Consider the following 71,276-nt stretch of genomic DNA (forward strand, 5'->3'; position numbering starts at 1 on the left):
CTTAGATTCGCCGTGAAGTCACTCCATCAACTGTTACTCTCTCTGCAGGTATTTCACGCGTCCAGTGACAGCCCTCTAGGATCTTGCTCTACGTAGCACTAGCTGGGTCAGCTCTATAGTAGCCACTCGCTTCCCAAGCAGTAGTGGACAGACCCAGGCTGTGTCTTCCCTCCTCCCCGGCAGCCCCTTCAGGCGCCTTGAAGTTCTTTCTCAGTAGGTCCAGCTCCGGAGCATCAGTGGTTCCCACAGCATTAGCTCTGCACCCTGATGCTCTCTCTGTGTCCAAGCTGTCCCTTCTGCTAGGACACCCTCTTCCTGACTCGGTCTGTCCCATCCTTGCTATTCTCTGGGGCCTGACTTCATGCCACCTGCACTCCTCTTTCCATCATGCTGGGTGGCATCTTTCTGAGGCTGCTCTGATGTGGTGCCCTGCTCTTTCCACCAGCCCTGTGGTCACTGAAGTCCATGTCCTCCCTCCCCAGGGTTTCCCAGGCGGATCAGTTCAGTTCAGTTGCTCAGTTGTGTCCGACTCTTTGCAACCGCATGAACCACAGCATGCCAGGCCTCCCTGTCCATCACCAACTCCCAGAGTCCACCCAAACCCATGTCCATCAAGTTGGTGATGCCATCCAACCATCTCATCCTCTGTTGTCCCCTTCTCCTCCTGCCCTCAATCTTTCCCAGCATCAGGGTCGTTTCAAATGAGTTAACTCTTCATATCAGGTGGCCAAAGTACTGGAGTTTCAGCTTCAACATCAGTCCTTCCAATGAACACCCAGAACTGGTCTCCTTTAGGATGGACTGGTTGGATCTCCTTGCAGTCCAAAGGACTCTTAAGAGTCTTCTCCAACATCACAGGTCAAAAGCATCAATTCTTCACCACTCAGCTTTCTTTATAGTCCAACTCTCACATCCATACATGACTACTGGAAAAACCATAGCCTTGACTAGATGGACCTTTGTTGGCAAAGTAATGTCTCTGCTTTTGAATATGCTGTCTAGGTTGGTCATAACTTTCCTTCCAAGGAGTAAGTGTCTTTTAATTTCATGGCTGCAGTCACCATCTGCAGCGATTTTGGAGCCCCCCAAAATAAAGTAGCTCAGTGGTAAACAATCTGCCTGCCGATACAGGAGCCACAGGAGACCTGGGTTCCATCCCTGGGCAGGGAAGATCCCTGGAGGAGGAAATGGCAGCCCACTCCAGTATTCTTGCCTGGAGAATCCCATGGACAGAGGAGCCTGGTGGGCTACAGTCCATGGGGTCACAAAGAGTCGGACACAAGTGAGCAACTGAACACACTTTCCTTTCCTTCAAATCATGTTTTCCTCCGGGTTGAAGCCCAGGAGTGGGATTGCAGGGGACGGCAGGACGCTTGGGGGCAGGACTCATTTCCACTTTTACCTTTGCTGCCTTCATAACAGTGCCCAGTGTTTACCCAAGAGAGTTGGCTTTTATCAGCAGTTGAAAACAACAGAACGATCTCCCTCAGTCTGCATGGAGCAGGCCTCGCGGAGAGAAATGGTCGTTTGTCAGTTCTTCCTCGCTCCAGGGCCAAGAAAGCCCAGACCCCAATGGCCCCGGGCCAGAAGAAGCCAGCAGCCCTAAGGAAAGAGACGGACTGCTACGGGAACACTTTGGAAGGGCTCTGCACCTCCCAGAGCTCTCCAGAAAGTGAGGCCACGAGCGGCCCCCTGCCTCAGTCGGGCAGGACGCTTCCTTTCATCTCCCGCCGGCCCCTCCCTGCCCAGCGGAGGGTCAGGGACCCAGGCCCGGTTGGCCCAAGCTGGCGATGCAGACCTGGCGGCTGGAAGACGGGTGGGCGGTGTGTGAAAGGAGGCCCAGAGTCTCTTGTGCACCGCACGCACAAGGCTTGATTACAGGGTGCTGAGCTGGGGGAGGAATGTGCCGCGTGAGCTGGAAAACCCCTCGTGGCTCGTTTTTTGTTTTGTTGTTGTGTTTTTTTTTTCCCCAGCATCCGCGGATACACCAGGACAGAGGGCAGCACGCGGGCAAAACGCGCCACATTTCAACCCTATGGGAGCTGACCCGCGTTCCCCTGCAAGTCAGAAAGACTGCCACCCCTTCAGTTCCGCTGCCCAGTCTGCTTGAAGGGGCTCGAGTCAAAGGCCGTTGGAAGAGGGTGCCTGAGAAGGCTCAGAGGCAGGGCAGCCCCGAAAGGATCCGGTCTATGGAGGATCTGACCTACGCGGACAGATTCTCGACTGCGGTCCTGCCCGTGGGAGGGGGCATGGGAGGGACCAGAGGGAGAGCTATAAGGGAAGACCATGTTTTTGTGCCTTTGAACATTTTTATGGAAATACATATGACATATAACGCTGTGTAAATGTCAGGTGTGTGACATGTTGACTCGGTACATGTGTATGTTATCATATGATTGCCATTGTAGCAATAATTAGCACCTCAATCATGCTATATATAATTACAGTTGCTTTTTAGTAGGTGGAATAATGAAGATCTAGTCTTTTAGCAAGTTTGATGATTATCATATGCCCCTTCTGTTTATATTCACTATACCGGCCATTAGATCTCTAGGGCTTATTTACTACTCGCTGAAACTTTATACCCTTAAACCTCATCCTATCTCTCAACACAAAAGACAGGGTGGACCATAAGAAGTGAAGTGATGTCGCTCAGTCGTGTCCGACTCTTTGTGACCCCATGGACACCAGGCTCTTCCATCCACGGGATTTTCTAGGCAAGAGTACTGGAGTGGGTTGCCATTTCCTTCTCCAGGGAGCTTCCCGACCCAGGGATCAAACCCAGGTCTCCCACATTGTAGAAAGACGCTTTACCGTCTGAGCCACCAGGGAGCAGGGTGGACCATGAGAACATCATGCTAAATGAGTTACACAAAAAGACAAATAGTGTGTGATATCACTGAGACGTGGAATTTGGAAAAGCCAGACTCGTAAAAGTGGAAAGTCATTCAGACATAGAAAACAAACATGGTTACCAAAGGGAAAAAGGAGGGATAAATTAGGAATTTGGGGTTAACATATACACAGTGCTGCTGCTAAGTCGCTTCAGTTGTGTCTGACTCTGTGCGACCCCATAGATGGCAGCCCACCAGGCTCCCCCATCCCTGGGATTCTCCAGGCAAGAACACTGGAGTGGGTTGCCATTTCCTTCTCCGATGCATGAAACTGAAAAGTGAAAGTGAAGTCACTCAGTCGTATTCAACTCTTCGAGACCACATGGACTGCAGCCTACCAGGCTCCTCCATCCATGGGATTTTCCTGGCAAGAGTACTGGAGTGGGGTGCCACTGCCTTCTCCGATATACACACTACTATATATAAAATAGATGAACATCAAGGACCTGCTGTATAGCACAGGGAACTGTATTCAATATCTTGGAATAACCTATAATAGAAAGGAATCTGAAAAGCATATATAAAAATGTATATATATATAACTGAATTGGGCTTCCCTAGTAGTTCAGTTCAGAGAAGGCAATGGCACCCCACTCCGGTACTCTTGCCTGGAAAACCCCGTGGACGGAGGAGCCTGGAAGACTGCAGTCCATGGGGTCGCTGAGGGTTGGACACGACTGAGCAACTTCACTTTCACTTTTCACTTTCATGCATTGGAGAAGGAAATGGCAACCCACTCCAGTGTTCTCACCTAGAGAATCCCAGGGACGGGGAGCCTGGTGGGCTGCCATCTATGGGGTCACAGAGAATCGGACATGACTGAAGTGACTTAGCAGCAGCAGCAGCAGCAGCAGTAGTTCAGTTGGTAAAGAATCTTCCTGCAATGCAGGAGACCCCAGTTCACTTCTTGGGTCGGGAAGATCTGCTGGAGAAGGGAAAGGCTACCCACTCCAGCATTCTGGTCTGGAGAATTCCAAGGCCGTGGGGTCGCAAAGAGTCGGACACGACAGAGCGACTTTCACTTTCACAACTGAATTACTTGCTATACACCTGAAACTAACACAACATTGTAAATCAACTATATGCCAATAAGAAAATGGAAGATTATTTTTTAATCATCTTCATTTTAAATTTAAAATTTTAGAATCATCATATTAAATTTTTAAAAAAAAATAAGAATGGAAAAGAGAAAAGACAGAAAAGAATCAGCAAGGAAAAAAGGAAAATAAAGACATAAACAGAAGCTGTGGGGAAGAGATGGCAAATAGGAGGCAATGTTAATAGAACCTATTACATCTTGAGGGACAGTGTTGCTTGGATGTGTCCACTCCGAGGAGGGGCCCTTGGTTCAGCCTCTTTCTCCCACCAGCAAGGAGCAGGGCCACACAGGTAAGCTGTGAGCTTCTCACTGAAGCCCAAAGCAGTCCGATTCCCTTTTCTTCCCAGAACAAGTCCTGGAGGCCCAGGGGGTGCGTTCAGGGCTCCACCCCAGTCCAGCCAGGGTGCTGGGAAATGGTGTCATCTTGTACAGGACAGGACGTCTGCTGAAGCTGGCTGGGAAGTATGTGCAGTGTGTGTGTAAGAGAGAGAGAGAATGAGTGTGTGTGTGTGTGTGTGAGTGTGTGTGAGTGTGCATGCGTGTGTGTGTGGAGGGATGGAGGAGGAGGAGCTCAACCGCCCGGGTTGGAAAATCTTGCCCCCTGAGAATTCTGCTCACTTTCACTTTGGGCAGAGCTGTTTTCCTCTTGTAATCCCCAGTGCGATGAGCAGAGGGGGTGGAAAAAGCACCCCGGGAGGCTTTCTTCCGTGAAAGAGGCCACGAAAATGTGCAAGGAATTCAGAAATATGGGGCGGCTGCATCCGTAGCTTCCAACTCACATCTTCCTGGGCTCTGGAAACCCTCCTCTGTCCTAGAAACGCCCAGAAGAGATGGAACAGTATTTTTTTTTAACTATTTCTAAATGTGGAAAATATACATACCAAAACTGACCATCTTTTTTTTTTATTCTTTATAGAAGTGTAGTTGATGTCCAACATTGCGTTCATTTCTGCTGTCCAGCAATGTGGCTCAGTTATACACATATATACATTCTCTTTCAAACCCTTTTCCATTAGAGTTTATCACAGGATATTGTATACAGTTCCCTATGTCGTACCACCGGACTTCGTCGTTCATGCATCCTGTATATAACAGTTCGCGCCTGCAAATCCCAAACTCCCACCCCATTCCTCCCCTCCTCTCATCCTCCTTGGCAACCACCAGTCTATTCCCAAAGTTTACCATCTTAACCATTTTTAAGTGTAGAGTTCAGTCGGGTTGAGTACACTCACTTTGTTCCCTTTTCATCTGACAAACTTGAAACTCTGTACCTGTGAAACAACTCTCCGCTTTCCTGGCCCCCAGCCCCCAGCAACCACCATTCTGCTTTCTGCCTCTGTGAACTTGACTGTTCTACAGATCTCCTCTAAATGGATCACACAGCACTTGTCATTTTGTGGTTAGTTTGTAGCTCAGATAGTAAAGCGTCTGCCTGCAATGCAGGAGACCTGGGTTCCATCCCTGGGTTGGGAAGATCCCCTGGAGAAGGAAGTGGCAACCCATACCAGTATTCACGCCTGGAAAATTCCATGGACCAAGGAGCCTGGGGGGCTACAGTCCTGGGGTTGCAAAGAGTCAGACACAACTGAGTGACTCACACTCTGTTCCTCTGTTATTTCACTTCACATAATGTCCTCAAGTTTCATTGATGTTGGAGTGTGTGTCAGAATTTCCTTCCTTTTAAAATATTCCATTGTATGGATACACCATGCTTTGTTTATCCACTGATCTCCCTTTTGGCTTTTGTGGATAATGTGTGAGCATGAGTGCACCAATATCTGTTCAAGACCTTACCTTCTGCTCTTTCGAGTGTGCACCCACAAATGGAATTGCGTGAATCACATGGTAATTTATTTTTCATTTTTTGAGAAACCGCCATATTACTTTCCACAACCACCCCCCAGCTTGTAGTTTTGATCCACATTTTCCTAATGATAATAGTGATGTTGAGAATCTTTGCATGTGCTTATTTAAATGTCTCTTTGGAAAGAGAAATGACTACTCAATCCCTTGCCCATTTCTTAATAAGGTTCTTCATTTCGTTGTTGAGTTGTTAGAGTTCTATATATACTCTAGTTCTTAACCCCTTATCATGTGTGTGATTTGCAAACTCTTCCATTCTGTGGGTTGCCGTTTCACTCTGCTTTGTCCTTTGGTGCACAGAAGTTTAAAATTTTGATGTAATCCAACTCATTCATTTTTTTCCCTTTGGTTTCCTGTAAGCAAAGGATTTTAGCCAATTGCAATACCATGGCTCTTCTCAAGATATCTTTAAGGGAGAGAACAAGATAACACTCTGTGCTGACATGTATCCTGGATCTCAGAGCAACCCCAACAAGCAGATGTGGACCAGGACAGGAGCTGACCTTCTCTTTCTGTTGTTTCCCATGTCAGAATTTTCATGAGGTTCTAAGATATCCTTTTTTTCTTTTCTTTTTCTTTTTTTGCAGACCTGTGTTAAACTTAGGAGTTTAACACAGGTTTTTGGCTTCTTTGTTTTGTTGTTGCTGGTTGGGTTTTGTTTTGATGCTGGGTTGTTTTTTTTTGTTTGTTTGTTTTTTCTGTGCCTTATGAGTACACATTTTCAAGTTGTACAGCATGAAATTCTAAAGAATTAACTTCACATGTAAGATCCAAAACAAGCCACTTACTTAGGAGAAAACATCCCAGGCTTTCTGGCTGGTTCAGATCTCCATTACTTGTATCATCAGATGGGATCCTTCTAAAAAATCAATAAAGGGTCCCCAGGGGAGTGAGCCAAACGTGGACATTTACTGGCTTTGAAAGATAAGGAGCTGAAAGCATCTTTGAAGAAAGAGCTCAGCGTGAATGTCCTGGCTCTGTGCTTTATGAGTCCTAACTCTGTTCGGTGTCAGTTGCTGGGTCCTCTGCCAAAGAAACACTGGAAAGCCAGCTTTCCTCTAATTTACTTGGTATGTCAGCAACTGATGGACACTTTCTGTGAAGGCAGACCAACTTTTAATACATTCCAATCTACTGGCATGAATTCACCACTTTCCTCTCATAGTGGAAAAAAAGCAAAGCTAGTTTAATTGAACTAGCATCAACACAATGGTGCCCCAGGAAGTGAGGAAGTACTCCCTCTGAGTAACTCTCCTTTTTTTCTGGGGGACCCCATATAGGGTCCCATCTGCTGATTCAGAAGTCCAGCTATTTCCATCCATTCTCTTTCTCAACCATGAAGACAAGTTACCCAAGTGCTGGCAATACAGTGGAGGGGGTGACCCAGAACTACCATCAGGCAGGTGTCGTGTGTATTATAACATGTAATATACGGCACAATGTATATTACACTAGCACACCTCATGGGCCTACAAACACGCTAAAGGGTTTAAAAGACACTCCAGGAACAAGAGGGACCCATACGAGACAGGTTGGCACTGCACAATTTAACACCCATTTTACATCAGGTGTGGCAGACACTAGCAGAAGAGGGGTCTGTGGTGGGGGGAGCCCCCCCTGGCCTGGTAGTGGAACCACCTCACACACACAGACACCAATACCAATGCAAGCACAAACATCCCAAAACCAACTCCTGCACACTTTGACACTCACACACACACACACACACCATCCATGCTGCTGCTGCTGCTAAGTCACTTCAGTCATGTCTGACTCTGTGCGACCTCATAGACAGCAGCCCACCAGGCTCCCCTGTCCCTGGGATTCTCCAGGCAAGAACACTGGAGTGGGTTGCCATTTCCTTCTTCAATGCATGAAAGTGAAAAGTGAAAGTGAAGCAGCTCAGTCTTATCCAACTCTTAGCAACCCTATGGACTGCAGCCCACCAGGCTCCTCCATCCATAGGATTTTCCAGGCAAGAGTACTGGAGTGGGGTGCCATCGCCTTCTCCGCACACCATCCATACACACCCTGAAAAGAGATGTGTTCTCCACACACCAGCTCAGGGCTTATTATGTTCAAGTTCTTCCGCTGAAGGAAATAAGAAGTGGACAAAAGCCCATGGCTTCCTAAAGAGGTTTGGTGGCCTGAGAAGGCACGCCTGGCTGATTTTATTTTTATCAAATTATTGTCAATGCATAATGTTGTGTTGGTTTCTGCTGTACAGCAAAGGTATTCAGTTATGTGCTGTGCCTAGTCGCTCAGTCGTGTCCGACTCTTTGCGACCCCATGAACTGCAGTCCGCCAGGCTCCTCTGTCCATGAGGATTCCCAGGCAAGAATACTGGAGCAGGTTGCCTTGCCCTCCCTCCAGGGGGTCTTCTCGACCCAGGGATTGAACCAAGGTCTCCCGCATCGCATGCAGATTCTTTACCGTTGAGCCACTAGGGAAGTCCTGTACAGCAAAAATGATTCAGTTATACACACATACATTATTTTTTCATATCATTTTCCATTATGATTTATTACAATGTGTTGAATGCAGTTCCCTGTGCTATACAGTAGAATCTTGTTATCTGTTCTACATATACTTGTATCTGTTCATCTCAAACTCTTAATTTCTCTCTCCCCTACCTCCTTCCTCCTTCTGTAACCACAGGTTTGTTCTCTACGCCCATGAGTCTGTTTCTGTTTTGTAAACAAGTTCATTTGCATCATACTTTAGATTCCACTATAAATGATATCATATGGTATTTGTCTTTCTGACTTACTTCACTTAGTGTGATAATCTCTAGGTCCATCCGTGTTATTGCAAATGGCAATATTACCTTCTTTTCATGGTTGAGGAGTATTCTACTGTATGTATTATCACATTTTCTTTATTCATTCATTTGCTGATGGACATCTAGGTTGCTTCCGTGTTCCAGCTATTATAAATAGCGTTGCTATGAACACTGGGATACATGTGTCCTTTTGAATTAGAGTTTTCTCTGAATATATGTCCAGGAGTGGGATTGCTGGGTCATTTGTTAGTTCTATTTTTACTTTTTTAAGGAACCTTTATACTGTAATCCATAGTGGCTGCACCAATTTACATTCCCACCAAGTGTAGGAGGGTTCCTTTCTCTCCAAACCCTCTCCATCGGCTAAATTTATAATAAGTCATCATCCTTTTGCCTTATTCCAAATAAGTTGTGTGTGTAACCCATAAGAAAATGCACCCTAAACTCCTGGAATGGTTGGGCTTCTTGGAGGAGTAAATCAGTGTCTGTGGGGGGTGGTCTCTGGAGTTTCAGATGAAGGAGAAAAGAGACAAGCATGGAGTGTCCATCCCAGAGTTCCTAGTGTTCTTATGGATAAGTGTTTATTCCTGTGAACAGGTGCTGGCCTCTCTTTTCATGGACTCTGGCTCGTTTTCAGCACAGGTCAAGTTCAAATGTTTCATGCTGCCTGGACAGTGACTGGGCCGTAAGAAAATCCAGGTGGTTCTGATCAGGTCTGGAAACACGAGGCTTATCCAGTAGAGACCTGGTTGATTCCAAAGGTAGGAATTCTTTGCCTTTGATCCAATTTTCATTCCTGATGGCATGCGGCTTCCGGGTTCAAAGTCAAGAGCTTCCATTCCTTCTTCCCACCTACCCTCCTCACAAAAGGTCATATGAAAAAAACAAAAATGGTTGGCTCAGAATAGAGGCCCCGAGGCTTGTTTGTACATCACCCATCCCTTGTAAATCAACATTTTAATGAGTTAAGTACACAGTAAGACACACAGGGGTCACATTCCTCTGAAATACTTGGGGTGGGGGTGCATTTAGCTTAATCCCAAATCAGGAAATAAGCCAGGCCCTTGTCCTGTCTCCATTGTCCCCACGTTTGGCCCAGCATCTGGGACTCCAGGGGGGCGAGTCAGAGCAGGAGCTCACAGCCCTACATCCTGTAGCTGGTGGGTGAGAGCCGCCTGACAGCCTGCCTGGGTGGGCGGGGCGGTGGGGGGGGACACCAGGCTGCATAATCGATACCAACAATACCAACTACCAAGAATACCAGCAGCACCCAGACGGCCTCCTCGGCAGGCGGGCAGGCAGAATAGGAGGCAAGCGATAATGAGAACAATGAAAGGGTCTGACATGGAAATTTCAGTAGGAAACAAGCAATTACATGAGAACAAACATTCCCAACGCCACTCACAATCATCCCAACACATCACAGTGATTATAGAAACGAGAGCAACAAATTGAGACCCGGAGCTGTTTGCACTTTGAAAAAAACCGTTCTCCTGGGAGGGAGCTGTGACCCTCGCTGAGCACATGTGTGACTCTGTGTGTGTAGGGAGGGTGGGGCCAGGGTGCTTTTGAAACACATGAATTTCATTTGACTTGATTTCAAGCTGGATCTCTTTCCCTTGCAGTTAAAACCTCTCTCTTGAAAAAAAAAATTACATTTCTATCTACCAGGCAGGAAGGAGACAGTGAGTCAGAAAAGAAGGAGGACTTTCTCTGGGCCTGCTGCAGGTTCAGTGAAATCCTGATAGGAAATGTTCAGACCCAGAGAAGAATGATCCCCAATGCAGAGCTGGGCTCTCTGGCTCAAGACTGGAGGTAGAATCACAGGGGAGGAGGGTCTAGGTTGCAATTATTGAATATTTTGCTAGAGGCCTGACAAAGGCCACTGCCGTCCTACTTTTCATCAAGATTCACAACACGGTGAAGCTAGTTCCTAGGGTTTTAAAGGTGAGTTCTTTCCTTCCAACGCATTAAAGGGAAGTAAAAGCAAGTGTTTGGGTCTTGCTGTCCACCTCAACTGTCCCTGTGTGTTCTCCATCAGGGGATGCCTTCATCATCCCTCTCCACCTCCACATCTTAAACAGCCTGCAGAGAGGTGACATCTGAAAGTATGGAGGGAGCTCGAGGGAGTTATGGGAGGGCATGGAGAGTTTACACGTGGCAGGGGTCCGTGAGCCAATGGCAGAGCTGGGAAGCTCTAGGAAGCTATGGGCATCCCTGGTGGCTCAGGCATCAGAGAATCTGCCTGCAGTGTGGAGACCTGGGTCCAATCCCTGGGTCAGGAAGATGCCCTGGAGCAGGGAATGGCTACCTACTCCAATATTCTTGCCTGGAGAATTCCATGGACGGAGGAGCCTGGTGGGCTACGGTCAGTGGGGTCACAAAGAGTCGGACTTAACTGAGCATCACAGGCTGGGGTTCAATTTTCCTCTAACCATCTCCAAGCTGCCTCTTCGTCCTCCACTTCCTCTTCTGCAGGGGCCTTAGGGGTCTTCCCCAAGCCTGGCCCAGCCCAGGGTCTGATTTGCTTTGCCGGGGGTAGGGGGGTATACTGCTGCTAGATCTCACTGAGTAACCTGCCAGGATGGGCAGCCAGAGCTGGACTCCCAGTGGCCTCTGCCGCCACCCTTGGGAGAGAGTGATGACCCCCGAAGAATCAAGTTAATTTTGGGGAACCCACCCTGGCTGTCTCTGGGCCACACTGTGAAATACGCACTTGGGTTTTGGCATACGATGCCTTTATTCCTTCAGACAATGGGCTCAATCTTCTAAGCAAAGAGGCTAAATTACCCAGATCTGCACAAACTCTCTGGGGGACTCGAGGGCAAAAATGGAAACTGAGACCCTTAAACTACCTTCCACCTCCAATCTTTTCCCGGGTACAAAGAGTAATGGTGATGGTTGGTGTGAATTGTTAAAAGGTACAACAGAGATGGGACCGTGTTCAAGATGGGGTATCCTCTTCTTTCTAATTCTCACTCTCTCTCTTTTTAAGGAAATCTAATGTGCAGTTCTAGGAGAAGGCAACGGCACCCCACTCCGGTACTCTTGCCTGGAAAATCCCATGGACGGAGGAGCCTGGTAGGCTGCAGTCCATGGGATCGCGAAGAGTTGGACACAACTGAGCGACTTCACCTTCACTTTTCACTTTCATGCATTGAGGAAGGAAATGGCAACCCACTCCAGTGTTCTTGCCTGGAGAATCCCAGGGACGGGGGAGCCTGGTGGGCTGCCATCTATGGAGTCGCACAGAGTCAGACATGACTGAAGCAGCAGCAATGTGCAGTTCTGAGGTCTGATGGCTTTAAGTCCTGACTTCCAGGGAATCTCAGAGCAGCCTCCAGCCCAGGATTCCACCTGGCTGGCTGATGGACTGCTAGGCTCCTGGAGAGTGCCATTTCAGGGCTCAGGACTCGGGAAATCCAAGGAAGAGAGAAGGTAAAACCAGTCCTTGTAGCTCATAGATGCCTACAGCAAAGCTCTGCTGAAATGCCAGAGGGCAGGGCCGCGAGATTTCAGAATCCTTCACCCCTGCCCCATCCACCAGCTCCAGCGCTCAGGTGATGGGAAGGTCATCCTAATTTAAACCACGTGGTGGGGTTTCAGCTGTGGAAAAATAGCTGGATCCTGTCTCCTACCTCCCACCTCCTCCTTCCCTGCCCTTAAATGCACACATGCAACTTTCCCTCCCTTTATTTAAGCAAACAACTTTCTCGGTGATTAAGTACAGCCTCCACTTATCTAAATAGTCCACAGATGTATAAAGACACAGGCGCTCTGGGCTCCTATTTGCAGCCTGCTCTGGTACCCATCTTCCCCAAGCCTACAAAGAGCAGCCTTACTGGGCCTTCACTGACAGAAATTCCTCACGCCTGGTCCCCCAGTAAATCAGCCCTGTTGGGCAGGCTGGCCTCAATTTATCAAAGAGGTGGGATTTCCCCTCCAAACACTTCATCCCCCCACCTCCACCCCTCTTTTCGTGGCCTCTTCCATAACCTGAGCTTGAAGCTGTGCAGATGTGAGCATCCCAACATGGAAGGTTCCCATTCTGTTCTCAAATACTGATACTGTTGGGCGGTGGAGGGGAACACCAGCTGAAGGTGAATTCCAAGGCCCCTGCAGTGGGCCGGGCCTGGTGGTGAATGAGGAGTGGGGGAAGGTTGGTTAAAGAGCAGAAGCAGGATGGCTAATAGTTTGCTGAGCAATTTTTTTTTTTTTAAGGAAAAGACTTCGGGGACGGGGGTTGAAGAATCACCCCCTGGGAAGCTAAGACAAAAGTGAACTCTGAGTGGATGGAGAGAATGGGCTCGTAGCTTTGAGTTTCTAACTGCGACTCCTGCAGTTTTTCTTTCCATCCCAAAGTTTGGTTAATATTTTGAGTCCTGACCCAAAAGATGGCATTAGTACCACTGGGAGCCAGGACTCTGCTGAGCGGGCGGCCCTTCTCTGTGTAGCTTGGAGCCTCCCAGGACCAGCAGCGGCAGCTCTGCCCCTCACTCTGGAGCCAATCAGAAATGCAGAACTCCAACCGGCCTCAGATCTGTCCAATCAGAACCTACATTTTAACGCAGTCTCCAGGTGACTCACATGCTCGTTAGAGTTTTGAGAAGCCCTCTGGGAGAGCCTGATGTACTCGCAGTAAAGGAAAGAGTTAGGACTGAAGCGACTTAGCAGCAGCAGCAGCAGGTTCATCCCCTCCCTGATGTACCTCTTTTGATTAATACCTAGTAAGAATAGAACTTCAGACTGGGCTGCAGCAATCCGAAGCGTGTGAGTAGGAAAAAGGAGGGATGCCGTGTACACTCAGTCCCCTTGAACACTTCGCAAGTGTAGCCCACTAGGCTCCTCTGTCCATGGAGTTTTCCAGGCAAGAATTCTGGAGCGGGTTGCCATTTCCTACTCCAGGGCATCTTCCTGACGCAGGGATTAAACTCCTGTCCCCTGCCTTTACCACTGCCCCATCTGGGAAGCCCTGTAGATAGGGAAAGGAGATGCCACAATAATTGTCCACCTCTCAACCCCAAGCCACTTATGTCCTACAGGATGTTATGGAAAGAACGATCCCATGGACTGCTAGTGTCTGGTAAACCTGGATCACTAGTTCAAAGCTGAGATCCTAAGGCCCCAGGGCAAACCTCCTGAATCTAAATATCTGGGACTGGACAGCAGAAACCACACGTTAGCAAGCTCCCCTCGGTGACACATGCTAAGACTTAAGAATGAGTCTCATTTCCTCTGAGTACTGTAGGATGGCTGGTACAGATTTCTCTTTCTCAGGAGAGAAAATGAATTGCTAGCACTTCTGGCTTCATCATTGCCTTAGACGACCCACCTACCTTGGATAACATATTGATCCTTGATCTCTTTCAGCCCGAGTTGAAAAGCACCTGTACGATTCCTTCAAGAGGTGTGAGTGCTATGCACCCTGAGGGCAAAGCTGCTCTTCCTGGTGCTAGAGGGTCTTTTAGACATGAGGCTCAGGCAGTCCTGACCCTTGTACACCCAAACTCCAGGACTACACCAGCTGCTGACGCTGGAATGCCTTTGTACACACACTTCACCATTTTTCTGGTGATCTGATTTTTAAATATTCACAAGAGCAATGAGAATGTATGGGTCATAGTGGTGGGGTTCCACTGGGATGACGTTGACACCCACACCCAGCTTAAGAGATTCTCCGTATCAGCCAGAGGGGAACGGAAAGGAAATGTCAATCTTTTCCTTGGTCAGGCTGGCCTAAGTATGGGGAAATCTTTGCTCCTGGAGCAAACTTAATGGAATTTTTGCAAGTCTTCATACCAAGCCTTAAAAATGTGTCTCTGTGCTTAGGTGTGGTCTGGGGGTCACTTGGGAGAACTTGCTCACTTCTGGACAAAACTGCCAGTTGTCTGAGGTTTGGAAGTGCCTTGTTAATCAGAAAACAAGATGAAATTGTCACTGTTATTGCTCACAGAATACAAAGTCACACCGAAGAACTCCTTAGGCAAGAAACCTGTAGCCTAGATGAGACAAGCTGGGCTTGTCAAGTGCACCGCCTGGGTCCAGAGGGAGGACCCAGACCTTCTGATTCAGACCTTGCTCCCCCAGGACTGGGTCTGGTTCCAGCAACGCCGGTGACCTGGAAGCCCCAAACTCTCTGAGCAAACTTAGCCATCTCCCATCTGAGCGTCTCATCTGTTAACAGGGAAGATATGGTTTCCTCTAAGGCTTACTCTAGATACCAAAGGGTTTTCAAATCTTAGTTGGAATTTTAACATTGAATTCCTGGAGGGAAAAGAGCATCTGAAACCAAAAACATAGAAAAGAAACTCAGGCAGGGTTGAAAAATACATTCTTGGAGAGCAAGTATTTAACCTTCTCTCTGATCTGGAACACACAGCCAGGAGAAACTTCTGGAAGTGATTCAGGCAGGGGAGCAGGTGGTATACATGGGATGGGGTGCTGGTGCCTTGGGGCACCCAGGCACTCTGCTATCCCACCATGCCCCATTACCATGTGAAAAGTATCGAATGGGGGCCAGAAAACATCCCTGGAAAAAATGAAGAGAAGGGGTATGTGTGTGGCGGAGGAGGGTAAACGGTGTGCCATTGCGGGGCGGGGGAGAAGTCACCATGCACATTGCCACTGATTAATTGAGTGATTTTAGTCAAGTGAATATCGATACATGGCAGGAAAAGCATGAAAATAAAATGAACACATATGGGAATTACTATTAACATAAGTGATAACATCAAAACATCTGGTAAAATGCAGTTTTAAAAAAACACACAAATGAAATGGAATGTAAAACATTTTCACAGTATTCAAAGCATTTATAAGAGATTTAGGTTCTATAAGAGGAATGCTACATGGAGGAACTAGAGGAAACAGGAATCTCATCTGTGTCCTATGTATCTGCTGGTGACAGGTCAGGGGACCAGCACATTGTTCCAGGGGAACCTTTTCTAAAACAGAGCTCCTAAGCCCAAGACATCCGCACACTTATGGCACAGCAACTGGGTACTTGGAGTCTGCTGAAAAAGACAGATTCTAGGTTTGCACAATGGGGTCTCAGTCATTTACAGACCCAGATGCCTTAGGGAGCCCTTGGTGCTAATTCACAGCCACCCAAAGCCAAGGGTGATGCAGGGTGCTCTACAAATAAAATATTCTTGGAATTCTCACCTCACTTTCTGTCTGCTAAGGAAAATACTGATATTTCTCAAAGATTTAGCTGAGTTTTGCCCATGACCCCTCTGGATTCCACCCAGGATAATGATTTTAAACGTTTATGAAGACGATCTTTGCACTAGCGATGATTACCAAATCACCTACACCGCTCTTCTGGAAAGGAGTGAGCAAGCCCACGAATCTCCAAGTTGGTTTCGGCATATCCTTTGTTGAGAAAAACAATGGTTTGTGATCCAATGCAGCTCTGGACCCAGAGCCTCTCTTCACCCTAAACTGGCTGACGGGTCACAGCCCAGGCTGTCCCACGTCCACAGGGAACCTCAGGTCCGGGGCTCTGTGACCCGGGTAAAACCTGCAGCTGCAATTCACATTTCCAATTTATTCTGAACTCTCATCTGAAAACACCGCTTCCTACCTGAGAATTTCCATTTAGAGTCTACCTATTCACTGATAACCTTCCTAGAGTAACTGCTGTGCCCCACGTGAAGCTTTCCCAAGGCCCCCACCCTGAAGAGGCCCTGTGACATGACACCCTCTGTCCAAACAAGCAGATACATAAGAACACTGAGCTTTTGGGTTAATCAATCAAAACTAAGACCCAGATCCAGGCTTTCATGAATTGCTCTGAATTTCAGTTGACAATAGGAAAGGAGGATATTTCTAATTCACTAATATATATATACACACACATTTTTTTTGAAAAAATCATCCAAAATTATAGGCAAATCACATACAATCCCCAACACTTTATGATTAAAGGTCAGAGAGAATTTTTTTTTTAAATGTATTAAACGATGGGTCACTAATTGCCAGAGGTTCATTAGATCAGGATAACCCTTAAGTAGGTAACAAGGTTGGCAGGCTGGTTTTCAGACTGTACTTTAGAAAGTTAACAGAAGGAGCCACGGGGTTGATGAGCCTGAGTTCCACTGCGGCATCAGATTCACCCAGAGGGACAATTACGAAAATCCTCGAGGTGTTACAGAGAATTAAGAATCCGATGTGAGGAAGAAATTAACATTAATTTTTTTTGGGGGGGAATTACTTCCTATACATTGAACAAGAGGAGTCAAGTTGCTTCCATGAATGGGTTTATGTACATCACTTATTAACACAACGGGGGTGAGAATTAGCTTAGGGCCCTTGGGGAAAAACCGCAGTTGCTTTGCTTTCTAAATTCCCTCCTTGGAATGGGGACCTTTGTAGCTTAACTTTCCCTCTGCAGAAATGAAAACAAAATATTTTGTTAAGTGCAGGAGAACAGGCAGGCAGCCTATTCTGACTGTCTCTGATCTCTAGGCAATTAAGTTCAAAGGAATCCATTCTTCACAAGAAAGACAGGAGTGGGGCACACTGTGAGTTTAAATTAGCGTGGTGTTGGGCCCAGGGTAACCCAGAACCCCTCAGGAAGGAGAACCACAGCTATGCTTAGGAGAATCCACCTCCCACAGAAACTACCCAGACAGACAGCTGTTCAGCTAGAAAGTGATCTCAAAGGCATGCAGAGTTCCCCATCTTGCCACACCTTTCCAAATGCTCCATGGAGACTTTTTTAAACAAACAAATAAAAAAAACCTTGAAGAGTCAGGGGGTTTGTTGGTTGCTTTAAAATAATGTGAAACAAACAAACAAGGGAATTAGATTAATAAGCTCTTCACCCAATGACAGTTTGCCCTAGACTAGCAATTTGCTGGACTGTTCTAAATTTTTTTTTTTTCTGTTTTTCTCCTTTAACTCTGTTTTTTTTTTTGAAAACCACTAACAATTGCCTTCCCAGTCTGAGTCATCACCTCTGTCACCCAGGCAGGCCTGTGCTGCCCTCCACATGTCAGGAGGCGAGATCACGGCTGGGTCTGATGGTAACCACCTCCAGGGCATCCGAGACAGGCTGGTCCGTGTCAAGGACCACACGGAGGCGGGGGCCAGGCACTGCACTCTCTTGGGCTATTTCTCAAGCTCCCCCTCCCCGCACCAGTCACTCTCTGGAGCTGATCTTCATGGTGAGTGTGGTGGTGTGTTTGTTTCTGTCTGAACAATGGACAGAAAGAGAAAATTCCTCTGGAACGGAAAGCATTTTGCCAAGAGTTAGAAGTTTCTAGTTCCAAAGGCACAGACTAGCTGATAGGTCCATAAATGGTGTGCAGTGACACGGAGAGCGTGGCGGAAGCTAGCGTCTGCTGCCCTCGCTAGCTCTGGCCGCCAGCCCCCTTTCTGGGCCGGCAGCGTTGCCTTTTTTAGTGACTGTGTCTCTGGTGGACCCGGCAGGCCTATAGCTCCCTTTCTCCCCCCGGGGATGTGCTGCTCCACGTGTAGGTCTTGAGAAGCTTCCTAATCTAAGTGGGTTTCTCACCTGGGCGTGCGGCTTTAAATATCGGCTCTACCTGTGGCGGGGGCTGGAGCCTGGGGAAGGCGGGAGGGTCACTGATGCTGCAAAGCAACTGGGTTACGCAGCCCTCCACCTCAAAGGAGCAAGGGGGTGCCGGGGGAACCACCGGGGGTCCAGGGGCGTCCGCTCAGCCCTCACCCCTCCCCTCCCCCGGGGCTCCCTCCCCAACCCGCCCCCCCCTTCCCAAGAATCACTTGAAGACCGACTGGAAGGTGGGACACTCGTGATTCTTCATCTTCTTCATGAAGTTCTTGAACTCCTTGTTTTTCTTGTCCCACTTGTGGATGGCCGTCAGCAGGTACTGGCTCTTGACCTTGCGGCCCATGATGAGGAAGTGGTGGCTGAGGTTGTCCAGCTGGTGGCAGGGGCAGTCGGCCCCGTTCTTCAGGTACAGGACCAGCTTCTTCAGCTCCTTCTTCTTGATGGGCCCCAGCTTCAGGGGCTTCTTCTTCTTGGGGACAATCTTTTTGTCGCCGTTTTCCTTTTTCACTTCCTTGATTTTCATCCTCAGGGCTAGAGGGCAAGGGCAGGGAGGGGAAGCGGAGAGGAGAGAGTTTTAGAACACGGCTTTCCAAAACGCTAGTGGGGAGCTTCTGGATAGCACGGGGGGCTCAGCTTGGGGCTCTGAGATGACCTCGAGGAGTGGGATGGGGCTGGGGGAAGGGAGGTCCCAGAGGGAGGGGACGTATGTACACATATAGCTGATTCACTTGGTCGTACAGCAGAAACTGACATGACATTGTAAAGCAATTATACTCCAATTAAAAAAAAAAAAAAAAAACACGGCTTTTCATCCGCAACCACAACCCACCTGGGGGCTGAAGAGCAGGAGAAATAGAAAGCAAAGAGCACCTCAAAGAGGGAGGCTATATGTATCTATTCTATAGATAAGAACCAAGGTCTCAGGCGACCTTCACACACAGATTCTGCCTCTTATTTTTGGTGTATCTGATGGTATCTTAATAGTTGCCCCAGGATGTCATGAGTGGCTCAGATGTTCAAAACCAAATCATGTGTTTCTTTTTAAACACTCTGGGTCTCAGATGGTCATACAATGCTTCAAGAGAAGAAGGGGACCCTCTAAACCAATCAAGGCCATATAATCTAATGGTACAGACCTCAGCACTCAAAGAAAAAAACTTACCCTGAGTTTGTTTTGTTTTTTTTTTTAGGAGAAAGTTATTGGGTTTTTTTTTTTTTTTAACATCCAAAGGACCTAAAATTCAGGCTCTGGAAATAAGACAGACAAGACCTATGTGTGTGCTGCCAGCAAGGGAAAGCTAACTGCATCAAACATCAGTGTCCGACTTCAGCATTGGGACTGTGGTCCCAACCACGGTGCCTCCAGGAAGTTCAGACCACAGGTACCACTGACAGGCTGTCCACCACTCATCAACCATTAGATGGCGCCACTAATGGGCTTTCCTATCCACAGCGTAGACCCACAGAACCAAACTCGACTTGGACCTTTCAACCCACTGGAGAGTGTCCTGGTGGGCGTCTGATAAATCCAGGTGGCGGTTCCTCAGTTCCAACATGGTACCCGGCCTTCTTCCATTCTCAGCCTGACTCCCTACAGAGAGGGAAAGCCAACCCTTCGGCCAACTCCACCTCCTCATCTTTCTGTTTCTACGGAGCCTGAGCCAACAGTGCTTAGGTGTCACTGTGTGGACAACATGCTGCTGTGCTGGCTACACAGGGTTAACTGGGGAGGGTAAATTAGCGTGGAGGCGTCCTGTAATTGGAAATGCACCAAGAACACAAACAGCATCCCCATAGCAATCAGCTCCCCCCAGAAACTGGCCGGCCAGGGATTGCCCCAAAGGAGTTGGAAACCATTTCTAGATCCTGGTCACCAGATGGTATGTCCATCCTCTGAACTCCTCTGAATTCCAAATTACCAAGCCCTCTCTTTTAAATAGCTCCAAGCTTCCACCCACACTCCATGAGGAAAGACTTGAATCTGAGCTACAGAACAGTAGCTAGTGATTAGGAAAGCATCTGGATGTCAGCAAGCGTGTTGAGTATTCTCCATGCACCTCCTCCATGAAACCTAACAACTCCACACAGAAGGTACAATTATTCCCCCCATTTAACAGATGAGAAAACTGAGGTTACGTTTACTTGCCCAGAGTCATTGATCCTAAACTTAAACTCATGAGTGTCCACTTGTAATTACCATACTGTGCAGGCTGAATTGCAACATTCTTTATAATGAAGCTGACATTTCAAGCATTGATTAAATGGACCAAGAAAATAAGGGAAAACAGTCAGGGCTCTCTTCCCAGGTTCAGCCACACTTCAAAATGGCTTTTACTTAATGAAATGGTAAGAGTTCCTCCCGGTTGAAAGGAGCTATTCCAGCCAAAGTAACACTGCATGCGTGATGGCTTTATTATTTAAGGTTTAGTTGAGTAAAAGCACATTCTTGGCCAACCCAAGAATTAGGAGGAGGGAGAAATCCTAGAACAAATCTTCAGGGGATGTGTTAAAGTCAGGAAACTAAATGTGCTCCCATCACCTTCTCTTATGGAAAGGGTTCTAGATCTCCAGCCTCTGGGCCCCATGTAACACCCCAGGCCCTCAGTCTGGATGAAAGACTTCAGTCCCAAGAGTGGCAGAAGTTTTGGGGACTAGTCCAAGCAGCAGAGGGCTAGCCCTTACCCGAAGGCTGGACAGAACCACACACACGGGAGTATGCTGAGCACAGTCTCCCAAAGAGCTCCTGGCTTTACCCTCCACCACCCCCCGCCGAACCAGTCACTGCTCAGCCCTTCTGATTTCACTTGACTCCCCCACCCACCCGGACCCTGAGGACGAGGCAGGAGGACCCACAGGTGGGAGAGCATCAAATGGGAAGCAGCACAGATCAGCCTCTGGGACTTCTGCCCGCTCACTCACGTCCAACACTTTGCGATCCCGAGGACTGTATAGCCCGCCAGGCTCCTCTGTTCATGGGGATTCTCCAGGCAAGAATACTGCAGTGGGTAGCCTTTCCATCCTCCAGGGGAATCTTCCCAACCCAGGTCCCCCGCATTGCAGGCAGATTCTTTACTGACTCAGCCATCAGGGAAGGCCAAGAATACTGGAGTGGATAACCTATCCTTTCTCCAGGGGATCTTCCTGATGCAGGAATCACACCAGGGTCTCCTGCATTGCAGGCAGATTCTTTACCAGCTGAGCTACCAGGGAAGCCCCCATGTCTGCCCAAATAGGCCCACTCGGCTCGGTCCCCCGGTTGGTTTATAATCCTTGTACCTGATGGGTCACCTGAGAAATGACTTCACCTGTGCGAGTCTGTAGCTCACTGAACAAGAAAGTTCTCCTGGGGACAAGCTCGAGAAACTCCCTGCCAGGCTTGGCGAGTTCGGCTCCATTTCTGCTCACCCCCTGCACCGCAAGGACCCACTGACCCAAGGAAGGCAACCAGGACTTCAGGGAGGCGAGGCGATGGGGACGCATGTCAGGTGACCCTGGACTGCTTCCCAAGGTCTAAAGCCACGATCCCAGTGTTGCTGTAGGAGTGATCAATGACATCACTGAAGCAGTGGGGAGGGCGAGGACTGAGTGCATTTCCAGGGACAACTGGGCACCTCCTTATCTGCAGAGAAGCGAGCCATCATCTGGGGGAAAGAACCCACAGGACAGTCACTTTCTACGTGGCTCCAACATCATGCACAGCAACCATCGTTCTTACTGATGACAATCAAGACGAAGGACTCAGGGTGACAACCAAGGCCAGGCTCTGTAAGAAGAGACTCGGGACTCGAACCCACACCTGACCCCGAAGAGCACTCTGGTTCCTACTATACCATGACAGGGTTTCAAATGCTAGTGCTCCAGTGGAAACTATTTCCTTCTTTTGATTGTGTTGCTTTTAATCACAACTCAAATCAAAAAATTAATGTTCCTTTGCCATGACCGTGTCAAGGAATTTGGTTTACATAGGTGGGGAGAGGGGAGGGAGAAGCCAGGGATGGAAATGTGTTTTGCATTAGAGTCTCCGCTTCTTGCCATTTGGCTCACTTTCTTTTTTTGAGGTGGGAAAGAGGAGGCACATGTGGCCAGAAATTACTACCATCTTTTCCATCTTCCAGGGGTTTATTTTAGCGATGCAGATTACCAACAATGTTTGGATAGGCGATTAGCCGTCCCAGGTTGATTTCCCCCTGCCTCGCGGCCATGTGTGCAGACCCCCACTATGCCACAACCAGGGGCTGCTGGGCCGGGGGGCGGGGGGTGGGGGACTGACCCCCCACTCCTCTCCTCCCTCCACCCAGCCTCCACCGCAGGGACAGCCCAGAGCCCCAGGGACTTCGACCGTGGACTGCGTCTGCATCACATACGGTGCTGGTGCGCAGGTAGGAGAAGCCCGAGGATGGAGCGACTGGGCTTACAGCTGGGACGCAGCTGGAGTCCCCCGTCCTGGGTTCAAACTGTGTTCCACGTTCAACCACAGAGGCTGGTTTCGAGCTCCCAGAGTCTGCATTTTCCATCTGTAAGACGCAGAGTGCCATCTGCCTGCGGGCCCGGCAGGGTGACCATCCGGAAGGCTGTGCTGGGTGGTACTGGGCTGACAGCGACGCCCACCCCCAGCACCGCACCCCCCACCCCATCCCTATGCTTCTCTGTCTCCTCTCGGGGCTGACTCCCCTGGTGATGAGTCCACGTCTGCCTGGGGCCCTTGATCTCAGCTTCCCTGAGCTAAAGCGAAACAAAAACAAAACCCTTCTTTGGGCTTTTTTTTTAGCAACAACTTAACATCCTCTGACAGTAGAATGTGACTCCTGCCTCTCACCTTGCTGGTCACTGCCAGCAAGAATTCAGAGACCAGAAACTATGAAAACCCTAAACTTAAGGTCACAATTAGGGCCATCTGGGTCTTTCTCCACAGCCTTAAAATTAAATGACCCCTTCTAACAGGGAGCTCAGAGCTCAATGCTCTGTGATGACCTAGAGGGGTGAATGGGGGTGGGAGGTGGGAGGGAGCCTCGAGAAGGCGGGGATATATGTGTACATACAGCTGATTCACGCTGTTGTACAGCCGAAGCAAACACAACATTGGAAAGCAGTTATACTCCAATAAAAAAAAATTAAAACCAAACACAATCCCCTTCTATTCAGATAGACTTTGAAAGCTTCATTCCACGTGCAGTCACCAAAACCATATTTTTTTGCTCACAACTGATCCTCTCTCGGTAGCCTCCCCACAAGGCCTGGACATTTTCTGAGGCTGAAATGAGCAGAGAAAGTTCATTACACTCATCCTAAACCCACACTGGCTTCAAAACTGTCTCTTTCTCCCGACCTGCTTATGCTAATGAGGCCGCCATTCTTCCAATCACCCGGACAGGAAGCCTGGATGAGAGGCCACAGTTGGCCAAGGGCCAGGGATTTACAGGATCCACAGTGAGGAACTGCGGCAGGAATGCAAGAAAGGGCCCTGCGGGGGAAGATGGTGAGGAGGCTGAGTCAGTCCCCAGCTTTGTGACTCATCTGATCACTGATGATAATCGTTACAGTGAGGAGTATAGAGAAAAGGAAAGATGGAGGGACCTTCCCTGGGGAGTTCCTGCAAAGTCATCAGAAGCATGGATGGAAAACCAGGCAGCCCGGTGTCTCTTGGGGAAGGTGCTTTTCACATGGAAGCAACGTTCCTTGATCTCCCTTGCTGTTGAGTTTAAAGATGAGTGTGGGACCGGAGCACTAGCCTTGGCAATGGTTGGGGGGCAGAGGCCTGGGTGTTGCTGATGACCTGTGGGAGCCAGAACCAGAGGAGTCGAGGGAGAATCCCAGAGAGCTTAAAACCAATGGGACGGAAAGACAGAAGGTTTTGCATCCTCAACCAGCAAGCATCCGGAATGTTTGTGAAGCGTTACCCTGGCCACTTCTTGCCAAACATCTTGCCGAAGATTGGGCATATGATCATTTCCACTCCTCTAAAATTACAGTTTAAAAAAAGTTATAAACATATGCAAGAAAATGGTACAGAAACGAGGACATCACGTCTCATATAACAGAAAGCAAATGGATGGTGGATCCCGGCTTGACGAAGAGAAGAAAAGCGGAAACCCAGCTGCTGACAGAGGGGGCTGAGAGCAAAGCGCCGACTCACACGGCAGGACCCAGAAGCGCCCTCGAGCTAGGGGCCACTGGGTGCTTCTGAACGGGGTTACGGAGACTCCATTAAATATAGGAATTGATAAGCGTGCGTCGACGCACTCAGATCCATGAGCCGGGCCATGAGTCCAGATGACCACCCCTCACCCAGTCCAGCAGCAGCCAAGAGGTTTATTCTGTACAGAAAGTTCGATCCAGACAGATTGGGCTTGGGTACACCCAACACTCAGGAAGATGGTGTGGGAAGGAGCAGCCCTGACGGCTAAGGGTTCAGTGAAAGCCTGCAGTGAAGAGTGAGACTCTGAGCGGCAGCCCCAATCAGAGGATCCCAGAGGGTGCCGTCTGAAAAAACTAGCAACCCCAAAGAGAAGACCCACAGCTCCCTCCAACAAAATTCCAAAATGAGGCTCAAAACTCACAGGACACGCATACACACAGAGTTCCAACTTAGTGATTTACTCTTAAACTCAAAAGGATCAGCAGGCATTTAAAGGCAAGCCTCTAAATGTGAACAAGAGACTAAAACATACAAAACACACAGGAAAGAAAAAGAAGTCGGAAATGACAGAGACAAGGTAGGCTGCAGAAGAAGCTTTTTTACAAAAATAACAGAAGATACTGTGTTCACGAAATGAGAACGGAATTCTGTGGAGAGGAATGTTCAGAGAACCCGAAGAGTATTTGAAATTTCAAAAGGTAAGAGCAGAAATAAATAATGAAACGCGTGTGCTTTAAGATAAGGGTGGAAACATTTCCTGGAAAACTGAACAGAAGACAAAGAGATAGAAACAGGAGAAAGAAAGATAAAAGAGAGGCTCAGTCCAGGAGGCCCAATGTCTGAACCAAGAAAACAAATAACAGAGAACCAAGAAAATACCAAAGAAATAATACAAGAAAAATTTCCAGGAAGGAGGAACACAAGCTCTCAGATTAAACAGTACCCACATCAGGAAGATCCCCTGGAGAAGGGCATGGCAATCCACTCCAGTATTCTTGCCTGGAGAATCCCCATGGACAGAGGAGCCTCGTGGGCTACAATCAGTAGGGTTGCACAGAGTCAGCAATGGCTGAAATCGACTTAGTACGCACGCACAGGTCAATGAATGGGTTTTCCCAAGCAGCTTAGCAGTAAAGAATCCACCTGCAAAGCAGGAGACTCAAGAGATGTAAGTTCGATCCCTGGGTCAGGAAGATCCCCTGGAGAAGGAAATGGCAACCTGCTCCAGTATTCTTGCCTGGAGAATCCCATGAACAGAGGAGCCTGGCGGCTACAATCCACTGGGTCAAAAAGAGTCAGATATGACTGAGTGACTGAGCACACACAGGTCAATGAATCATGACATCTAGAAACCCCAGGGATAAAGAGAACTTAGAAGAATCCTCCAGAGAAAAAGATAGGCTACATCTACTGCAAAGCACCAGGCATCAGAATAGCGCAGGATTCGTCCACAGCAACACTAGAAGCTGAAAGATAACGAAGCCATGCTTTTAAAATTCCCAAATTCAGGGAAGAAGGAATAGTTAAGATGTTTGGGATCAGCAGGTACACACCGCTATATTTAAAATGGATAACCAACAAGAATCTACTGTGTAGCACAGGGAACTCTGCTCAATGTCACATGGCAGCCTGGGTGGGAGGGAAGTCTGGGGGAGAGTGGATACATGTATGTGTACCTGACAATATCACAACATTGTTAACTGTCTATACTCCAATATAAAATAAAAGGTTTTTTTAAAAAATTCAGTGCTGAGCCAAACTCAGTGGGGGTGAGGAGAAGAAAGACAACTTCAGACAGTCAATGATTTAAATAAAAAGTCTTCCATGTATCTCTTCTTGGGAAACTGCTCTAAAAATGCAGAATCCAACCAAGGATCAGGAAACTAAAGCTCTAACATAAGATAAAAGCAACGGAAGCCTTAGAATGGTTTTCCAGGGCAACTGTGTGATGGGCTTAAAGCTCAACCAGTGCAGATAGAAACAGGAGGAAAGAAAGGCGAGGCAGATTGGATGAAGACCTGCAGGAACGTTTGGGGCTAAATTCATAACATAAGGAACCAGGTAAATAAATTGAGGTAACTACTATCTCAGGGAAACAGTGTATAAGAAAGAAAATATGAATGCAGTACACACACGGCTCAACTGTGAATTATATTTATATAATTACAACAAATTAAACACTGAATAGCAATTTAACCAAAAGTGTTAAACTGCAAAGAATGGGAAGAAGAGGGAACAGATTATAAGATAGACATTACCAATAACAGAAAATCAATAGTGTCTAAAAATTAAAAACTTGATTAAAAACTAAAAATTGTTTAAAAATGAAAATTAAGCAAAAGATAAATCTTTGTCCTCAATCGTAGAGCATCAATAAGTAATGTCTAAAAATTAAGTTAAAATTAAATATGGTTTGCAAATGAAACAACTGACAAAGGATTCATCTCCAAAATTTACAAGCAGCTCATGCAGCTCAATAACAAAAAAAAAAACAAACAACCCAACCAAAAAGTGGGCGGAAGACCGAAAAAGATATTTCTTCAAAGAAGACATACCGATGATCAACAAACACGTGAAAAGATGCTGAACACTCATTATTACAGAAATGCAAATCAAAACCTCAATGAGGTATCACCTCCCACCTGTCAGAATGGCCCTCATCAAAAACCTCTGCAAACAATAAATGTTACAGAAGATGTGGCGAAGAGGGGACGCCCTTGCACTGTTGGTCGGAACGTACATTGATATAGCTACTATGGAGAACAGTATGGAGATTTCTTAAAACACTAGGAATAAAACTGCCATATGACCCAGCGATCCCACTACTGGGCATATATGCTGAGAAAAACATAATTGAAAAAGACACATGTACCCCAATGTCCCTGCTTTGTTGCTCAGTCATGTCTGACTCTTTGCGACCCCACGGACTGGAGCCCACCAGGATCCTCTGTCCATGGGATTCTCCAGGCTAGAATACTGGAGTGGGTAGCCATTCCCTTCTCCAGGGGATCTTCCCAACCCAGGGACTAAACCTGAGTCCCCTGGATTCTTTACCATCCAAGCTACCAGGGAAGCCCACAGTTTACAATAGCTAGGGCATGGAAGCAACCTAGATGTCCACAGACTGATGAATGGATAAGAAAGTTGTACATACATTACAATGGAACATTACTCAGCCATAAAAAGGAATGCAGTTGAGTCAGTTCTAGTGAGGTGGATGAACCCAGAGTCTGTTATACAGAGTGAAGTAAGTCAGAAACAGGAGAGCAAATACAGTTCACCAACAAATACATATGGAATCTAGAAAACCGGACTGATGAACCTATTTGCAGGCAGGAATAAACGCACAGACGTAGAGAACAGACTTTGGACACAGCAGAGGGAGGAGAGGGAGGGACGATTTGAGAGAACGGCGCTGAAACATACATTACCACATGTAAACAGACAGCCAATGGGAAGCTGCTGGTACTCTGTGACCACCTAGCAGGGTGGGATGGGGTGGGAGGTTGGGGGGAAGCTCAAGAGGGAGGGGACATGTGTACTTATAGCTGATACCCGTTGCTGTATGGCAGAAGCCAGAATAATACTGTAAAGCATTTACCCCCAATTAAAAATAAATTTTAAAAATTAAGCATGGTCTTTATTTACTCCATTTTGCTAACTATCCAAAAAAAAAAAAAAACCAGCTAAAATAGCTGAAAATTACTTCCTCTGGGTTGTGGGTATCAGTGGTTGGAAGGCACTGGGCAAAGGCCTGCAGTTTTTTGTTAAAAGCCTTTTAATACTATTTGACATTTTAAATTGCATTTATTCTGAAGCAAAAAAGCTTAATTTAAAAAAAAAGCTTGCTGTCTAGTAAAGAGCTGAAATGTATACAAAATGTCAATGAATCACAAAATGGGAGCTCTTAAAAGAAACACAAAGATTACAATTCCAGGCCCTTCAATTCCTATTCAACTAATGCAGCTTGGTTTCACTTAGGGCTTCTCAGGAAAGGTTTTGTTTGAGTACGAATTCTACTTTTTCCACCATTCATCTGAGAGGAGGAGGTAGCCTATAGGGTATGTCAACGGATCATTTTTCAGTTAAAATTTAAAAAACCAGTTACGTTAGCATTCGGATTATTTACTTTGAACAGGACGGGATGTTCAACCTGGTTCAGCTGAATTGCCTCCCCAAGGCTGAAGGTACTCACAAGCTCTGCTGGGAACCCTGTTCCCTGCCTCACAGTCAGAGCTCTTTACTTGAGGTCACAGGGCCTCCCAGAAAGGAGGAGGATGGTATGGGGTCCCTGCAGATGCTGGGGACTGCTGGTAAAGCCATCAGATACACTGTCTCCAAGAGATGCTAATTAAAAAATTCTCCTGGGGCAAGTAACCCCTGACATCACCGATTCCTAGTGACTTGCTCTCCAAAATTCCTTTCTCTGGGAGACAGGGCTGAAGTTCCCAAACGGACGATCTGAGCAGCGCTGACACACTCACAAGGCCCTCACACACACAGCCGGGATGACAAGACTGACTAGCTACTCCCCAAGTGTCCTGTCCGTTCCCTGCCCCCAGGACCAGGAAGGAACCACAGTCTACATCCCCCGTCCCGCCCAGCCTCCCGGTGAGGGTAGGAGGGCAAAAACCTGTTCAGAGGGCGGACCTCACTGTGCGGTAAGACAGAGACGACCTGATTTCCTACATTCTGGCCCCATTTTCACGAATCTCTTGGGTGGGCGACCCTGAGGCAGCAAGTGCCACCCCCAAAGCCGGCTGTGCAAATGAGGTTCGGTCACCGCGCTGGGTAAGGGCGGGGCCCCGAGAAGCTGAGGCTCCTTCCAACCCTCAGCAGGGTCCAGGCTGCAGCAACGGATCCAAATGAGTCCTGCTGACAAAGCCCCGCGAAGGCCGCTCCACAGACCTCCGTTCCCAGCAGGGGCCGGGGTTTGCATCATTAATTCCTTGAGCAAAGAAAAGGGGCTTGTGCTTGGTCACAGTAACGCAGACTCTCTCCCCGACCACAAACCACATGTGGCATATTTACATGCATCTACTGACTACAGGACAGATGCTACAAAAAAAAAAGAAAGAAAGAAAAACCCAAAGAAAACAAACAAAAAAATTATTGAAAGCAGCTTTTCTTTTTCTCTCATTTACAAAAAAATAAATAAATAAACCCAGCAGACGTAGAAAATGTTCCTGAGCAATTTATTTGGGGCAAATTATTTCATTGAAATTGTCCTGTTTTCTGGATCCCAGATAGCTTGCGGAGTTGGTGGGGGGAGGGGGCAGTTAAGGCAGGAGAGTGGATTTCACAACTTTATGCCCCCAGCGCCGACACACTCATAAGGCCCTCACACACACAGCCGGGCGTGCAGTGTCTGTGTCAGCCATCCAGAATCTCACTGCCTAATTGCTTGATTTCATGGATTGTGTTAAATCCCCACTGATTGAAGCTAATGGTGCAAAATGCAAGCCCCACTACGAGAGCAAAGGGCTGCCTGGAGTGGTTTTACTTGGGACAGCGTGTGCACTGGCGGCCCAGGCAGCAGGGGCCCGGGCCCCTCGCCTTCTCAGGAGGACCACGTCCCCAGGCAGGAGGCAGAGGAGAATAGGAGACTCGCTTAAATAAAGTCAATCACGAGGATTGATGGAATCTTGGCTCCAAGTCTGGGACGACTGGCCAAGGCAAGCAGTCCTCCTCCCAGAGGGGTCACTGGTTTTCCCTTCCCCTGCATTCCACCCCCCAGGGTTCGCCCACATGGCATGCTGGAGTGTGCAATGGTCTCTTGGACAGAAAAAGGAGACTGGGTTTCAGAAACAGAACGAGGAAAAGCTGTGAGCTAGTCCGGACTCTGAAAGACGCTCCAGAGAGGGGTCCTCAGGATCTTCAGGGGGAGGGCTGGTTAAAATGCAGATTTCCCAGAAGCCCCCACAGCGGCACTGGGATGGGGCCTGAGAACCTGCAGTTCTAGCCTGTTCCCAGGCAATGCTGATGTTGCTGGTCTTGGGAGCACACTTGAGAACCACCGGTTCAAAGGGTGGGAGGGTGGGGATAGGGTGGGCTGTTTGGTTGATCACCTTGGTTATTCATACTGTTGCACTCTGAGGACTCTTTCTTGGATGGTGTTTGAACTTTCTGGAGGCCCAGGACAGCCCTCCAAATGCATTAAAGCTCAGGCTGAAGTCAGCATGGGCATGTCCAAGACCCGGCTGACCTCGAGCAAGCGGGTCTAGTGCCATTTCAGAATCACTGAAATGATTCTAGTGCCATTTCAGAATCACTGAAATGATTCCATTCCAGGAGTGGAATCTTGCAAAGTCAGGAAAACAAAGGCTTTGACAGCAAGAGGCAGCACATTTCAGAGGAAAGGACTCTAAGCCCAGAATCAGCCGACTCCAGCCTCTGGTTGGGACTCCATCACTAACCTCTGTACCAATCACTTGACTTTTCTGGGTCTTCATGGAGCCACTTGGACCAGGTCCTATCAATTTCTATTCCAGCACTGGCCATCTGTCTAAACCTTCACGTCCCCTTTCTCTGTCTTGAAATCCAGCATAGATCCTCCGAGGAAAAGAACCCTCCATCTCAGGTGGGACGGGCTGCTCTTGCTTGCTCAGTGTCCGGGGACCCCGCTGACAGTAGCCACAGGTCAGCCCACAGGGAACACAATGGCTCAAGAGTCCAGCGATGGCCATGGCATGGTCTAAACTCAAAAGACAGCCCCAGCAGAGCATGTCCCAGCTTGGTGGCAGGCAGGGCTTCACAGAATCCCATCTCACAGATACGAGGAGAGGCCCTGACCCCTCAGCTGAGAGATCCACGGATCAGCTATGATTTTCCCGTCTAAGAGCCGGCGAGAGGCATACCTCAGCCCTTCACCGTTTTCCTAGCTGATCCCTCTGCAGGCAGAGGGTATGCTCCAGGGAAAACTGCTTTTCCTAGGCATCCTTCCGGTCAAGCTCTAGGCCATCTTCCTCCAGAAGCCTCCCTGGCGCAGTCCAGCCCTGACCTTTGTGCCCACCCCCCACCGTCTGCACGGTGACCCGGCTCAGGCGGGTGTGGCCATGAGGGTGCCTTCCCACACCCTCCCACGTGAGCTCCTGCAGCCCCGTCCATGGCCTAGAGGGTGCCCCACACGCCCCAGAGCTTGGCTAACACTGACAGGATACACCGATGAACCGAGAGATGTAAACAGCACAGGCTGTCCCGAAGGTCACGGCCTTACCGGTGAGACCGGTGTTAATCACAGAAACCCCGGCTGCAGTGGCAACAACATCGGCCAACAGATATACTCGGCAGGCCAGGCCCTGGTCTAAGCTCTTTCACACGTTAACTCGCCGAACCCTCAGCCACCCCATGGGGCAGACACTTCTGATCTTACTGATCTGGAGGGATCAGTAAGGCGGGATGACTTGAGAAGCTGGCCGAGGTCCCACGGGCCAATGGCAGAGCTGGGGTTTGATTCCTGGGAGTCCAACTCATAAATAATCTCAAGGGAAAACTAACTATGCCAGGAGGAGTGGGGCCCTGGCCGGCACCATTCCCCACCTGAAGCACCGGCAGTGCTCAGCTAAGGTCCAGGTGAACCAACCTTGTGTGCGGGCTGGGCAGGCGGCCACTGCAGAGAGAGAGAGAGTGTGTGTGTGTGTGTGTGTGTGTGTGTGTGTGCACGCGTGTGCACATGCGCGTGTGCGTGCTTGGTCATTCAGTCACATCTGACTCTGTGATCCTAAGGCTCCTCTGTCCATGGGATTCTCAAGGCTCCTCTGTCCATGGGATTCTCCAGGCAAGGTTACTGGAGTGGGAGTGGGTTGCCATGCCCTCCTCCAGGGGACCTTCCCAACACAAGTACTGAATCAATATCTCTTATGTCTTCTGCATTAGCAGGTGGATTCTTTACCTCTGAGCCACCTGGGAAATCATTTCTCACTTTAAGCAAATAAGATGCTCATGTTCAGAGGCTGCTTTCTGTCCTTTAAGAGGTGCTGCTGCCTCGGGAGCAGAAGCAAGGCTCCACAGCGAGCCCACAAGACACTAAATTAAACATCGATCAACCCAGAGTGCATTCAACCAGATTTTCCATCCAAAAAGTTTTTCAATTCCCTATCATCCCGTGAAGTTTCCTGAGGTGTCCAGCAGGGGAAAGCCCAGGTTATGGGGTGGGGAGGCGAGAGCTCTACAATGGAGCCTACAAAACAGGACACTTCGGAGACAGAAAGAGGGCCATTCATTCAGATGCTGGGACAACAGGAATAAACTGGGATGGTCCTGGGCAAGGAGGATAAGTGGCCGCCCTAACAAGGAGGTGGCCCGTGTGTGAAGGGGGGATGCGTGCTTCACAGATGTGGCTGGAGTGGAGGTGGTGGGGAAAGTCCTGGTGGGAAGGAAGGGATGGAGTCCCTTCTCCCTCTCCTGGCTCCCAAAGCTGCCAGGCAGGTGCAGAGGTGCAGCCTCTGTGCAGAACAGTATGGAGGTTTCTCCAAAAACTAAAGATAGAACTACCATATGACACACCAATCCCACTCCTGGGCATACATCCCCCCAAAACCCAAACACACTAATTCAAAGAGATATGTGCCCGCCCTCCTCCCAGGGTTCATAGAAGCATTGTTTACGATAGCCAAGACATGGAAACAACCTAAGTCTCCACCCATGGATGAATGGATAAAGATGTTGTACATATATACAATGGAATATTACTCAGCCATGAAAAAGAACGAGATTTTGCCATCTGTAGCAACATGGATGGACTTGGAGGCCATTATGCTAAGTGAAATAGGTCAGAGAGAGAAAGACAAATACCATATGATATCACTTATATGTGATCCTTAAAGTCTAAAAAATGCAACTGGTGAATATAACAGAAAAAGTAAAGCATACTCACAGATACAGGAACAAACTAGAGGTAACCAGTGGTAGGTGCATGATAAGCGTTGAGGAGTGGGTGGTATAAACGACTGGGGTAAGACAGGCTCAAGGATGTAGGTACAACGTGGGGATATAGCCATATTTTTTAGTAACTATAAGTTGTATAAACCAATAGATAAAATATAGAGAGCTGGCCTCCTCTCCACTGTCGAGGGTCCCAGCTCCTGCCGAGCTCAGAGGGTGGGCACTCCCGGTGGCCGGTGGAATCAGCCCCAAGCTGGGTGTATACTGGCTCCTGCTTTCAGATCCTCCAACCTTCACTGAGTCTCTTTTCTTTCTCTGCACCCACTCGGAGCCTCACACACAGGTAAGGGGGACAGATCTGGGTCCTGAGAGCCTGGGGGGCGCATGTGCGAGGGGAACAGAGCAACAGGATGAGGAGCCCCACTCAGGGGCTGTGTCAGGAAAGCCACTTCTTAAAAAGAGCATGCGTGCTAAGTCATCTAAGTCCTGTCCGGCCCTTTGCGACCCTGAGGACAGTAGCCCACCAGGCTCTTCTGTCCAGGCGATTCTCCAGGCAAGATTACTGGAGTGGGCTGTCGTGCCCTCCTCCAGGGGATCTTTCCAACCCAGGGATCAACCCTCATCTCCTGTGTCTCCTGCATTGCAGGCGGATTCTTTACCACTAGCGCCACTTAGGAAGCCCTTACCAAAGAGATTTTAAAAAATAAATAAATACATCATCAACAGACTCGCCCATGGATGCAGAAACTGCTGCCCTCAGGGTCAAGTGGGCCCAGAGGAGACCCCCGGCCAGGAGGGTGGGTGCGGAGCACAGACTCCAGCAGGAGCCTTAATCGCACTTCTGACCTCCTAGACGGGCAGAGAATACATCCGTGTTGTCCAAGCACCCCAGCAGTCAATGTCACCTCAGCCCTAGCAAAGTCTCATAAGCGAAACTCAAGCCCGCTGCAGACACAGGTAGAGTCTCCCACGGAGAGTACCCGCCGCCTCTGGTGAGCAGGTGGACACCGGTAAGAAGAGGCTGGTGTCGTCCATACCCACAGGGCACCCTGGGTGGAGGCCCCAGTGTCCATCAGGAAGAAAATGCAGGACACATATCTCATCGGATAAGCGCAGCCCTTCTTCCTGGAGGTCAGACATCCTTTCACACACCCAGGAACCTCTAGAAAGAGTAAGTGTCAGTCGGGCTCCAGGAATAAGAAGTGGCCAAGTCCACCCGGGTCCAGGGGCCCCTCCTCCAGCCCAGAGGTCTTTGTGGACCCATTTCTACGATGGAGGGCAGGGTAAGATTTCCTTTGAAGAAAGGTTCTGCTTCGTGGCATGAGTGTGTTTAAAGGACACAGAGTCAGAACACAGAAGCACAGTCAGAGCAACAAGGGGTCAGAGAGGCCACCCGGCCAAGCCGTGTTCCGGAGATCGGTGAACAGGGCCTGGAACCCAGGCCCCCGCTGCCCCTCCCCTCGATCCCCAATCACTGTCCTCCAACACACACTCCAGCTCAGAAAGAGGACCCCAGCCCCACGGGCTCCCACACCGCGCGATCACACAGGCCCGGCCCCTCTTCTCCAAATGCAAGCAATCCTGCCCCTCCCAGAGGCCAGGACAAAATGTCCCAAACCAGAAAACCGAGCTGCTAAAAAAGTACAACCCCAGCTCTTTCTCGCTCAGATCTGGCACTTCCTGCAAGAAGCCGTGGCTGTAGTGAAGGAGGAGACCGGGGCAGAGGTTGCTCTGCCGACCCCCCACCCCTTCAAGGAGAGCTTAGCCCCTCCCTCTGGCCCAGGACCACCCATCAGACAGAACAGCGGGCTGAGGCCTGGCACCCCATGTCTCCCCAGCCCAGGACACCCTTGCTGAGCAATCCTGGGGCCTGCCCGGGTGAGTCCCCAACCTGCCTTCCTTTGGGAGCCTTTTGGGGTGAGCCAGGGGCTTGAACAGAGGGAAGTGCTCCTATGCCTCCCCTCACTAGAGTGACTCCCCCACAGAAATGGGCTGTCGGATCTCACACCCCTGATGACCACACCCAGGGGGATGCCAGCAACCCCAAAAGCCATTACATGAGTAGCTGCATGTCAGTGTCTGTGTCAGAGTTTTGGGGTGTGAACTGGAACTTCCAGGGAAGTCCCCCTGGAACTTCCACACTGAGGGCACCCTGGGAGGAACAGGCAGATTCTCAGCTCTGGCCAGTGCTCCTCATGCTAAGGCCTCTGGGCCCAAGGAAGGAGCACAGAGAGTTCTCAGCTGGTCCAGACCGGATTCCACCCACCGCCCCACTGGGAAGGGGGGACGAGGATGGGGATGTGAGAAGAAGCAGAGGAAAGTGCTGGTGCTCCGCGGGGTCTGATCATTCGAATGAGGAAACCTGCCAGAAGACACATTAGGTCCGTAACGAGAGAAGGCTGCAGGCGAAGACCTGTCCGTCACCCGCAAACCCCTGTCGGCCACCACGCTGCCTGCTTCCAAAGCAGCCGGCCAGGCTCCACGGCCTACCCACTCTGCACACTCGGTTACACAACTGGGAAGGCCAAGTCCCCGGGAAAGCTGATCCCCAGAGCAGGGGGTACCAAATGGTCCCACCTGCAAGGAGGAAAGGGCAGGAGGGAGGCCCACCCGCACCTCCATTCAAGCTCCATCAGCCTCCTCCCTGGCAATCGGAGGACCAGTCCTAGGAGTCAGGGGCTCCAAGCCCTCTGGCCTTCATCTCAAGTACGCACATCTCCAGACGGCTTCAAGGCTCCGTGGTACCAACCCTGCCCTCCTGAAGGGTCTATGTGTGAGGTTGAACTCGAGGCTGGTACCCCAGGATGCTGGGGGCCCCAGTGAACTGGGGGGCCCTGCTGCTCCTCCACTGACCTCCAGAAAATCACACGAAGTCCTCCTGAGAAGGAAGGTTCACCCCCACCTGCCCCAGGGAAGCCTGCCCGCAGGAGCTCAGCCAGCAGGTGCCCCGCGGACCCTGGAGCCCTGGCCTCCACGGGGTCCCTCTGGAAGGGACCCGAGGGTTGTGTCTCCCGCCTCCTGCCCAGTGCAGGCAAGAGGCCATCCAACAGGTCAACAGTGCCTGGGGTGGGGACCCCATCACCTTGTGAGTCAAGGTTTTGTCGCCTCAACAAGCCGGGTTCTATCTGAGCAACACAGCACATGACTCCCCTTGGCGGAGCAAGCGGGTCCCAGCTCTCAACCACCGTCCCCCGACCCTTGTCCTTAGAGGCAAAGGCAGCCTCGTCATTTTAAAGAGGATCCAGGGAGAGAATCTCCAGGCCCCAGGGAAAGCAGGAAACACCCAACCTTGACCCCATGGCATCCGACAATGATGCCTGCAGCCCACGGGCGGACGTTTCACAGCTCCTGCCTGTGCACAACACCCACCATTGGCCGCCACCGCCTAAGGGATGCTGAGCGCTCACCCCGCTCAGCGGCATCAACGCAGGAAACCAGCGCACAGGGCCTCCAGGATCCGGATCACGGTCTGTCACATCCCATGTCCTCTCGCACAGAACTTTGGGGGTTTTAATAATTTTATTTACTTATTTTTGGCTGGGCTGGGTCTTCGCTGCTGGTGCGGCGAGCCGGAGCTCCTCTCTTAATTGCGGTGCGCAGGCTTCCCTTGTTGCAGGGCTCGGGCTCCAAGGAGCACGGGTTTCAGTCGTTGCTGGGGCTCCGTAGTTGCAGTTCCCGGGCTCTAGAGCTCAGGCTTAGTAGTGTGGGATCTTCCCTGGGTCAGGGATCGAACCTGTGTCTCCTGCACAGGCAGGCAGATTCTTTACTGCTGAGCCACCAGGGAAGCCCAGAAGGCTTTAGTTTTGTTTTGCGGTTGAGTGGATACTTTGTTTCCAGGGGGACAAACTTGAGTCACAGGGTGGTGAAGCGGCTGGCCAGAGCTGACACAGTAAGTGGTAGGACCAGGCCTTGAACTCGGGTCGTCCGATGCCCCAGGCCCTGTTTGTTGACGCCCCAGGCCCTGTTTGTTCCTCCTGATGGACTATTTTTTTCTGTCCCAGGGATTACACCACTGCCCTTTACGACAATCCCTGCAAACCGCTGGAATCCACCAAGGAAGTGGCTCTCACCCAGAGAACGAGCAGTTCTAAATGGACTTGCTGCAAACACTGAAACCTAACAAAATCGGCCTGGCTAGCGTCTGGAGGAATAAACAAAACACGGGGGACTGGACCGCAGGGATGGCTGTTGGGCGTGCCCGGAGGCCAGCTGCCCAGGAGTCCCTCCCTGGCTCTAGAGTCTTCCCGGATCCAGGGTGGGGGGAATCGTTGGCAGGTTATGGAAGGCACCCCTCTGGAGATGGGGAGGGGGGCAGGGGAGAAGGCCTCTGATGTTCACCCGTGGAGGCTCAGCCCCTGGAGGGGTGGCTAGCACGCATGCTCGCCAGGCAGTCATGCTGTGCACAAACCCACATATGCGTGTGTAGCGCACAGCTACACCCACCCTCAGACCCCCCTATACACACACTCAAACGTGAGTCCACGAGTACACATTGCTCTCACACCCTGTCCCAGGCTGCCCCTTGGTCTCGGGGCTGCAGCCCATTGCCTCCCGCCTCAGGAGGCCCCAGACACCTGGGCCGATGCAGCCCTGCAGTCCCGGGCCGGCTTGCCCAGCGCCACGTGTCCACCACTAACGAGGTCTGCAGAGAAACTGGGGGGGGGTTACGACAGCTCGTAATGAGCCCGCGCTGCACTGACCCGCCTGCGCGCCGACGGTGGACTCTGGCTCCCGCCCCACTGCGCCCAGAGGTCTCCAGGAGTCCTGACCACAGCAAAGGGCCCTGCCCGGCTGCCAGGGCCGCGTGCTGAGCTCATCCGAACAGCCTGATAGGGGCTCCTTCCAGCGGGTGGCCCGGCCCGGCCAGAGATGCCCTGAGCCCACAGCCCCCACCCCAACATCTCCCCCAGACGCCTGAGGTTTGCGTCACTGCTGTGGATGACGGAGCATCTCCCCCTTCACCTTCCTCCTCCCCCTTTCTCCTCTTCTCCCTGCTCCCCACCCCAGGCCTTCACTTTAAAACGGGCTCCCCACACTCAGGACGGCCAACAAGACAAAAAGCCCCTTCCTTCCTCTCAGCATCCAAGGCCCCAAGCTGAACTTCCTCAACACCAGGCATCTCATTTCTAGACACTCGCCCCCATATGCCTTACAAGCTGACCACAGAGTCTCACCACTCCCCGGCACCGGGTGACATCACGCCTCTGAGCCCTGGCCGCTGCAGAGGCCTCCCCTTGGAATGTTCTTCTGACGTCCACCGTTTTAGCCTGCCAAGCTTCGAGCAGCTCCTTGGAGGACAGTGCGAGGTGTCCTCTCTCTGGAGCCACCCCATCTCCCACCTCCTCCCCAGGAAGACCTGCTCCCTCCTCCAGGTGCCCGCGGCCCAGGGCTTCCCTCCTACAGGGACCTCAGCATGGATGGATCTCAGCACTGATGACTCGATCTGATGTTTGTCCTTCTCTCCCCTCCGGCCCTTCTAGATGGCCAACCATCTGAAGGCAGGAACCACACCCCGGTCATCCTGCCCAACCGCACATGACCAGTCCTGAGTCTGCACCAGACACAGCCTCCATTCAATTCAATTTGCCTTAGACTAACTCGCGCACGTGGCTGATTCCATGACCCACTTCCCTCCTGAGGGCAGGAATGCCACACCAGCTGGCACAGAGGGGCTGGGTGCCAGGGCCCTGAGAGACAGCACATGAGCCCGACCATGAGCCCCCCACCCCCAAATGAAGCTCTGGCCTCAAGCTGGCTCCAAGAAGATAGAGGGGGAGGTGTCCTTGTTCTCTTACGAGCTCATCTGGAGACACACCGCGTGCCCGCAACACTCAACCCCGCCCCTAGTTCACCTCCACATTCACCAGCTCCCACCAGCTCCACTGAGGCCTGAAAACACACTGCTCACCTCCAAGAGGTAGCTCATGTGGGTGTGCTAAGTCACTTCAGTCATGTCTGAATCTTGGCAACCCCATGACTATAGCCCACCAGGCTCCTCGGTCCATGGGATTCTCCAGGCAAGAACACAGGAGTGGGTTGCCATGCCTTCCTCCAGGGGATCTTCCCCACCAAGGGATCAAACCCTGGGTGTCAGATCCCTTTGATGTCTCTTAAGTCTCCTGCATTGGCAGGTGGGTTCTTTACCACTAGCGCCACCTGGGAAGCCCCAGGCCTTCTCACTGAGAATGCAATTTGAAAAGCTGCACACAAAAAGATGGGTGGAGCTGTCCCCAGTAAAAAGCACCTGTGTGCTGGTAAAAGCTACCTTCTGGCTGAGGTCTGACCTTCCTTGCCAAGGGCAGAGTACCCACAGGGAGGAGACAGCTGCTCTCTCTGGCTTTGACCGTGGGGGGACTCCTCTCCTCCCAGACTCTGGGAAGAAACGATAACAAACACTTGTGTTTCTGGATGTCTGCGGATCCCAAAGCCAGCAAAGGCAGCGAGAGTATCAGCAGGGCCGTGTCCTCAGCAGAACCCCAACACTCCGTGCAAGAGTGCGTGGATGACATCCGTGCGAGAGTGCGCGCCTTCGGTGGATCGTTGAAGTTTTGAAAGGAAAACACGGGCACACACCACACCCCTGTCTTTAAATGAACGCAAGCTAAGAGTAAAGGAAGGACCAGTCACCCTGGAGGCTGGGTGCTCGCTGGCACCTGGCACATGGTGGGCATCTGAGCCTCCGCATCTCAGAACCGAGGCCAACCTGTGACTCTCCAGTCAGCTCCTCCTTGTCACGGAGGCGGCTGCACGTGGTCTGGAGGCTGCCCTCACGGGCTCAGTGGCGCACAGCAGACCACCTCACTGCCTGGGCCGGCAGGGCCTCTTTCCTCCGGCCCACAGCCATGCTGGGTGGGTCACTCCTGTAACACACCTGCTCATTCCAAATCCTGCTCCCTCTGGGGTCCCAGCACCCTTCCAGGGGCAGCTACCTGGAAGGGACTGCCTCCTTCCTCCCGCCTCAATTCAGCCCTTGAGCGCACCTGAGTTTTGGCCAATGCGACCCTAACAGGATGCCAAATCAGCGGACAAAACACAGGAGACCTTCTCTACCTGTGATTTACCTGAATCAGGTTTTGTCAACTTACAAAATACTATCTGACACCATATGATATGACTTATATGTGGAATATAAAATATGACACAAATGAATTTATCTATGAAACAGAAACAGATTCCTGGACATAGAGAACAGACTTATCATTGCCAAGGGGGAGGGAGGATGGGGAGGGATGAATTGGGAGGCTGGGATGAGCAAACGCAAACTATTACACAGAGACTGGACAGACAACAAGGTCTCATTGTAGAGCACGGAGAAGTATATTCAATATCCTAGAATACACCATAATGAAAAAGAATGTATATATACGGATAACTGAATGACTTTGCTGTATAGTGAAAGCTAACACAACATTGTAAATCAGCTATATTTCAATAAAGTAACTTCTTTAAAAAAAAATTTGTTCAGTCGCATCCAACTCTTTGTGACCCCATGGACTGCAGCATACCAGGCTTCCCTGTCTTTCACCATCTCCCAGAGTTTGCTCAAACTAATGTCCATTGAGTCGGTGATGCCATCCAACCATCTCATCCTCTGTCACCCCCTGCTACTCCTGCCTTCAATCTTTCCCAACATCAGGGTCTTTTCTAATGGGTCAGCTCTTTGCATCAAGTGGTCAAAGTTTTGGAGATTCAGCTTCAGCATCCATTAATCCTTCTAGTGAATATTCAGGGTTGATTTCTTCTAAGACTGACTGGTTTGATCTCCTTGCAGTCCAAGAGACTCTCAAGAGTCTTCTCCAACACCACAGTTCGAAAGCATCAATTCTTCAGCACTCAGCCTTTTTTATGGTCCAACTCTCACATCTGTACATGACTACTGGAAAAACCATATCTTTGACTAGACAGACCTTTGACAGCAAAGTGTTGTCTCTGCTTTTTAATATGCTGTCTAGTTTTGTCATAGCTTTTCTTCCAAGGAGCAAGCATCCTAGAAATTTTAAATACTATTAATATTTGTTTTGGGCTTCCCTAGTGCTCAGATGGTAATCTGCCTGCAATACAGGAGACCCAGGTTCAATACCTGGTTCGGGAAGATCTCCTGGAGAAGGAAATGGTAACCGGCTCCAGTATTCTTGCCTGGAGAATCCATTGGATGGAGGAGCCTTGTAGGCTACAGTCCACGGAGTCGCAAAGAGTCGGACATGAATGAGCAACTTCACTTTCACTTTCTTTCACTTTCAGCCCTAAAGCCAGCTCCAGAAGCCAACTGGATTTGCAGTTGAAGACACACCAGCCGGTGAACTCATTTTCCAAGGGCTCAGAGAGCGCAGAAAACACATCTGAGGGACCCCCAGGAGGAAACGTCCCAGGGAAGCCGCTCACGGAAGGGCTGGAGAAAACGAGAGAGAAAAATCCCTCTGGTAATCCTGCCTGAATGAGAGCAAGCCTGGTTTAGGGAAGTTGCTTCCTGATTTTTCCCCACTGCCAAAGTACTGTTTTGGAATCTCTCTCCAGCTCACAGACATCCTTTCAGAATCTGTGGTCGATGATTCCCTTTAATTCCTGCCCTAAAGAAATACTCCTTTATTCCTCTAAGTATCTGCAGGCCTGGAAGATTTCATTTCCCGCACCGCAATCCCTGAAGAGCTGTCGAAGCAGCCAGCCTCCCACACCCACAGCCCCTCCAGCGGCGAGGGGTGAAAGACCAATGCCATCTGCTCTCAAGACTGAGTCGTGAGCGCAGACCCCCATCCGAAACCCCTTGCAGGTGAACAAACGTCATCTCTTCTCCGGTCCTCGCTTCTCCTCCCTGACCCACCAGGGAAATCAGGATTGGCAGGATCCAGGACAGAGCCTGGGTCACAGGTGGTACCCACAGACACTTTCCAACTCAGCCATGCCACGAGGATCCCGACCAAGACCAGGGTGATCCAAAACCTCCAGCTTCTGGGGCTGAGAACAAGCAGCTGATAATTCAGCCCCTCCCTGAAAGGTCACTATAAACATCGGCTGCAGTATCTTCCTCAGGAAGACCTACAAGGCCTGGCATCCCCCTGCTCTATCATCCCCATTCATCCGTTCATTTCCTCTCTTGCTCAGACAGGTCCCAGGGCACACACACACCGCCCTCACAGGGCTGGACCTGCCCCTTCCTTAATCCCAAATGAAGCTCCCCAACCCCCAAGGAGCACAGCCAGAGACCCCCGGGAAGTATCTCAGCCTTCTGAGACCCTACTTCTAGCTCAGCAGAATCCACCAGGCACCACCCCTGACCACCACGCCCCAGCTCCCAAATCCTTCAACACACCCAGCCTCCTGCCAGTTGGGTTCAACAGGTCTCTATTTGCAGGGAAGCCTAAACTGGCCACTTCTGGATGGGCTGTGAGTGCAAGGCAGGCGGGAGGGGCCTGAGGCTGGCCCCCTCCGAGCCAGGGAGGCCACAGTGAAGCACTAAGTGGCACTTGAGCCCCGGGAGGCCCACGATGTGGGGCAGCTCTGGCACACATGTGGACTCTGCCAGGCCGTGGACCTGGAGGCCCCACCGGCCAGGCTGCAAGGCTAGGGCCTCCAGGCTGTGCTGAGAGCGACAGAGCCTATGACAGGCCGGGCCTCGGACACCGCGGAGCTGTAGCTCAAATATTTATCGTGTGCATCTGGCTTTCACACGGAATTTGCCAGTTACCAGTGTTTACCTTGGTAGAAATTCACGGGAAACCTTCGTCTGAACAGGCCCGGAGTTTATTTTACTGCCAGATAAACAACTTTCTTTGATAAATCATCCATGTGACAGTGTTCCTGAAAGACTAAACAAAGATTTCAAGTGCAATCTATAGGCCTTTGAGCAGCCTTTCAAAGCTAATGCATGTTTAATTGGCTGCTCCAAGCAGGCTGGGGCAGGGCGAAGGCCTGACGTCTCTTTAGCCACTTGCTCTCCTTTGAAAAATAAATACGGATGGGAGCTTCTGGCTCATTTCTGCAAAACTGGAAGAAATCAGCCAATATTTAAATGCTCATTTGCTTCTGAATATGGCCTATGTTTTTGCTAACGGCTCTGTATATCACAACTATCACAACTGCTGGGGGGGGAAACGTGGAAAACTACGCAGAGATAGAGCTTGGGAAAAGTGGACAACACCAAGGGCTGAAAGAGCTCCCTTAGACTCAACACATTACAAGCAGAAAAACTCTCATCAGGAATAAGATTTCTAAAAATCACCCCAGAACAAAAGAACAAAGTTCTGTGGGCGTGTCCTGGGATTAGCAAAAACTCAATCTGAGCTCCACGTGCCCTACGGCCATCATTGTCCGATGACTTCAGTCTTACAGTGACTTTAGGGTGTCATTTAATTAAAGCCCAGACTGCCTAACTTCTAGTATGTATAGGGTTGCTTTTTATTTGGTTTGACTGGGGTTTGGTTTGTTTTTGGTTATGTGAACTTTAGCACCTTGAAGCCATGTCAAAAGCTTTTAAAAGTTCTCCTAAACGGGTTTTGTGCAAGGTCTCTCTGGTTTAATCCTCTACTAACCAGAAATCCAGGACATTCCATTCCATTTCCTAACACTTCGTGCCAAGCAAGCTGATTTTATTAGCGCTCCAATCCTCCTACTGAGGCCAGTTTCCACCCTGAAATAATTCTTTCCAATAAGAAGAGATAATACTGGTCACGGCTGGAGCTGCTGCCATGGTCCAGGAACTGAATCCACCTGACTGACCCAATTCTCTTCCCAACACAACCACACAGGAACCACTGCCCGCAGACGATGGAGACAGGCTCAGAGAGGCTAAGAGACTTCCTCGCGGTTACTCCGCGTATAAAGGTGGGACTTCATCCCAGTCTCTCTGGCCCAAAGCCTGTGTTCTTTCTCCTGGATGGCACGGCCCACCTCAAAGAAACCAATGGATTACGGAGCCCCTTCCCTGTGTCAGGCACACACATCAGTCCGTTTATACTGGGCAGACTCTGAAAGCACCCAGTGCCCCTTCCCGGAAAGCTTCCTCTCCCATTCCTGGCAGAATGGGAACACAATGGGCATGAGAGAACATGAAGGAGGAAGGGTGTGGAATCCGAACCGGCTACCCAGCTAAAAGCTGCTGGGAACAAAAACGGCAAGGATGCCAGATGGAGTGGCCTTGGGCCATCTGATGAGTAACACCTTTATCTGAGTCTTATTTCCCTCCATCTGTAAGCTGACAGCCCTGGACTGGCTGATCTCTGAGGTCCCATCCAGCCCACCAGATCTTCACAACAACAAAGGGGTACGGAGGAGCAAGACAGCACCCAAGCAAATGGGTGGGCAGCCCGCCTCATCTCAGCTCATCCCTTACCCCCCTCCTTCTGTACCCACCCCCAGAAAGACTCCAAGGAACACAGGTGAACTCGAGGGTAAACCCTTCCCTTGCCCCCCGACTTCTCCATGACTGTTTATATACACATCGAATGATAAGGAGGACACGATGCTAAGTGAAATAAGCCAGACACATAAACGGACAAACAGTGCAGGCTTCCCCTTACATGCGGTACCTGAAATCGTCAGAGTCCTAGAGACAGAAAATAGACTGCGGGGTTCCGAGACCCGGGAGGAGGCGGGGGGAGGGGGCGGTGGTCAGTGCCTGGGTACAGAGTTTCAGTTTGGGGTGAAGAAAAATATCCAAAGAGGGACGGTGCAGCCTGTATCACAAGTGAACCCTTTTGATGCCACCGAACTAACTGTACACCTAAAAATGATGAAAGGGGTGCATTTTATGTTATGTATATTTTATCACAGTAAAGTTTGTTGGTTTTTTTTAAGGAGAGCAAGGCAGTGGATCAGAGCCACTCAACAGGAGAATCACAGGATGGCAGGTTGAAAACCACGTCAGACGGCGCCCAAACCATGCAGTTTGGCAACTGACTGTCTCAAGAAATGACCTCATTGGAGCTGCACTCATCACCAAAGAGGGGAAGCCATCACGTCCTGAACCAACAGTGCCTCCGCCTAGAGCACCATCCCAGCAGGAGGCCAGCCACGGGAGGGCTAGCTGGAAACAGCGCTTGGTTCTGGAGAAGTTTTAACCCAGAGCCTGTGAGCTGCAGCCCCAGCTTCTCCGGTGAAGGGAGGCCTCACCTGCTGGGGACAGAGGGCTGGGCTGGGCTGGGTGGTCCTTGGCAGGACCACCGGGATGGACAGTCAGTGAGTCTGGTCAGTGTGGGGGCCTAGGCTTGGGTTCCATACACCAGCTCATCTGCTCCTGAAAACCTATCCTGGGGTATCAGCTGCCACTTCATGGGGAAACTGAGGCCTGGAGAGGTTCCGAGACTTCCCAGCGTTGCCAGGTGTACGAACGGGGGCAGAAGGAGAAATGAACTCAGCTCCCAGGGTGCCGCGCCCAACCGGGCATCCTGGCTTGAGTCTCAGTTCAGAATACGTCCTCAAGGTCGAATATGCTAAAGAAAAGTGTTGCCATGGACTTCTGCCTCATCTAAGTATTTTCTGCCAGGAGACAATGAGATGTGCAGACGGGGTGCTCACAGAGGGGAAAGTCAGCTCCTTTCCCAGCTTCTGCTCACAGCTCCTTGACATGGCTTCAGAGCGCAGAGTGGTACCCATCTACCCGGGGCCTGACGCCCCCAGGCAGGGCCCCAGCTCTCCACTCGGAGTCCGTGGGTGAGCAGGGACTCACCATCATGACCCACCAGGCCCATTCAAGGGCTTCAAGGGTGCTCTAGGGTTCAGCCATGGTCTCTGCACAGAACAAGCCACCCCCTGAGTCCCTGGAGGACTCAGGATGGACTGCAGGCTGAGAGTTGCATTGCCAGGGCACTTAAAGGGCTGACTCTGTGTTTCCTTGAACCCGAAATGCCACACAACTCCTTCCAACTATTACCAGATCTGTGGACGGGCTGTGTATTTTAGAGACCTTCAGGGATAACGAAAACCAGTTGCTTTCAGCCCAACAACTCCACCCAGGGGTTACCTTGCCATCATCTGTGTGTCTTTTTAATTTTACTTCAACTGAGTAATGATAAATCAACTGAACTAGATTTTTAGATGTTAGCGTTTTGTTTTGTTTTTGACATATACACTCAGTTACCCAAAACAGGGCATGTACTTTCCCTCAAACTTAATAAACAAATTGCACGTACTCGTTTGGAAAGGAGCTTTCTCCTTATACAAAAAAAGAAGGCCATAAACAACAAGGTCCTACTGTGTAGCACATAAACCATAATGGAAAAGACTATGAAATATATATATACATGTATATATAAAAGTGTATATATGTATACTTATGTATATGAAGTATATATGTTTATATATGAATCACTTTTCTGTAAAGGAGAAATCAACACAACACTGTAAATCAGCTACACTTCTTTTTTTAAAAAAAAAGAAGAAAACTGAAAAACAAAACCAATGCTCTGTTTTTTGCCTACAAGGTGCATTTACTGCCAGAACAATATCATTTGTCTATTCTCCAAGTTTCCATAAGAACTAGTAGAATGTAATAACAGCCAAAAAAGAGGATAGACAATGGTTAGGTCAAGGAAAAAAAAGGCCACCCTGTACAATGAGTTGAAATGTAAGTCTAAATTATCCCAATTTGTATTCATCTGGGGATATTTTAATATTAAATAATTTTTACATCGTTTTTCTCACTTAAATACAGCCCAATCTTATGATTTAAATGTACTTGTGCCCAGTTAACAATTGTGAATGTTCAGGAAAGGCACTTTATGCACACTGTAGAAAATCTAGGATTTATACTCAGAAGTGTACTACTTCCTATCATATTTTTGGAGTTAAAGACTCCTATATTCATCTATCTTGGTGGATTTTCAGATGATGCATCCTAAAATCAAGTTGTAGTTACTTAACAGAAAATAATCTGGAAATTAAACCACTTTAAAAAGAAGAAGAAGGCCAATTTCCATCCCCCAGTCATATCCTGTCATCCATACATGAGTCCAACAAACTTTTATTTTATGCCTACCGTGGAACTGTGCAATCACCGATCTAAGTACACACAGGCCTTGTTTTGTTCATTCTAAGACACAGATTCTTTTCACATTTTAACACGAAGGATGTGTCCCCCTGTAGGCAAGGTATCACACACATGATGGATGGCGCATCTCGCAATCAATGGGTGTCTCACAGTAGGTAAAACATGGTACCAGAGACAGACCCTACTCTCAAGCAGCTACAGACGCTGCAATTACCCTGCTGGCAGCTACATCTCCTCCTCTGCAGGAGGAAACCCAAGGTTTGGCTTGGAAAGGCTGAGCCTACTTTTTGCAAGTAATCAAACATTCCGAGTAAAACTTTGCGCCTCCAAACAGTAGCCCAGCCAAGACACCTTGAAAGCAGAATGCAGCAGAGTGAGAACAAATTAGTGAAGGTCCAGGAACCGCCGAGAATGTTTCTTCTAGGAAATACTCCCAAATGCTAACGGTGAGAGCTTTTTTTTTCTTTCTTTCCTCTTTGACTCAGTTTAGGGTTGCAATGTCGGAGAAGGCAATGGCACCCCACTCCAGTACTCTTGCCTGGAAAACCCCATGGATGGCAGAGCCTGGTGGGCTGCCATCTATGGGGTCGCACCAAGTCGGACACGACTGAAGCGACGTAGCAGCAGCAGCAGCAGCAGTGTTGCAATGTACAGTTTTACTCTTTATGAGGAAACATATAAATGAAAAAAAATGTTCAGAAGGCAAGAAAAATTTCTAGGGAGGCCAAGAAATCTTTTTCCACGGCCAGAAAATACTGGACTAACAAAGCAGCCACCTGAAATCTCAGAAAAGCCAGCACAAGGGGAAGCTGTGAACTGTCTTTAGCAGAAGTATACGATGCTTTCTGCCCGTTTCAACCAGAAAAGCTTAAGGGTGTTTACAGATCCAGAAGCTCGAGAGAGTGGCCAGAGGGTGGGGGGTGGTCCTAGCCCCACAGCCATCATAAATCAGACCCTCCCATCCCCTGGGATAAGCTGGGCTGAAGGAAAGATGGTTATGGGTGCTGAGTTGTTAACAGCAGGATTACTAAGTGTGGCAGCTCGCAAATAATATATTGACCCCGACGAAGAGAAAACAGCAGCACCCTGTTGTCACGGAGCAGGAAAAGCAGAGATAGAGCAAGCGGCAGGGGCCAGGCGTCCTGAATGGAGCCCAGCAGGCACCCTGGCCGCCAAGCTAATTCAGAACCTCTTCCCCAGCTAACTTTGGGCTGCCACACATCTGGGGCTTGATCCAGGCTGATCCATCTGCATTCCTGAGCATCAGCCCACAGGTGTTTCTACTGAGGCTATTCCCTGTCAGTGAGGCGGGTAGGGAGGGGTGGGTGGAAATGTACTCTCAACTGCGGGGGGTACAGTGTAGGGGTGGAGAGAGCCAGTGGGCAGGCAGAGCTGCCAGAGTCAGAATCGCACCTCCCGGGGAGGCCGTAATAGGCCGGGTAAGGAGTCTGAGGATGACCGCTGGCAGGAGAGGGCTCGGGAGTGCTGACCCCGAAGGAATGGATCCCTTGTTCCCCAAGCTCCCAAAGAGCCTTCCAACAAGCTGATGTCTTCCCACCGGGGATGTCAAGGCCGTTTAATGCAAAGTTTGATCCCTCGAGTGGGGAGTAAAGCATTCTTTTTCTTCTCGGCTGTGTATCAGCTTGCCTCGCTGCATTTCTTTGTCTCCTAACTGAATCCCATCAGCGTGGCTGACTGCCTCCCTCACTTGAAATGAACTGAGCTAGGAAACAAGTTTCTCAACAAGGCTGCATTCTCCAGGGTGCTGAGAAGGGCAGAGCTGAACTCAGCCCCTGCAGAGAGAGAGACAGAAAAAAAAAAATCCTCTCTATTGCCTTATGAGAATACAATACACACACACACACACCAAAAAAAAAAAACCATAAAAGTCTCTCCTGCATCCAGATAGGGAAGTCTGGCGTCCAGCCCCGAGGCTGTTCATCTTAAGTGGGAAAGGCAGCGTGTCAGAAAGAGAACACCAGGGGAGCAGGTCAGATTCCTTCTTTGTGAAATAAGTGGATTTGATAGGATGACCCAGAGGACCCAGGAGAACTCCAAAGTTCTAGGCACTCAAGAAGGAAACCATCTTTGGGCGAAAGGAACACAGTGCCAAACTGCTAATCAGATTGGCCAAGCCCAGACTGGTTATTAAAATAAGAGACACTCGCCTGCACGCTGCAGGGTGCAGGTGGCCAGTCGACCCAGCAGGGACCCACTGGCACCCACTGCGGCGTGGGGAGGAGTCATCTCCCCAGGTGGGTTACCCCAGCCCCTGAGACCCTTGCCCTTCACTCAAAGGTCAGCTTTCACATTCACATTCTTTCCCAAGGTTTGCCTCTTCAGCCTACGCCTAGGGAATGACTCTAGATTAACGAGCTGCCACAAAGCCCCTCAACAAACTCACGTTGGCGAGTTCCAGAGAATCAGAGCAGAAAGACAACCGATTCTCTTCCCAAAGCGCCAGAACATCCTTTGCCCTGCATCGCCAACAGCGCCCCTTTCAGGCTGCTAGTTATATGTCTCTACGATTCTCTAGGAAATGACCGATTCATGGGTGGTCGGAGTTAAAAATGAAATTTTTAAAAATTAAATCTTCAGCTATGCTAGGTCCATATTTGGGTACATGGAGTCTAGCATAGAGCTCTGAGCTCGAGAAATGCTGAATGACCGACTGGACGCATGAATCAGTGACGGGACACCGCCTCCTTCGCACACTGGGTCCCAAGAGATGGGATCCCGGCGTCAAGCATCCGCTCATACACCACGTTTCAGAAATGGCTCTAATAGGATTCCCTGGATTTGCTGAAACATCAGGGAGTCAGCTTCTCAGAGTGTGGTGATTTACACTATCAGAAGGGGGTCGGTGAAACCTAAAAGCAGCCGCTGAGTATTATCCAACCCCTCCGCCCCACCCCCACCGCGGTCCCCCACCCCCGCCCACTCCCACATACCCCCCACCCCCCCCCCCCCCCAGGAAAGTTCCTTTGGGTCACGGCCGCATACAAGCTGATTCTTCCTGTCCCTCCCTGCTACCCTTTGCAGCAAAAGGTTTCTGGTGAGGACTTCTGAGAGATTTTCTTTATGGCCTTTTACTCAATGCCCATATGCCTCTTTGGGAAGGAATCTTGCGCCATCTGTGGAAGGAAAGCTTGTCACTCCGGCAGGTTAGGGCCATGCAGACCCGCCGGCCTCGTGGGCATTGGGGTCCCCTTGATGGAGCAAGAATGTGAGCCTCAGGAAGCAACTGTCACCCCGGTTGGACAGAAGGAGGGTCATCAGAGTTTGTAAACACTGCCGCAGGTGCTCTCTTACAATTTATTTGAAATTCATTTAAAATGGCAAACAGAACAAGGGATATGACTCAAACAGAAGCGGCAGAAGGCAAGGCAGACAAACCTTCCTAGAGCTCGTCCACCAAGAACCAAAGAAGCAGGTAGAGATACTTACTGCATAAATAGGGCATGAAAAACGTGTGCCTTCTCAAGGAGCTCTCCGGGCCAACTCCTGCCCGCAGTCACAGTGACAAACACCCTGAGACTACAAATGTCACATGTACCCTTTCCTTCAGCTTTGCATGTGTGCAGCTCTCCAACGGCACTTTGCTAGCATAAGGCCCATTCATGTGCATTACTATGCTTGGTTAATGAAAACCCACAATAGGTAGCCCTGGATGGACATAAAGATTTTCTTTACCTACCATTTACACTTTTCCTGGGAGGAAATTCTGTAAGAGATCCAGCCTCGGGGACACCATGGCTGGAATTGTGAGAAGCTGTCCTTAGCAAAACAGCCCTGAGTATTCAGTCACTCAGTTGTGTCTGACTTTTTGTGACCTCCACGGACTGTAGCTCACCAGGCTCCTCTGTCCATGGGATTCTCCAGGCAAGGATACTGGAGTGGGCTGCCATGCCCTCCTCCAGGGGATCTTTCCAACCCAGGGATCAAACCCAGGTCACCTGCACTGCAGACACTTTTTCTTTACTGTCTGAGCCACCAGGGAAGCCCATTACATGTTTCCTGGAAGGAATTATGTAACAAATCCAGCCTCGGGACACCATGGCTGGAATCGTAAGAGCCTGTCCTTAGCAAAACAGCCCCGGCTGCCTCTATTTTATATGTCAGCTCCATACAAAATAGAGGCAGGCTGAAGGGAGCCCACTCTTCAGAAGGATGCCGTTCACATCTACTTTCCCAGAGGACACACTTCCGAGGTGTCTGAGGCTCCGTCTTCTGAGGAGCAGACGACAGGGGCCACCCTTGAAAGGTCCCCTGAGATCAGGCCCCGGGCCCACATCCAGCCCTCTTCCTGGGGCTGCAAATGTGGACCCAGAATTCCCCTTTAACCCAGAGAGATTTGGGAAGAAGGGAGGGAAATTCCCCCCACTGTGGGGATGTCATTTTACTTGCCAAGAAGTTCCTGAGAGCCCCTGCCCCCAGGGCCCTAAACACCAATGACCCCCCTCCCCGATCCTGGGCGGCATGGTGCTGACACCTAGGGGTGGATGGAAAAAGAGCCATGCGGCAAGCCAGCCCAGCAGCCTGGTTTCTCCCAGCTCACCCCAAATCTGCCTCCCTCTACGCCCAGAGAAGGTCCCTCCAAACCCATCCAGTGATCCCATGCACAGAAAGGCAGAAGCCAAGTCTGACTTTTCATAAAAGCAGCCAGTTCCGCCCCCTACCTAGTCTCCCATCCGCCTGAGAAAAGCAGCTGACTGGGGAGGATGGAGGGAGAGAGCACATTATCTCCAAAAAGAAGCTCCAAAAGGCTCTGCTCCAGGGACACAGACCAGGAGAAGCCAGGGATACCCAACCTCCCAGAGGCAGCCTGGGCCACTTTCTTACCAAACTCGCTGGCACAGAGATGCTCGATTATGGCTTCAGATTTCAGCTCGTTGTCACATGGAGGACACACGGTCGTGCCTAGGAAAGGAAAGGGGAGGACAGGAGCTGAGTGATGGGGAGGCAAGAATGCTGGAGGAACTGCCCCCGGGGCAGACAGAGATCAGCCTCGGGACCAAGCTGGAAGGGGGTAACTGTCTTCCGGAATTTCTGAAAGGCAATCCCAGAAAAGATGAGTCCTGGAAACCCAGGCAGACATTGAGCTCCTTGAAAATTCAGGGACTGGAGCTACTGAATATAGTACAGCTATTCAGATCAACATTATCTGGGGCTGAATGGGGCGGGTCCTGTGAGTCGTGTCTTGATGTGGAGGGTCCCTGGGAAAAGCTGACTTGTAACCAAACACTTCTACCCTAGTTTATTTGTTTGTTTGTCTCCTGTTTTCTCTCCTCCCCTTGAAATACCTGCCTGATTCCTGCCCTATTCGTGTTCCTAAACTCCCCGATCCATCTGACCAGCTCTCCATGAGCCAAGAAAGACAATCAGCCAAACTCACAAAGTCCAACCAAGGCCCTCAACACCCCTGTCCAGAAGGGCTGCTGCAGCAAGATCCTGCAGGGCGGGGAGCAGGAGGAGCTGGGTGGGGGCCGGGGGGGGCCCTGCTGCCAAATGGAAGGACCGAGTGTGACAGGGAGACCCTCTGTTGACGTTTTCACACCGTGAAGTACTTTGAAGAGGAGGTGTGTGTGCTGCAGGCATGGGGGGAACTGGAGGCGACTAGGCCCCAGGGGGAGGAGGCTTTGGAAGCCAGGGCCAGTGGATCCTCCCGGCCAAATGCTGCAGATGCTGGAGGGGGCCCTCCCCTCGGAGGTAAAGGGCCTCCTGTGAAAGAGCTGGGAGAAAGCCACCCAGCAGAATCACCAGAAGGGTAGGCAGCTTGTCACCACCGCCACCACCACCATCCCACCATCCCACCGTCAGCATCAGCATCGCCTCCATCATCTATCAGACATCTTGCGGTTTTATCCAGGATGTAGGAAAGCTTGGGCACATCTTAAGGGGCCTCCATGCAGCACAGCAGCGGAGGCCACGAGCTTTGGGGAAGTCACAAAGGAGGACGGTGTGCTGAGCACCTCCGCTCCCATTAAGGCTCTTCCTCCCCTCCCCCTCCCTCTCTGCGGCTCCTACGGCAGCATCTCCTGCGCCTTGGAGCACTTCTGTGGTCCAGAGAAACGGGCAGAGCCTCCCACAGCGGACAGGGAGTCAACTACAGCACTCCGGGGCCGGTGCCACCCCCGGGGACACCGCTGGTCCCCCAGCACCCGGGAGGGGGGTGCCTGACCACATCCCGCTTCCAGGCAGGGTCCCTGTGAGGCCCAGCAGAGGCCACACGCTTTCGTCTTTGCTGGCAGACCCCTCTCCCACCTTGACGCTAGGCCCAGGGCTACGCGCTGGCCAGACTCCTTCGGCAGCAGGAACCACTGCCGTGCTCCAAACAAAAGACAGTGAGACTATCTTTGGACCCAGAGGCTGGAACTGTGCTTCTCAGCCGGAACTTAAGATCGGATTCCAGAGGTCGTGTTTCTGATAAAAGGGAAACGCTTACCCGGAATTGTGCATTCTGATTCTGGCTTCCATGGGGAGAAAAATGGAAAGGAAGTCCCGCCATATATGGGAAGGACAGCGGTACCTGGCTGGGGAGTGTGGACTGTGCTGGAGGGCTTTCCTTATTCGGGTGAAAAATAAATGGAACAGAAGTTATCACGAGGCAAAGTTCAATGACTATACTCTGGCCAAACAAGCAGCCGGGCAGGACTATCCGAAGGCAAACACTGGGTGCCCTTGGCTCACTCACACCACCTGGTCTGGACACCCTGAGTTCCCCAACTTGACTGGCAGCCCAGGGCTCTGCACACCACTCAGGCATTGTTCTCAGTCCCATCGCCACGTCTGGCCCGCAGCATCTCCCGGGGGGCGGGGGGGGGGCAGGAGGTGGCTGGGATAAGCTCAGTGCATTTTCCTCAGCCCGCCTCAACTTTTCTTACAGCCAGCTCTGAAGGGCAATATTAATCTGTGGCCTCTCTGGACTGTGCAGGGGTGGAGGGCGGAGGGGGGTAGCAGCAGGCAGCCTGAGCACAAAAAATCAAACCCACCCAGTCATCCACCAGAGAGACAGGATGAGACGGCCCTTTTTAGAGGCATTTAAAATGTTTCAAGTGAAAGAAGCAAAAACCAAAAGGTGTCGTGTTTCATCAATATTTAAGGGGAAGAGGAGTGCAACACTGGAATCAGAAACACGTGGGTTTTTTTTTTAAATCAATGCACACGCATGCACACAGTACACACACACACACACACACACACACACACAGAGCAGGTCTTCCCTGGCCAGCTCCTCAACACAGGGAAGGGACCCTAAGGAAGGCTCTAGGGAAGAATAAGGCACCATGGCCTCTGCAATCTGTGCCTGAAACAGTCAGGCTGATTTAACGCACAACAGGCCTAAACAACAGCAAAATAAAACTAAAAGTATGTGCTCCTTCACGGAGCTTGATCAGTAAAACCTGACAGGGAGGAGGAATGACCGCGTATCAGCCTGGGAGTGCATGGGTCTAATGCAAGTGCAAGATTGAGAAATAACTTTTCTGGAAAAAAAAAAAGTGCCTCTCCCATAATCGATGTTGAAGCAGCTTGAGCCTCGGCTTTTTGGGGGTGCGGGGGAGCCTCCTTTGACTCATCTCATTATCAAGTTGATCTTAAATGATGTGTGGCCCCAAAGGCCAGCCCCAGTACCCTAAATAGTACTTGCCCCCATATGTGAACAGAAGCTAGCCAGCCGGCATTTGGAAACATGTCACTGCTTTGAAAATCCCATTTTAATTTTACAGAATAAAAAGAAATAAAGAATAAAAGTCAGGCATGTGGACTTGGTCGCCTCCAAAAGTACCAGTTCTTATTCTGGAGGCACAGGCCATAAGGGATGAGGACCAGGAGTCTGGTCTCTCCCCCTGACCTGCTTGCACACACACACACACACACACACACCTCCCACTTCCAGGCTCAGCTGACAGCAGCCCCAGGGGATGCCTTTTGGGGGTTCCTCCCACTGAGGGGGCTGCAGTCCCGGGTAGGAGCAGTGCCTCCCGCAGAACTTGTCACCAAAAACACAGTGGGGAGAACCAGATCCTAAGTTCCACCCCAGACTGGTCCCTTCACGGCTGTGTGGCTGGTCCAGAGTGGGCTACCTGAGCACTCCTGGGATGGAGAGAGGAGGGGAGATGGTGCAAAGGGCAGACTTTGGGAGGGGGCCAAGGGGGCCGGCAACCAAGGAGTAAATGGCTCCAAGAAGATAGCATGGATTTCGGTCTCCCTTCCCTCAACCACCCCTGTCTCTTGGTGGGGGGTGGGGGGTGGTCGAGCCAAGAGGATTCTTGTCTGTGCATAAGGAGGCACCCCAGCCAGTCTCCCCACCTGCCAGTCCCTCTTGTTCCAGACAGGGGCAGTTGGGGGTGGGCTCTGCCCCAGCAAAGCTGGCTGAGCTCTCTGAGTAGGGCTGGGCTTCTCTCCCAGGAGGGGAGAAGGAAAATCCCATGGGTTCTATGCAGACGGAACACCAAAGGCTTAGTCTGCTCCAGGTACTGGCAGCATCTCCCCGAAGGTGAACCCTGTGCAGACCTCCAGAAAGGGCAAGCACGGGGCCCAGACCTCGAGCTGTTGCCCTGTCCACCCACCGACCCCATCTCCACATCCGCCACTCTGGACTTATCTCCGTCCTCCCTGAAATAAGCAAAGGCATTCAAGTTTCAGGGTGCCCTTCCCCGGACTACCCCACCCTCACTCTGGGGAGCCTGCCTGCCCCACAGGAGACATTCCTCCTCAGGCATCACTTGGAGATAAGCTGAGCCAGCAAGCAACAGGTTTTTCCACTGCCCCCTACCAGGCCCCCGCCACACACACACACACACACCTTAAGCCCTTTCCTCCAAAAGCCCTAGAGACGGGGCCCCTGTGCTGAGTCCCCTGGGCACACGGCTCCCCATCTCTGATCACTGGCAGCTCTTTGAGCCTCAACTCTGCTTCCGAAGAGGTCGGGGTTGAATTCATTCCTCTCAAAGTCAGGCGAGGGTGCTGGAGTGTTGATTTATTGGGGATTTTCTTTTTTTTTTTTTCTTTTTGGCTTCTTAACTTGTTTTGCTCTGTCTTGTGGCCTGGGGATGGGGGGTGGCGGGGTGATGTGCCTTCCTCCCCCGTCAAGAGCTGCCCGTTAAGCGGGAGGGGGTTCTGAGAACAACCTCCTGCCCTTCTCCGGGGCTGTTAGGAAAGTCTTCAATTTGCGGTCCCGCTCCCCAAGGAGAGCGGAACAATGAGCTAATGACAATTGTATCTTCCTAATTACCTGAGGATTTGTGTGAATGAGAGAAGCAGGGGGTATGCAAGAACGGGGGAGAAGAGTCTTTCCATCCACCCCCCTCCCTCAAGTCTCCCGAAGCTGTTACCTGAAAGGAGGGAACAGCCTTGCAGTTTCTAAACTATTTTCCTCAGCTCGTTTTGCACCAGTCCAGGAGCTACTTGGCTGAATGACTAGCTAAGAAAAGCGATTAAAAAAAAATCCTCCTCGAACCTAATAATATAAACAAAGCTGCACCTTAGCATTTGCTCGGCCCTCCAGAACTTCCCAGATGTAGAGTTAGGGTTGCGTTTCCCGCCCCCAGCCCCGGGGGCATCTCTTCTACAGGGTTCAAAGCTCCGATGGGGACTCGCTTCCCTCCCAGGGGAGAAAGGCGCTCTCCTGGGACCCGGAGCTAAAGCTTTGTTTCCTGGAAACAGGATTCCCAGGGCAGCGGCTCCACGACCCGCAGCGGGTGCGCGCGCGGGGCTGCCCAGCCGGGCACCACCTCGGACGTCTCGAGGCCGTCGGGCAGGGCCGAGGGCACGTCCCCCAGGCCCGGGACGCAGCCCGGGGGACCCCCGCCTCACCTTGGGGCTTAGAGGCCTCGGTGGCGTTGGGCGGGGTCATGGCGATGCAGACGTCGCCCTCGGGAAACTTGTCGCACTTGAGCATCTCGGGCCAGTAGAAGCCGAAGAACTGCATGACCGGCTCGCACGAGTCGCGCACGGCCTCGCAGAGCCAGCGGCACGGGTAGATGGGCCGGTCCAGGCAGACGGGCGCGAAGAGCGAGCACAGGAAGACCTGGGTGCCGATGTGGCAGTTCTTGTTGAGCAGCGGCACCCAGCTGCTGGCCTGCTGCTTCACCTCGGCCATGGTTTCGTGTTCCAGCAGGTTGGGCAGCACCATCCTCTTGTAGCCCACGTTGTGGCACAGCCGCAGGTCGGCCGGGATGTCCACGCACTGCGGCGGCTTGGTGTAGAAGCGCCCGCTCTGGTAGGCGCCGATGTCCGACTGGAAGCTCACGTAGTCGTACTCGCTGGCCGAGCCCGCGGCCAGGAGCCCGGCGGCCAGCGCCAGCAGCGCGCCCGCCGCGGCCCAGCGCCCGCCGCCCATGCTCGGCGCCCCGGCCCCCGCGACGCGGGGCGTCCTCGGTGGTCTCCCCGCGCGCGTCCCGCCGCTAACTTGCAGGAGCGCACCCGCCCCACCCCGCACCGCCCCCCCCGGCTCCGGGGACAAAAGGCGCCGTCTGCACCCGCGCCCAACTGGGCGGCCGCGCGCTCCTGCCCGGCGCTGGCGGGGCGGCCCAGGAGAGCTGCGCGGGGAGGCGAGCGCGCGGCCCGAGTGCGGCCCAGGCGCCCGAGGCGGCGGGACCCGAGTGCCCGGCGCTCCCGCGGCCGAGCCCTCCGAGCCGCGCGGGCCAATCAGTGCCGGCCGCCGGGAGCGCTCCGGGCCCGCCCGTCAGTCACCCGCGCCGCCGGCCAATCGGCTCGCGGGCGGGAGGGCTCGGCTCCCCAGAACTCAGCGCAGGTCAACACCCCTTAAAAAACAAAACCAAAAAAAAAAAATAAAAGAAGGAACAAGGAGGGGAAAACGAGGAAAAGACAAAAAAAGAAAGAAAGAAAGAAAAAAGGAAGGGAGAGGGGATGGAGAGAAGTGTGCGGAGGGTAAAAAGGATGCGCAACGCTGCAGCTAGCTCGAGTCAGATCTCAGGAAAGCAAGGACGCTTAACAGTACTTGCAAGTCCATGAGCTAATCAAGACTTTTTTTTTTTCTTTTTGTCACTTTTCCCTAACTTAACGCAGCAGCAGACTGCTTTCTCGGTGTTGTTCTCTATGGCTGCAGTACGGAAAGGGGCCGTTGCCGACGGACCGGGGCTCAGGAAGGCTGTAGCGAGGGAGGTCTGCCTTTCCATCCCCGGCCGGTGGGGCTCGGCTCCCGCGAAGACCCGGCGAAGGTGGACTCCGGCTGTTTGCTGGCTTTAAAAGGCAGCTGCGTTTCCAGGTGAGACAACAGGATGATGGCCCTCCGACAGTCCCGAGGCAGTGTGGAAGGGAAGGGTGCACACAAACGTGTTGATTTGGGGAGGACAGTTGGGTTTTGTTTTTTTGGTTTTGTTTTGTTTTGTTTTTAAAGAAAAAGAAGGGAAAAAAGAGCCCCGCTCAAGGCCCAGCCCGACAGCACGTCTGTGTGTGCACGCATATGCACATTGACATGTTTGTGGTCTAGAAAGCCAAAACATTAAAAACACATGTGCACTTATCAGCGTGGCTTGTGTAAATATCAAGTCCATCACTCAGGCACACATGCTACATTCAGAGCCGGCCCAGGAACCTCAAGTCAAAACCCAAGGGTTCCTGTTCAGACAGAAGGCGAGAGAAAGGTCCCAGCAGAAACAGCCCATTCTTCCCATCCAGCCCACTCCCCACCACCCCCCACCACCACCCCAGAACAGAGGATGGTCCCCCTGCCACTCTCCGCCTCAGAGTCCCTGGGGATTCTTTGTAATGAGGCCCAAGCTCCAGAAAGCTGGGAGTGTGACCAGGACCAACTCCAGGGACAGGCAAGAGCAACAGCTGTCCCTGAGGTTGGCTGGGTCTCCACACTGCTTGTGTCCCGAAATGTGGGGTGGAGAAGGGGTGCAGAGAAGGCTGCAGACCGCATCTGAGTGGCGTGGTACTACCCCAGGTGGCAAATGGGCCACAGAGCCCAGAGCTGAAGGCAGACACCAGAGGAGGCGCCGCCTTGCTGGGGGAAGCTGACTTTGGACCCTGCAGACCAAATTTCTTGATGGACAGATTCCAAGTCAAACGACTGGAGTTTTTCGATGAAGAGAGGCTCTTAAAGCAATCCTGCGCCTAAAGATATAGTGATGCCACTGTGCACCCAGGGAGCATGTGCCGGTGGTCAACTTCTCCATCACTTCTAAGCTGATGAAAGGTGCTCTAAAGCAAGAGCAGCAATGTGGAGGGAAAGAGATGGGGGGAGACTCCTTCGGGTGGCAAAGGGTTAATCCCTAAACAATTGGTAATGGTCAGCCCAGAAGCTGGGGAAGACATTCCTCACAGACAGAGAAGAGACCACAGGAAACCAGGCAACTGTGTCTCAATTCAAGGGGCAGTTAGAGAAAAATGCAGTTTGGTAGGGGTCCTTTTCTCTCCTTGAGGCAGGCCCTCGGTCCCAAGGCAAATGTGTCTGTTTACTCACTCCCTGCAAAGAGTTGTGTTAGCAGATAACATCCCATCACCTCTGGATGCAGGCTTCACCCTGCCCTCACTCATGTCTGTACTGTTTCCCCAAGAGGTGGAAAGGCCTGTATGTCCCATATGAAAATTCGGGAAATTAGTTCATGGGACTGCTCCTCCACAGTCCCTGGGGGTCTCGAGGCAGAAGTAAATGTCACAGTTCCATTCATGGGAGGGCCTAGCCTAGGTCTGGTCGTTTCTGATTGATCACCCCCAAACGGTCTCAGTGAGAGGCCTCTTGGGGCACCCAAGGACATGACTGTCCCAAGAAATACAGGGGGTGTGAGAGCAACTAAGCCCCCAGAATCTTCAACTCAGTGCATTTCTGGCTCCTCCCAAATCCCAGCTGTAAAGGCAGGGCTCAAGTCTCAGCCCCACTGACAGACGTGAACGCACACTGAGGCTAGGCTTCTACAGTTTGCAGCGCTTAGAGTCATTCCATGGACATCCCTGGTGGCTCAGAATCTGCCTTCAATGTGGGAGACCCGGGTTCCATCCCTGGGTTGGGAAGACCCCCTGGAGGAGGGCATGGCAATCCACTCCAGTATTCCGGCCTGGAGAATACCCATGGACAGAGGAGCCTGGCGGGCTGCAGTCCATGGGGTTGCAAAGAGTCAGACATGACTGAGCGACCAAGCACAGCACAGGATTCTGGAGAATGACTGCCAGCCCCAGTCAGTTCTCATACTGTAAGACAGCGCGAGGCAGTCCTAAACACCCCATATTTCAGAGGTGAATGCAGTTGTTGGGATTTTGCGAGGGGCAGGGGAGGCGGGGTTGTCCTTTGTCATGTTGTCAAAATTTTGCACTTCAAAGCCCAGTCTCCCTTCCCCTAGGCAAGAATTTGTGTGTGTGTGTGTGTGTGTGTGTGTGTGTGTGTATAGAGGAGAAAGTTCTAGAACAAAGATTCTTTAAACATGTTATTGACATGACAGAGATCTCAGAAACCAGGAGTCTCCAGAATGGGATCATGAACCAGGAGGCACATCTTCCCTTCTTGAATGAACAGGGGCAAAAATATACCTTTACATTTGTGTTTTTCATTTCAAAAAACTTCTTCTTATTTTTCCCACCCTGCCAGATGCCTGTACAAGAACATCGGAAGTACGTCCCCTGTTGTCTCAAGTCCCCAGCTTCAGGAGGCATTCTTCAGCCTCCTCATCGCCCGAAGCTGACGGTCAGGCCCAGCAGGATCACTGTGGGGCCTCCCAGCACCTACACCCAGAGCTCCTCCCTGCCCTTTGCCAGAAAAACAGCAACTGGGACCTCCCTGGTGATCCAGTGGTTAGGACTTCCCACGTCAACTGTAGGGGGCGAGGGTTCAATCCTGGCCCCTGGTCTGGGAACTAAGATTCCATCCTACATGTTACAGCCAAAAAAAAGAGAAGAAAAACAAGAAGGTGGGGAAAACTTCCCGGCAGGTTTTATATATATCTTTTCTTTTCTTTTCTTTTATGAATTTATTTATTTGTGTCAGGACTTCTAGTTGTGGCAAGCAGGCTTAGTTGCCCTGCAGCACGTGGGGTCTTAGTTCCCTGACTGGGAATCAAACCTGCGACCCCTGCATTGCAAGGCAGATTCTTAACCACACACTCCCCAGAACTACACTCGACGTCCTCCCAGTCAGCCAGGGGTGGGACACCAGGGCGGAGGGGAGGGTGTCCTGCCTGTGGCTGGGTGGTGATGGGTCTGTGGCCACGTGGAGAAAAGCATCCTGAACCAGAGACGGGAAGCACAGGGTATGGCTTCAGTTCTGCTCCTTGCGGCTGGGCGACTCGCACTCAGCTCCCTGGGCTGAGTGCTCATCTGTAAATCACAGCAGCTAATGCCTGCCCTGCTCCCTCAGGAGGTACCATCTGTGCATTCTCAGTCTCCAGTGTCACTGAGGTTCACGGTTAGGCTTCTAAGGTCTGCAACGTTTAAAGAAGCATTCCACGGACTTCTCTGCCAGTGGTTCAGACTCTGAGCTTCCAACGCAGCGGGGGTCCAATGCACCTGGTCAGGTGACTAAGATCCCACGTGCCTCATGACCAATAAGCACATAGATAAAGTGGCATTCCACACAAGACAACATCAAGCACAGTAATCTTCTCGCTTGGATAAGCATCTTTTCCACTCTGCCTCCATGGAGGTACAAATGCCCTGTGGTTCCCAAGTCCTTCTGACTCAAGAACTGGCCTGACTTGCTGTCTGGGGCTTGGGACTGTCTGGGAAGAACCATAAACACTGGAGTTAAAGGCACAGCCCCATCTCCTCCCAGGCAAGCATCCCCCTGCATCTTTCTTTCTGTTCACTTTCTATTGTCCTAAGAACACGTAACAGGAGAGCTGCCCTCCAGATGCGTTCTTTTATTTATTTATATATTTGGCTATGTGCATGTTCAGTTGCATCCAACTCTTTGCGACCCTTTGGACTGTACCCCCCCTCCCCCAGGCTCCTCTGTCTATGGAATTTTCCAGGCAAGAATACTGGATCGGGTTGCCATTTCTTTCTCCAGGGGATCTTTCTGGCCCAGGGATCGAACTCGTGTCTCCTGCATTGGCAGGCAGATTCTTTACCACTGGGTCTTAACTGTGGCACACAGGATCTTCAGGCTTCGTTGTGGCTTGAAAACTCTTAGTTGCAGGATGCAGGATCTAGCTCCCTGACCAGGGATGGAACCAGAGCCCCCTGCATCGGGAGCTCAGAGTCTTAGCCACTGCACCACCAGGGAAGTCCCTCCAAATGCATTCTTAAGTATCCAGGACAGGACTGGTGAACCTCGCCACCACACTTGGAGGGGGCTGGCTGAGCCCCAAGCTGCCACCACTGCCTCCTTTCGCTTCTTAGGGACACAGCCACCAGGCTCAGGCAACATCAGTAAAATGTTCTTCCTTTCCTGAAGGGAGACTGCGCTCCCTGTAATTTCTGCTCCCCAGGCCACCCTAGCAGCAGTGGACCTGCCCTGAATCTCAAGGTCACAGTCACATACTCCCTGCGCCACCACTCAGACAGACCCACCCTCTCACTCTCCAGACGACTCCTTGCCAAACTGGGCTTGGCCCTTTGTATTCACGTAACTACCTTATTTATAAATATATACATTGTAGAATTTCTATACTTTCTTCCAGAAAAGAGGGGGGATTAAGACACATGTTTTTTAAGTTCAAAAATTAATCTATTTAATTTACTGCATTAATAGAACAAATGAGATGATCATAGGCTCATCCAGATAAATGAAGGAAAAAAAACTAACAAAATTCAGAATATACCACAATTTACCAAAAAAAAAAAAAAAACTGAATACACAGAATATGAATTCTTCTTTGCATATATATATTTCAATAAAAAGTTAAATACATAAAACAGTCTGCTGCTGATGATGATAAGTTGCATCAGTCGTGTCCAACCCTGTGCGACCCCATAGACGGCAGCCCACCAGGCTCCTCTGTCCCTGGGATTCTCCAGTCAAGAATACTGGAGTGGGTTGCCATTTCCTTCTCCAATGCAGAAAAGTGAAAAGTGAAAATGAAGTCACTCAATAGTGTCCAACTCTTCACAACCCCATGGACTGCAGCCTACCAGGCTCCTCCATCCTGGGATTTTCCAGGCAAGAGTAGTGGAGTAGGCTGCCATTGCCTTCTCCCATAAAAGAGTCTAGGGCAGCCTAAATAACTCAAGAGCTCTAAGCTAAAAGTTCTTCCAAAGCTTCAAGTATGAGTATCTAGTGAATACACATATTTTTAACTTAACATTAAAAAATCTCTAATGGGTTGTTTCTCTGATTAAAATCCTCACAGACTTTTTGACTGTCCACAGGAAAAAGCCCAGACTTCAGTACAAATCAAGATCTTGTCCTCCAACGTCCTTCCAGTACCCTACCTCCACCCTCCAGATCACGCATGTCATTTTGTCAGTAATACCCTCCACCTTTGTACAAATTCCAACTCATAGACTTCCCAGATTTAACAAATGAAGATATAGGATGCCTGGTAAAATTTGAATTTCAGATGAACAAGAAAATTTTTTTTAGTATAAGTATGTCCCAAATATTGCACAGGATATACTAATACTACACCTCATACCTGTTTATGTGAAATTTAAATTGAACTGGGCTTCCTGTATTTTACGTGACAAACCCACCTGCTCATCCCTCCAGCACTGCCTCCTCCCAGCAGCCTTGCCTGGTTCCCCTCTTGCCCCATCACCTTCCTTCTCCACCCTAGGGGGATTAACCCCTTCCTCTTCTCTCCCCCCCCAGAGCATCTCTGTACACTTCATTACCACACTTTTGTTTTATAACTGTTTGCTTTCGGGGCTCTTCTATGTGACTGGGAACTCTTGGAGGGCCAGGATCTTGTCTTATTTTGTCTCACTTATCCTTGTAACCTTAGCCTCCAGCATGGTGCCAGGCATACAGTAAGTGCTCAAAACTCTCTGCATCCCCAATAAATGCATCAGGCTCCTCTATCGATGGGATTTTTCAGGCAAGAGTACTGGAGTGGGTTGCCATCGCCTTCTCCAATGTAGTAGAGGAAGCAGATATGGGAAGGATCCAGGCTAAGAGAAGTATATCCTCGAACATCAATTTTGCACTGTTTCCTGAGAACTAAGGCAACAAGTCAGTATGAATAATTCACACAGTTCTCTTTGACTGCAGAGGAACTGATCCTCAGCACCTTATACTGTGAACAGAGTGTTCAACCAGTGATTCCTAAAGGAAATCAGTCCTGAATATTCATTGGAAGGACTATGCTGAAGCTGAAGCTCCAATACTTTGGCCACCTGATGTGAAGAGCCAGCTCATTAGAAAAGACCCTGATGCTGGGAAGGATTGAAGGCAGGAGGAGAAGAAGAAGACAGAGAATGAGATGATTGGATGGCATCACCGACTCAAGGACATCAGTTCAGTTCAATTCAGTCAGTCGTGTCCAACTCTTTGCGACCCCATGAATCGCAGCACGCCAGGCCTCCCTGTCCATCACCAACTCCCGGAGTTCACCCAAACTCATGTCCATCGAGTTGGTGATGCCATCCAGCCATCTCATCCTCTGTTGTCCCCTTCTCCTTCTGCCCCCAATCTCTCCCGGCATTAGAGTCTTTTTCAATGAGTCAACTTTTTCAGTTCGCAAGAGGTGGCTGAATGTACAGAAACTGCAAAGGGCTCCTGAATCCATTAATGAAAAGACAGATGAGAGCAACAGGAAAGCCAAGACTGATTAATACGTTTAACTTAGTGAAATTCGGGGACTCTGGGCTGGAAGAAGCACAAGCTGGAATCAAGATTGCTGGGAGAAATATCAATAACCTCAGATATGCAGATGACACCACCCTGATGGCAGAAAGTGAAGAGGAAGTAAAAAGCCTCTTGATGAAAGTGAAAGAGGAGAGTGAAAAAGTTGGTTTAAAGCTCAACATTCAGAAAGCTAAGATCATGGCATATGGTCCCATCACTTCATGGGAAATGGATGGGGAAACAGTGGAAACAGTGTCAGACTTTATTTTGGGGGGATCCAAAATCACTGCGGATGGTGATTGCAGCCATGAAATTAAAAGACGCTTACTCAAGGACATGCGTTTGAGCAAATTCCGGGAGATAGTGAAGGCTCCCTTCTAACCCTCTAACCCTCTAACCCTCTAACCCTCAGAGTGAACCTTGTTGGCAGAAGCCCATCCAACTCACCTCTCCCAGGGGGCCTGCACCAAGCAGGCTGCTGAGTAGCCAGTGGACACAGGCCATAGGGGAGTTAGTGAATGCCCTGGACGATTCCTGGAGAAGAACTGAACTTCCTGTAAATCCTGTGTGGACCCTGACCCCCAAATGCTAACACAAGCCTGTTAAAAACTCGGCATCTGGAACCCAAAAGGCCCGGGATCCTGGGAGCCTCTGACAGCACCTGAGAGTGGAGGAGGGTCAAGAGAAGCTGGAAGAGGCTTGGCAGCAGTGAGACCCGGTGCCAGGTCGTGGCTCTGAGCTCCGGGGCTTTGCTTGGCCGTCACAGAGCAGGGAAAGTGAATCTTTAGGAACCCCTACCCTCTGGCGATCCCAATAGTGAACGTGAAGTGGCACAGGCTTCCATCATAGGGGCCCATAAATCTGCTGAAACAGCTTCCTGGCTTTCCGAGTTGAGGCGGGATGGGCGGCCAGCAGGGAGTGTGAGGAGGAGCCCTGCGCCCCGCCCTTCGCCGTTCTCAGGGGTTTGATATAAACGAGGCGCCTGGAGAGGATGGGAGCGTGTCCATCAGGCATGGTGACCGCGCTTGCGCTTTGAAGGCACGCACCGCATGATTTCCATCCGCAGCTGGCGGTCCCCTCTCCCAGTCTCCCTCTGCCTGAGGAACGCATCCGGTCTTCGAGGCGGTCCTCACCTGAGCTCAGGCGCTCTTCCCCCACCCACCCCCCCATCCCCAGTAGTGACTGCACCTCTGAAGGCTTTCCCCGGTCTCACTCCACCTGCATTATCGCCTTTGGGCCTCACAAAAGCCTCTGAGCAGGCGGAGCAATTCGTTATTCCCCTTGAACAGAAGACCCAGAGGCTCAGAGTGGTGGGACCCTTACTAGCAGTCCAGCCATTAGTGCGCTCTGTGCTGGACAGACTCAAGTCAGGAAAACCCATCTTGGATTCCAATCCTGTTGACTCCGCTTAATTGCCTTTGTGAAATGCCCCTTTCTGGGAAGAGAAACCCAGAGAGCCTTTGCTGGCATTGACATTTTATTGTACGTTCATTTATCAAGTTCTTCCCAGAGACCAGCTAGAAGGAAGCAATGGTTTTGAAAGGGGGAGAGATGGTGAGATGGGTCTGAAGCAGGGGCAAGTGCTCAAGGTCCCTTCCTGAGGGTCCTGGGGATGGGGGCAGAGTGCCTGAACTCAGGTGAGCATGACCTCTAAGACAGGATGCGTTATCCAGTCAGAGGGAGACTAGGAGAGGGGCCCCCAGCTGCAGATGGAGATCCGAGAGTGGTTGGCTTCACAGCGCCAGTGCAGTCACCATACCTGATGGGCACTCACCCATCGTCTCCCCACAGAAGAGCAGGAAGGAGTTGCGGGTGCCTGCGGCCGTCAGAAGTGGGGTGTGGGGACTGCTGCCAGGAAAGGGGACTCGGGGGGTCCTGGGTTGCCAAGGGGACTATAACGCTCTGAGCCTGCAGCTGCCAACGAAACACGTGTGGCTGACCTTCCGTCATGTGGGTGCCCAGAAGAAAAGCTCCAGGAGAGAAAAGACTGCAAACCATACAAAGAGGGAGAGCTTGCTACCCCAGGGAGAGAGAGAAAGAGAGGGCTGGACCACAGCTGGCCCATGATGTAAGGCAGACGATCTGTCCACAGTCCTCTCCAGGCCCTGAACATCTTGAGAGTTACAAGGTTACATGGTCTTCCCAGGGGGAATATTAACAATATTTGAAAACCAGTATGGCATGACCAGTCAGGTAGTACACCAGATAGGAAGGTAGTCGTACACCAGGTAGGAAGGTAGTCGTACACCAGGTAGGAAGGTAGTCGTACACCAGGTAGGAAGCTCCTATGGAGTCCTGCAGGTGTGCCGCTGCCTCCCAGCACCAGGGCAGTTCCCATGGAGGAGCAAGAGGATGCGCCATTCCCAGAATGCACCACGCTGCCCCCGCAGGCCCACTGTCCTCCCAGCCGGTACCCAAGATTCAGCTCCCCATCTTTTCATGTCTGGCCACTCCCCAGGCTCTCCCTGCAAGGCCAGGGTGGTCCCCTGTCTGCCCTTGTGCACCACGGCTATCCAGGCAGCCCTCCTAAAATGCTCTTTGCTTGTCTGCATGTCTGGAGCTCCTCCAGAAGTTCCTTGAAGCCAGAAGCTGTATCCTTTTCATCCTTGCATTTTCCATACTTAGCCTCCTGCCTGCCGTGTAATAACATGAGATCCCTGAGTGAGACAGGTCCTATGACCCAGCTCTGTGCAGTCAGAAGTAAGTGCAGGTTGGTAAGTGGGACACCCTGGAAAGCATTTTAAAACAGACAACCTTAGGGAATTCCCTGGTGGATTTGCGGCTGGGACTCCTTGATTCCACTGCTGGGGATCCAGTTTCAGTTCCTACTCAGGAATTAAGATCTCACAAGCTGCACAGCAAGCTAAAAAATAAAAAATAAAAGCAGCCTTAGAAGGCAAGCACCTTGACCCTCTCTCCACTCTTCTGCTCGCCTGAAATTTATGTGTGATGCCAAGAGGTACAGCAGCCATCTTGCAACTATGAGGTCCACAAGCATGCAGATAAAGACTCACATACTAGAATGTAGGAACAGAAAGATGGGAAGAACCTGGATTACAAGCAGTGATTTAAGAGGCTTACCCCAGAATTCCCGTTGGGCCAGCCCTGCAGTCTCTCTGCTTCACTTGTTGAAATTCAAAGTCATTCTGGTTTTATCTTTCAAACTGCTAGAAACAAACAGAAGTGACCCAAGTCTCTCATTTAGAGACTCTCACAGCAGACAGGAAGCTGGAGGGCTGAACATTCTAATTTTTACTGCCTCCTGGGACATTACTATTCATAGTCTGGTCCCAGACCAGCAGCATCAGTAGCTTCTGGGATCTTGTCAGAAATGCAGAATCTCAGGCCCCATCCCAGACATATTCAATCAGAATCTGCATTTTAAGATTCTTATATGCATGTTATGCATATTTAAGATTGAGAAGTACCATCCTAAGAAACTCTTCTTTCTTCTGCTTCGATACCTACAGCTGCAAAAGAATCCTCTCTCTAGGTGTCCGTGCACTTGTCATGCACAAACACCCTCACTGCTCTGTATCCCTTGATTTAGCAATCCACTGGAAGGGGCTTATGGACCCCTACTCATCAGAAGAGGAGACTGAGCCACAGAGAGGCTTACCAGCCCCTCCAAGGATGGAGCATTCAGACAGGCCTTTAGCAATGAAGCCAGTTCACAAGACAGAAGGACAGGTGACTCTTTTCTTAAGGAAACAGCTCAGGGCTGCTACAAGGCAAAGGGCAGGCAGCACAGAAGTGCTGGCCTTCGGTCCCTCCAAGGCGGACCGCACCAGCCGGGAGCCAAGAGACCGCACTCTCTCCCCCACCCACTGCAGAATAAGCAGCTGTGTATCTGGATACGTCTGTAATCTTCCAGCAGGTCCAGAGTCTATATTATTTAGTATCTGTCCCTAGATAAGGCTTCCCTTTTATGGATCCTTTTAACATTTACAGCATTACAAGAAAGCCATAATCCCCAGCCCTCAGGAAAGCATAGCGTGTCCATCCGACCCCTTTGTTTTCGACTTTCAACTGTAGTCTATTAACCAAACTGCTGAATACACGGTATAAGCTCCATCAGCAACTTCCTGAGTAGAACCTCTCAGCCTGGGAGTGCTTTCTAAGTTCTGCGCGAGCTCCTTAGGTGTGAAAAGTTTTCTAGCCATTTTCATCCTTAAATATGTAACCGACCACTTCCTGCGGCGTCACGCAGTCCTTACCGCCATCACTTGCGTCTTCTTTTACGGCCATCATCACTGGCGCCTTGATCGGAGGATAAACTGTCCTTTCTGAAAGATGACATGCTCTGCATCCTGCATGATTTTAACGCAGCTTTGAGGGTTCTATTTCCGGCTCCACTGCAAGGAAGGTGCCTCCTCGTAATCAGTGGGGATTTCAGACTGAGGGTTGATTCCATCTTCCATTTTCTCCTGACACAAGCTTTGTCTGAGCTGGGTTCTGTGGGGAAGCAGGCATCTAACATGTGTCCCCAGATCCTTACAAGCGTAGAGATGGGAAAGAAAGACCCATCAGAGATGACTCAGGGGGCCGGTATAGGCAGAGCAAAGTTGGAGAGAGGGGCTCACCCCCACAGCATGCAGAGACCCCACATTCAATCTCAGACCCATCCTTCTGTCGTCTAGGAGTCGCTCTCTCTCCCCCTCATCATTCTGTCCATTCCCTTAACTGGCTAATTAACAAGGAGGCTCTCAGCCTTCTGATACTGCCCCCAAAGGTTGGGTAGTTGTTGTCACAAGATAAGTGCGGTTGTAACAGATTAAGGGGGGTGGCTGGCAGGAAGAAGCAGGGCATCCTGAAGTCCAAAGGAATCACACTTAAACCCCTCTGTCATGCTGGAAAGTCCTGCACCAGCGGGCCACACCTGGCCTTCCCTCCCTCCTGCCCTGGCTGAGGTCCCCTCTAGCCCTCCAAGGTGAGGGGAAGCCCTGGATGGAGGTCCAGTTTTGCAGAAACACAGGGAACCAGACATAGTCTGTCAAGACTACTCACAAAACCACTTCTCTGCACCGAAAGGGCGCATATGATGAATGTGTCCGCCCAGGCGCCCTGTCGCCAGGCCCTCTCCCCTTATCTCTCACACATCATATTTCTCTCGGTTCGGGCATAACTGACCCTGGAACCAGAGATCTGCAGGCAGCTCCAAACAAATCCCGTGACCCTTCTTGTCCTCAGAGATGGAATGTTCTTGATGGGGAATGGATTGCAGGGGAAAGGGGCTGCTTGATTGGTGGCTGTGCCCTGCAGAGCGAGGGGGAGGTCGGGGGGGTGAGAGAGGCAGGGCTGGACCACCAGTGCGATGCTCCTGGTTCCACCAAAGCTCCCCACTTTTACAGTCCATCCCTGGCTCTTGGACTGGGCTCCTGGCTGCTCTCAAGACACTTTCTTTCCTCTGAGGGGCTTCCAGATGGGGTGCCTCCCCCACCTGATTTTCTGGGACTCTCCCTGGGAGGTGAGGCACCCCCAGCCCCCAAAGGCTGGCTCCATAGCTGCAGCGCTGGGGGAGGGGGTGTCTGTGGAATGCGGCCCCCTCCCCACGCTCAGAGGCCGCGCAGGGCACAATAGAATGCATTAGTCCCGCAGCCTTTTCAGCTCTGCCTCTTTACGAACAATGGCGGCAACTGAGCTGATTTTTGCCAAATGACTGGCTTTAGTCCATTCGGAGCAGAATGGAGGCCGCCAGACAAAGTCCATATTCAGGGCTTCCGAAGGGGGTAGCTAATGGGCACGGGGGCACCAGCCCGGGCTACTTCCTGGGCCCCACACTCCAAGCATCCCAGCACCCAGAAAAGAGCTGGGAGGCAGACACCATCTGGTCAGGGCCAGCTGTCCCCGAGACCAGCAACCGCGCGCTGCCCTGGACACAGGCGAGTCAGGTTCTGTGTTTAATTTGCAAGGCCTGGTACCAGTGGTTAACCCCAGAACAACCTTTCGTGTTGGGAGTTTTGTTTAGGAAAAACCAGCTCAGCTTCTGGGAGGAAACAGTGCTGTAATAACATCAGCCATCAGCTCTGTGATGGGAAGAGTCTGGTTTCCCCGCCTGAGCAAACCAGGGGACCTATTTCTTGTCCTCTCTGAGCCTCAGGGCCTTAATTTGGGTGGAAGTCGGCAACCCACTCCAGCATTCTTGCCTGGAGAATTCCATGGACAGAAGAGCCTGGCAGGCTACAGTTCATGGGGTTGCAAAGGGTTGGAGACAAGTGAGCAATTAACACACACACACACACATGCACACACACAGCCTACAGAAGCTCTAGGCCCTTTCAAACCTTGACATTTTATGTAGAAAGAAAATTCTGGCCATACATCCTTTCCTTTCCATCTCATACTGCATCAGAAACTCCCCAAATGCCAGGAAACTCAAGAGCCCAGTGCAAATATTAGTGATGATTATAACCT

General features: G+C 50.8%; 1 protein-coding gene across 1 annotated transcript; it reads right to left on the reverse strand.

Annotated features, from left to right (window-relative positions):
* Nucleotides 1–16,886: 16,886 nt before the first annotated feature.
* On the reverse strand, nt 16,887–57,780 carry SFRP1 (secreted frizzled related protein 1). Its single transcript, XM_040243117.1, has 3 exons — nt 56,993–57,780; nt 52,019–52,096; nt 16,887–18,707 (listed from the first exon to the last, which is right to left on the reverse strand). The coding sequence occupies exons 1-3, from the start codon at nt 57,516–57,518 to the stop codon at nt 18,385–18,387; spliced, it is 927 nt and encodes a 308-aa protein (XP_040099051.1). The 5' UTR covers nt 57,519–57,780; the 3' UTR covers nt 16,887–18,384.
* Between the last annotated feature and the right edge of the window lie 13,496 nt (nt 57,781–71,276).

Source organism: Oryx dammah, unplaced genomic scaffold (genome assembly GCF_014754425.2).
Source record: "Oryx dammah isolate SB20612 unplaced genomic scaffold, SCBI_Odam_1.1 HiC_scaffold_7, whole genome shotgun sequence".
Taxonomy (NCBI): domain Eukaryota; kingdom Metazoa; phylum Chordata; class Mammalia; order Artiodactyla; family Bovidae; genus Oryx; species Oryx dammah.

What these genes read in the sequence shown, in the direction of transcription:
- SFRP1 (XM_040243117.1), bottom strand. Translation starts at nt 57,518, where the DNA reads ATGGGCGGCGGGCGCTGGGCCGCGGCGGGCGCGCTGCTGGCGCTGGCC. An exon ending in CGAGGCCTCTAAGCCCCAAG is followed by an intron (nt 52,097 to 56,992) that starts GTGAGGCGGGGG and finishes TTCCTTTCCTAG; the next exon opens with GCACGACCGTGTGTCCTCCA. An exon ending in TCTCTGTGCCAGCGAGTTTG is followed by an intron (nt 18,708 to 52,018) that starts GTAAGAAAGTGG and finishes CTTGCCCTCTAG; the next exon opens with CCCTGAGGATGAAAATCAAG.